General features: G+C 39.2%; 1 protein-coding gene across 1 annotated transcript; it reads right to left on the bottom strand.

The window, feature by feature from the left end:
- Window positions 1-46,793: 46,793 nt before the first annotated feature.
- LOC135475321 (iroquois-class homeodomain protein IRX-6-like) lies at window positions 46,794-64,831 on the bottom strand. Its single transcript, XM_064755170.1, has 5 exons — window positions 64,226-64,831; window positions 63,523-63,747; window positions 60,380-60,501; window positions 55,401-55,846; window positions 46,794-48,097 (listed from the first exon to the last, which is right to left on the bottom strand). The coding sequence occupies exons 1-5, from the start codon at window positions 64,292-64,294 to the stop codon at window positions 47,379-47,381; spliced, it is 1,581 nt and encodes a 526-aa protein (XP_064611240.1). The 5' UTR covers window positions 64,295-64,831; the 3' UTR covers window positions 46,794-47,378.
- Between the last annotated feature and the right edge of the window lie 7,258 nt (window positions 64,832-72,089).

Raw genomic sequence — 72,089 nt, 5'->3', positions numbered from 1 at the left:
CAAAGTACAATTCATGTCATAAAATATTTCAATATTCATAAACATTCGGTCTTCAAATGCCGAAAACTCATCTCAGACAGATATCTCGATTTTCCTTTAAAATGAATCCACTAATTGTTTGGCGTTGAAGTGAAAATCTGCAGCTAATCATTATAGAAGAATAATGGACACATGTTACAATATATGTGATTTAAAGAGATGTATAATTGTGTATGAAAGACAACTTACCCACAACTGCGGCACAAAGTTAAAGCTATCTGGCTGTTATGTGTGCCTAAAGTGTGCGCGTTGCAATTATACATGAAGCAGGGGTATCCTTATTGTCATTTTTGTGGTATATTATGAATACTGAAAGTGGAGAATTGCTTTGTGATGTTCACTCTTATTTAAGTGAATATAGTGTAAATCACAGATTGTAACGCTGGCACCTTTCTTCATTTTCTTCAATTGGTAAATTGTGAATTATGACAGTTAGGAGTTACCTTCATACATCTACTGTTGTGTAAGTTAACATAGCGTAAGGGACAGATAGTGACGTTCACAATTTTTTTTTCTCATTTCAAGTGGCAATTTAGGAATCCTGAAAGTGAATACTTACTTTCATATATTCACTGTTGTGTAAGTGAATATAGAGTACGGGACAGATTATTATTTTTGTTATTTCAAGTGGTAAATGGCGAATTCTAAAAGCGAATAGCTACTTTGATATATTCAGCGAAGAGTACGGACTGGATTGTAACACTGATACACTTTGCAGAGGCAAGTCGTTCATAAGGAATAAGACTGACAGTAAGTTTACGTATATACAACTATACTTTGGCCAATTTTGTCACAGTCTAATGAGTTATAATTTGGAAACACAATCGTTATCAGTTGGCGTATTTAGTATCTGGTCACGATAAATTCCTTCCGTCTTTTGTACTTGTCCTTATGATACAAGAACCTTTTTTGTGTACTTTTGGGTCATTTTTCCTGAGATTGATTTTCCCCTCAGAATTTTAATAATTTCATCATACGCAAGCAGCGTTTGGTCAAGCGAAGTCAACGGACAAAGGGAAGCAACCCCGTGTGACAGACATGCAAGTGATGACGAAACGCATACTGGTTGATACGATGTCTTGGAGCGGGCATTGTGATTCTTTTGCGTGTTTTGCGATTAAACCATTGTGTGACACCTGTGATTAAGGGATGGTCATTTTACATTTTAGTGAATCTAACAGCATATAATTTTCCCCAAAAAAATTCATATCATTAAGGATGAAATCAACAGTTCCATATATTTTATTGTCTTATTCAAGGAACTAAACGAACGGGTCATAAGCTGTGATGTGTACTTTGCAACATGTTAATATTTATACAGTAATCTTTGATCGCGGTAAATTTTGCCCCAGTTTCAGCTCCCGCCCGTCGGCCTTGGAGTGTTAGTAGCGATGTTTGCCCTCTCCGCGGACAAGTATTAACCTCTAGTCTAGTTCTGAATGTGATCACAGCTTTACTACTAGTGTCTTTAGAGGCGCGATCTGTTGACATTTTTGTCGAAGAGTATCTGATTTGATACTCTCAACATCTCTATCTCCTATGAACTCCCAGTGCGCCTTTTTTTTTCTCTCAATTGCCAATAAGCTGGCATCTTTTAATCTCATGCCCTTTTATTTCCAGCGATCTTCAAAGTGAGACCCTTTTATTGCCGTTGTAGGCTGTAGAGTCATTGACGGAGGTGTCGCTTTAATTTCATTTTGGCGTGTGTTTCCCCTCTACCCCGTAAGCCTAAGTGTCGTGTCGAGTGGCGGTATTGCCATAGACAGTCCTCTTGACTCTCTGTAGACGGGTCTTATGTACAACGCTGACAGCTCTAGATCCACCCTGGGCCGCCTTGCCGAGAGCCGGGGCCTTAGGCGAAATGCTCGCCCAATCAAGCCGTGATCCACCCTGAAAACACATAGTCCTACTGATTTCCAATCATTCTCATCCACTTCGAAGAGCCCTTAATCCTACTCGACTCTCTTCAAGAATGGCCCTGGGTTAAACTTTATATTTTCCAGCCGACCAAATATCCTTCAAATTAGCCTTAATTTCCAGGCAGGCTTAATCCGTAAAGCGACTGACGGCATGCGTAAAGAAGGGCAGGGGAAGTCAATCAGGCCTGCTTCAAGAGGCCTTCTTCACCGGGGTCTCTCCGCTCAACCGTGCTCGGCACCCTCTAAAGACCTCCTCGATGACAATAGCCCCGCTCTCCTCTCTTCATTTCGTGTTTATCTCGTGTTTATTGCTGTTCACTTCGATTCTCTTGTATTCAGCGTGGATATTTCTTTAGCCCGCCCTTGCCCTCCGTGTAGTGAGCTTCTGTCGGCATGTCTTCGGCCATGTCACCCCACCTCAATCCACCACCACCCGGCCCCACGGTCAAGCCGGACCCCACACTCTTAGACTCACGGGACAATGTACCGGCTCAGAAATCGTCAAAGTTAAAATCCCCATTGTGAACCTTTCGCTTGATCACCACATATACAATGGCGGTTTAATTTTGAGCTGGTTTGTGCTAAGTAACGCTCGCATTCACTCCACCTCTTTCACGACATCCTTACCCAGGCCTTTGATCTCACCGGTCAGGTGCTCGACGCCATGTGATCGGATTTCCTGTGATAATACTACTTCGTGTTCATTTATTTCTAATTTCAAACGCAGTTCTTTTGAAAATCCTTATATAAGTTTTGTGTTCAAATCGTGTTTATTCAACACGACGTTCTCAAGCTTGCTATGTACCCTTCTTCCCCTCACATTATGCAATGAAAGTTTCTTTCTACTCTTTGTCCATTGGCTGGATGAGATTTTCCACTTTAAATCCGATACCAGCAGCTGACTGATACTCAACTCAATAACTTCATATCGACATTGTGGTTAAAAGCCTACAAAACTATTGTTCTGTTGTGTTCAATTGTTCGACCGAGTTATCTCCCCTCAACAGTTGGATCCAAATGATGGCCACTTAGCCAGACTTTGGACTTCACCATAAAAGCACTTTCGTTTCGTTGTCTATTAAAGGAGACACATTTTTTCATTTTATTTAATTTATGATTATTTTAAAACATGTTGAAATATTTTGATAAACATCAAAACCCTGATACTCATTGAGATAAACACATTCCATTTCGGTTTGAGTAAAACAAAATAATGTAGCTGTAGAAGAATAATGCAACAGCATAGAAACTCCGCGAAGACTGAGAAGTCGCGCCTCTGATGTTTCAATATTTTGACAAAATTCTGTTTGTCATCTTCAGGATACAGTTTGCATTATGCTATGCTAAGCTTATCCGTCTATCAACACGTAAGTTGTAGGAGCCGAAGCAATTTAAAGCTACAGAATTATCACACGACGAAGATTTTTGTTTATAACTACGATTTAAAGCGTCTTACTGAAAAAGACACAGCAGGCAGGTGTCTTGAGGGAAAGTAATGTTAGAGCGGCTTTGGAAAATTTATATGGAAATCGTTATTACGCCCAAATCGAAGATACATGTAAAAAAATACAACGGTTAATACTGTTAAGAATTTTTTTTTAAAACTCACATATTTAGCATCATGTTATTTCCTGAAATTATTCTTGAACTAGACGAAAAGTGAACATGTGAAAACTCTAATGTATTTATCTTACAACGAAACACAATACAGACTAATCCGTTTTCTTCCACGCATAACCCTTGATACGACTTTAACATCAACCAAATGAATAAATAAATTAACACATAATTCAGGAGGCAGAGAATTAGCAATGATACCGAAAGCTACAAGGCCTGTTTTGCTGTTAACATGGTTTAACATAAAGATTGCTTTTATCTTATCGTGACGCAATAGAATAACTTGAATTAGGCTACCAGTTTCTTGAAAGATTGTCTAATCAATGACAGGGTCAAGTTCAATTTACGCTAAACATGCATGGTACAAAGCTGATAATCATTTCTTTTGCATGAAAAATGTAAAAGCTTCTTAAATTTAGTACATGTGATAAATTGCCTTCAAATAAACCGGGTTCTTTTGAAAACGTTTTATGTAGGATTTCAGGACCTATAACAAACTTAACTGACAAGGAGAGTTGTCAGTTCTTAAAAGAGTAGAATTGAGAGGACAGCCATTTGGTTGTGCCTTAAATTTACAACAGCCTCTCACAATTAAAATACATTTTCTAGGATTTACCGTTTCTGCCTTTAATACACCAACCAAACATGCTATTTTGCTTATATTTGACTCGCTGTTCAGATTCATTGGCTTTATAAATGACGGAAATATTTATTTGGTTTATGAAAGGACATTTTGTTAATAAATTCCACCCATGTGTAACATCCCGTTATAACCCAAAGTGTATATGTATCGTTGTTATTTGCCCATGGTTGTCTTTTAATGTGGGTTTGATCAAGAGATACATGCAGGATTGTTAGAAACTGTTAAAAAAGCACTAAGAGCATACTCAATTCTCATTTTTCACTACACTTATATACATATACCGGAACCGGATTTGTACCATTTTTATAATCAAACAAGCTTAAAAAAATAACCACGTGATCTGTAACAGCTGACGACTTGCTCGTGGGTAACCATGCCGACCTGGATTTTGCACGTGCGCCGTGGAACTTACATATACGTGAAGCTGTCAGTTAGGTGCGCAGAAATAAACATAATTAACAGAACGAGTTCCGTATAGTTTCGCTGTTTTACCAATAACTTTATCTGACCGAATGGCCTGGGGAGAGATTTAGAGTGTTTTTACAGATAACCGGAATCCGAAGATTGTATGTCACTCATTATTTCAGGGGTTCGCTACAAACGTGGCTGCTGATGAGAAAAAGACGTTTCCCAGTAGCACCTGTCAACCAGGGAAAGGTTAAACTTTGTACACGCCCCATTTTACCGCTATAGTGTCAGGAAAAACGATTACTTATAAGCATGGCTAGAGATGATAAGTCAACACTGGGCAAACCAGTTACTAAACTCAGTTACATCATATTTGTAAGCTATCAGACATGATGTTATTCCACTAACCATATCAAAGGGTCCTTTTTTCACTCATGATTATGTATCTAGGTGTATAATGTAAGATACGTGGGGATTATATAACGAAATATTCTTGTGTGTTGTGTGCAACTGTTTTATTCCTTCTATTTTTTATGCCCTTAAGCTTGAATAGTTTCATCAAGCACTATAGAGTACCCATGTAGCTTATTTAGTTTTGTACTTGCCTACTCCGCCGTACTCAAGAAGTTTTATACAGATACAATGGCCGTCGGGTGTCTGGTTGGAGTTAACCGGGATAAACAAGCAGCAAAATCAGCGACAGTAGCCTGCAACCTCATTGGTCAGGGGTCGATCGGCCGCAACGGCAAACGCCAGAACAAAGCAATTCTTGTCAAAAACAAAAACACTTTACAACCATTATATGTGCAAGTCTGCGCTTACCATCTCATGAGATATAAAGGGAAATAAATAACACTTAATATGATTCCTTATTATTGGAATGACGTTAAATGAGGTTTAACGAAGCTGTTTGACCATTCATTTCATTTCGAACTCTTGTCAAATGGTTGCAAAAGTCAGTGGAAGAGTGAAATGTGTAAATCTATATATATAGTAAGCCTACGTGATGTGTATTGATCATGTTCTGTACAGGAATCGTTATTGAAAGTTTTACGTTGTACCTAGCTACCATTCGCTAGCTGGGCAGTATTTAAAAACTACCGGTAGTTACATGCGTTTTAAGTGCACGATTATCATATTATGCAAATGAGATAGGAAGGAAATCAACTAAATAATTCCTACCACAAAACACAGTTCCCTTGTGCAATAGTAAACAACTTATGTAACATTTTTTCATAAAAAAGGAGAATTTCACTTTCTTGAGTCCCCAAAACGTTGAAAAATAGAAACCGTCCATTGTATAAATTCGAAGCTTCAAATGTCTAAATTTTACTCAAATGTTATCAGCATGTTGTTAAAATAGGCTCGGCTCAAACAATTCCGTGCAGTGATTATTATGTTTGTTTCTGTAAGCTAACAAAGTCTCCCTTCAGACGAGTGACGATGGCATGTCTTACATGGCGTCGTTTATCTTCTAACAGATGACCCTTTCTAATGAACCCTAATTCTGAAGATCGATTCAATTTCGGTATTTCTGACATTTACATTCTAACTCTCCGGAAGACATTTCTGTCTGCTAAGAAACCCAAGTCGGAATTTATGGCAACACGGGAGGCCATATTTCTGGCTCTATATCTGTTTTCCCAGGACAAAAGCAACTCTGTCTTAGAACGCCTCATTCCTTCCCTCTTCTCCCATATATACCGGACCCCCAGTCCACAAATACACACTCTCACCATCATTTGCAAATTCCAGAAATCTGTTATGATAAACTCGATGTTATGAATTTGTAATACAAGTTGGCGGGTGTACAAGACCAACCCGCGTATGACAGAGCCTGTCAGTGTACTGACAGACGGGTGCCTATCTCAGAACAGAAGCGACTAGTTTATGCGCTGAAGGCATCCGCGGACGGAACCGAGTCAATGCTATCTCAAATGAACTATCTAGCAGACCCCACAAACTCTCCCGTCCCCCATCTACCCACCACACAAACACCTCTTATATAAACATACCCATGTAAGACATCCCTCCCCAACCGCGTTGTTTAAAAACACGGGCCCAAGGTGATACCCTTTGGTTATATACGTGAAGTTAGTCGACTATGACCCCTGCCCTCAAACGCGAAAACGACATTTTACCAGACTTTATGGAATACCATTAAACCAGAATTTAAAAATAACTCGGGTTTATAGCGCTTATTCCGACATGGCAGATCTGGCCGTGTCGTACAAATGGGTATGTTTGTATTAGACTGTATACATAGCATGAGTACATTTCGGCGAGAATGCGTTATATTCCTCACAAGACATTTCAGAACAAAACAAAAATGTTAATTTTTGACATCCTCTTACGAGAACGTATTTATATTTACTTAATTTAATAAGAAATAACAAAAAAATTAAGGCAATAAAATCATTAAATGTTCCAAAATGTTGCACGCAGAAACACTGCATGCTGAAATATTCGTGGCGTACCGCATAGCATATTATTATACCTGATAGAGTGATTCTCGGTTTCCATTGGTCGAGAGACGGTGAAATGACATTCCGCAAAACATGATGTACAACGATCACGCTCGCCGAGGAATGCAACGTCACACTCACAAAGTATTATCCCACGTTCACGAGACAATATCCAACGATCTCGTGCTAATATCCAACGATCACGTGCGTTTATTCCACAACAGTTATCTCCCTTTGAGAGCTCTCTGGCGTCTGCTTGTTCGTAAAGCAAACAACCGGACGGTGGTTATAGCTCCCTTATCGACATACAAATTCGGTGACTTAAAGTACAGCTCGAAAAGATACTGTTTTTTTTTTCGGTGTAATAAAACGTATGGTGCATGCTGTGGGTTGGGACATCAGGAATTGTCAGCTCTCGAAAAGCTATATTCAGCTCTGGCTTTGCCCTCGGCACAATGACACCCCTTCGCCCTCGTTAACTATCACTGCGCTCGAGCTGACAATTCCTGATGTCCCACCTCACAGAGTGCACAATTTGTATATTATAACAATTGTATCAAATTCATACATACGCTGGCAAAAAAACTTATCAAAGCCATACACTTCTAGGCTGCCAGAACCGTATAGACGATCCACGAGGGCGAACGAATTGAGTGGTCAAAAAGCTACTAGTATTTGTATAAAGGCGAGAGAAATATGTATTCGAAAGCATCATTTATTGTGAGGTTTCAAATACTCATATTGTTCTGCAACGAATTATGGTGATCATGGCCATTTTACACTTACATGGAGAAATTTTTTTAGAAGACAAAAATATGTTATTTTATTTTTTGTTCGGAAAAATTTCACAAGGCTTTGAATAAAATTTAATATATTCAGCTAAAATGATGTTAATCTTAATGAAGAACGCCTATAGAAGGTCATACTCTTGTATATTTTCAAGGAATTCAAATTGTAAATTAGAATCACGATACTGGAAGCGACTGTCACAAATACATAATAATTTTTAATATATTTAAATTTTATAATTTTTGAAACAGGTATAACAGATATAGATATTATGCAAGTTTTACGTTGTGTATGTTTTATATTAACATTTAATTCCAATTTAAAAGTGGTTGTCCTATAGCCTGACAGTCTTCCATGACAACGTCTAGGCAGGAAAAAAATTTCCGCCCTTGTTCTCAAGTCAGTGGAAGTTGGGAAAGAAAATGAGAGTTAGAGAAGCATAATGAATTCAAATACACGAATCTTTTCTGCGATTTTTAGCTGGACCGGGCCTACAGTCAACATCCTTGCTTAAAGTGGCCAATGTTTTTCTAGCTGATGACTTTATCGAGAACGCGAATCTGGGAGATCCTTGGATTTCCGGTCGTTTCTCTTCCTTCACCTCTCAACACTTTCTCCGCTTTTACGAAGAAAAACCCGTGGGTTTCTTTCCTGTCGCAGATCGATACGGGCGCAGTTGAACCAGTGTTAATTTACCTGGTTTGACTGTATTACTACCCCGTTTACACGTTCAGGAAAAGAGGGAACAAGATGGCGGAGCTGGTTGACAAGGCTTCTCCATTCAAATTTCTACTGCATCCACGAGACAGGAACATAAAGAAAACACTTTGAAGTGTGAGAAGCGATCAGTAACCAAAATTGATCAGGCTTTCGAGGAAGGAATATCTATTTCCTGGGATGACGGCCCAAACTTGGAGGAAAATTCCCTTTTGTATTTGCCTTTTCCACCAGAGCGCAAGTGGCTTGCCAGCACTCTGTCAAATAAAGGAATATTGATGACTGGACAGCGTATCCCTTCGCTTTCACGATTAGCCAATTTGAGTGAGGGGAAAGGCTGTGGGACAGCCACGTCAGGAAGCCGCACCGGACCCGGCTTTCAGCCGCTAATTCGCGCCTGGTCTCCACTGATTCTTATTCAATAAGCTCCAGTTATCTGTTCTGATAGTCCTTCACTGACATCTCACTATACAGTCTTGCCGACGGGCCGCTAAATATGCCAGCATTTGTGCGGATTAAGATGAGAGAGCGAAGAAGATGACCAAAGTCACATCTCAGCCAAAGCCTTGTCATGACCCGAAATATGCTCAGTTTGGTTCTAGTGAAGCAATTAAGAAATCACTATAGAAGTTCACCAAAATGTTGTTTTCTCGGACAATCTGACTAAGCTGATTAAGAAAGCAAGTTTAAGAGCTGTATATACATGCAACATATAGAACGAAACCAAGTAAAATGAATATTTTAGTGTTGCTAGCAGACAGATAATTGAATGAAACTGCTGTTACACGGCTTTTCCCAGGGATCGACATATATCATTTGATATTTCCTCAATGATGTCAACTTTCCTCAGTGATGTCTCTATCGCACTTACGCACTTTATGAAAAAACACATTATCTTGTAAAAGTAAAATACAAATACTGCAAGGTACCTCCAAGTGGAATTATCACGATGGCCAAGAAGTGTAGAGCGCATCTCTCGTAAGCAGTGCACATGTTTTATCTATAACATTTTACAATCGGCATTCTCGGTGATACGTTTGAAAGAAGAAGCCAGTTAAACTCTATTCAGGCTGATGTTTGTGTATAAACTGGACGTGGCCTACATGGCTGTGAGTGAGTTCGGCATCGTGTAATGCAACATTATAACTGTGATGTTTTAAAAGTAGGGAATATGTCAGTTCGTGACGATATTTCCTGATATTGACACAGTATAGGTACACACACCTAGTGAGTCCTCGCCATCATATGACTGAAAAAAGTACACTCTTAAGCCTCAGCATACATACATACATTTATTTCCTGATGTTAACTAAATGTTAAAGAATTGGAAGCACATACCTAAGCAGGTAAAGCGGAACAAGTCTCAAATTAGGCAATGAGTAGGGAGCATCAATACCTTGCAAGCGTTTACATGACATACATGTGAATCCGGTACATTGGGAAATTTTCATTGAAATTTTTTCAGTCAGTTTTCATACATTTAGAAGACAAGTAAAACCTTGAAATGTTTGAGCGGTTTGTTCGTTCTCTTAAAAAAGTCATGCGTATATACAAAATATATATGTTGTATAGTTTTGATCTTGTAAACATGGCGATCAGATTGATCTAAGAACTGTACAGACATACATCCATATGTTTTTATGTATTAAATAGCCGATAATAGTACTATTTGCATGTGCATCGATTACATAAAAATCAAGATTAAATTACGTATCGAAATTCAATGATTTCCTTGGTGTCGTATTGTGTATATGAAGCCCAGGGAATATGATACTACCACTGACAGATTAACATAAACACCAATATTGACGATTGTATTTTGGTTAGTAACCCAATTTATAAGGGTGTGTAATTCAATCTATAGGCTGACAGACTTCCAGTAGAGATCAGAGCTGCTCAGTTTGGCATCGCGTGTTGCAGAGCCGCGGGTGGACTGGGTCGAGCTCTTCTGTGCTGGAGGCTCATTTGTCAGTCACAAGTCCGTGAATTCGTCAGGATATTGGGGACACCTCTAACTCGCGCTCGCCTTTTATTATAACATATACTCAGCCTGTTCCAACAAGACTTAATAAAATGTATCTGTTTCATTTTAGCCGGTTAAATCCACATCGTTCATGATTAAAAGCACCACTGCTGATGTCCGATCGAACTGGCGAGAAAGGCTGGCTAATCAAGCGAGCCCGGAAAGGCCGTCACTTAAACTCACATTGGGTGTCACCGAGGTCCAGCCAAATTGAATAAAAACCAAAACTTCCACTGGTGAATATTTTTCTCCCGGCGCTATGGAATTTATCATTTACGTGTTAGCGGCAATTCTTCTAACGCCAGGGATTACACGTTTGACAGAGACTGTCAATTTTGTTTTTCATAAAGAGCATTTAGGCAAAGTGTTGCCTGCCGAATCGCAATATCCGACCAGCAGTCGGGCGGACTTTCCTCTCCTCGCGTTGTCTTCTCCACACAAGATCCGCCTCGCTTCCGGGACACCAGAATTAAACACTTAGATGTGTAATTTCATTCAGTCAGATTCCAATTTCTCTGCCTTTTATTACATTACATATGACAAGAGAAACCACCGCTCAGATAAACTCGTTTTTTCCACAAATTGACTTCTCCGACTTCGCACTTAGCTAATCTAAAAGAAGTTTTCTCAGTGGAAAATTTTTTGGGCTTAGTTAGCTGACAAATATAAATAACCTATCAAACTTTGGACGAAACAACAGACAGTTTTACCTCGTCTCTTTAAAGTTTTGAAACTGTCTAGAATAAAATGGGCATGAAATTTATAGCCCATACAAAAGCTGTCTTCTTTTATTGTTTTGTGACAACGAAGCTAAAAGGTATTTGTATAGAATGTTCTGATGTTCCCATTTCTTTCACCCTGATTTATAACTTTAATGATGCCGCAACAATCCTATACATTTGTTCATGACGAATGATTTCACAAGTTCTTATGCCTCGTGTAAGTCGTAAGTGAATGATGGAACCGATTCTTAATGAATGAATAAATGGATGATAAAAGTTTAACGCGCCTTATGTCAGTGTTCAGTAATATCATCGAGAGAAATCCCTTCTGTGAAAAAGTGCCTAATTAATGAATCCTACCTGAAATGTCACCACAACTGTTTGTTATTTACAGGCCTTTATAACAGTCGATTTCTACATAAATAGAGTAATGTTTATTTTTTGAATAATGATAACTATTTTCTTGATGTTGATAAAATTGTTAACGTGTTGCAATCTTTTTGAAAGCCTTGTAGAAGGCAATCTGATGGTAGGTTTACTGTAATCGCTTTCTTAGTAGAGTCTTGTGATCACAGGAACTAGAATCTATCTTTTAGATTTATTTTACTGGTGTTTAACGCCGTATTTAAGAATATTTCACACAGATGACGGCGACCAGCATCAAGGTGGGAGGTAACCCACGGCCATTCGCACTTTGCTGGCCGCTTTTTTCATTTATTTTATTTTCTTTGGAGTATAAGGCCTATAAAAAAAAATTCTTTATGCTTTTAAAATACACGAAAAGAGATCAGCATTGGGTGTTCAGTTAAATCGTAACATCATACAATTTACGCATTTATGTGTTCCTTAATCGATGGTACTACACGCTTCATACAATTTTGTAAGGATAATTAACTTTCATTTCGTTCATTTTTACAGCTAAGTTTTCATCATAATTGCACCGTGTTGCGAACCATCTCCGTTGTGCTAGTATTACCACTTCTAATTACCACCACCGAGCAACAGAGTAACGATTCTGTACATTATTAAGCGAGCAATCAAATACTTTCTTCTTGGTAAGGGTTCAAAGGGCACTGTTAACATTGTCAGCTGTTTTACGAGATACTTTAGCTGTACTCGCTTTTCACACAGCAGCTTACAGTTACGAAAACAAATCAAATAATGTCAACACGATTGGTGTATTGCACTAGCCTCTGCTGATGAGATCGTGAGAACAACAACAACAACCTGTCATTAAAAGTGATCGGTTTCCTGCCATTTGTTGACCAAAGAAACCGCAAGTGGGATTCATTTCTGTTTGGCGGTTTGAGAAATGAGGTTTTGTCGAGGCCCCATCTTTCCGCCACTCTGATATATCGGACATGTGATACCTAAGGCTAACTGGCTTCATTTACGCTAATTATGTTTGGACGGTCCCTGTAATTGACCGCGGCTAATTTAAATCCCGTCTGTTAAACGGCTAAAATCAGCCCCGTCACGTGGTAACATGTGTGCCGCTGTAGTGGAAGGTCCAGCTGTGGTCAAATCGACGGAAGACCGCCAATAGGATAATGGTTCAAACAGTCACTAACTACCACTTATCTTAAGCTATGAAACTCGCCGTTGGCATGAACCAAGGGGGCCTGCTGCGTACCGTACGCATCAATCTTCTCAAACAGGTTCACGGGCATGGAGAAGGTATTAGCATTTATTATAAATTTTAGAGCGGATCTTTCAAATGTTGATGTTTTCCACCTGAAGTTGGTAAGAGGACAGGTTTGCAGACGTTTAGAACTGACGTAAAAATGTATTTACCAGATGGAGGAAGTGCGATGTCCATTTTAAGCATATGTCGCCAGTTTCCTTCATCGGAAGATGTTTCATGGAAGTCCACACTAAATAACACTCTTTATGGTCTTGATTTATTTATTTGACTCATATTGAAGAATGTGTCCTTTGTACGATGGTGGGACGACACCGAACCGTCAGAGATTGATACAAGGGGTTTAGAAGAAATTAACACATTCAAACTGCGACAAGAAATGAACCCTCGGTGAGGCCATGAATATTCGCGTACCAAGATTGTGTCCTCTTTCTAATTAACGCTTGAATGTACGGTAATGTAAATTAACAGTGAAATTCTGACGTAAAGGATCGGAAATGCTTTGATGACGGGTTGGATGTTTGGAAGCGAACGAGATAAACATTTAGCCTGTACCTGTTGATTGATTCGTGGGTAAGCGAAGACAGGCAAGCCCAGGGCTACTTCTAATGTCAACACCCTCTTGCCTCTACTGTGCTTGGTGGATTGATAGTTACGGTTTCTCACAGAAATTTTACCGCATTTGTATCTACAGCATGTGTCCAGCGGTTTGAATTACAGACTAGTTTTGTCCACGAGAATATTTGATTTCTCTCGCCGGGACTTCGGATCTCTGATTAGGTTTATTTTAGTTGGTTGGCAAAGAGCAACATGAGGCTGAGTTGGGAAGATTAGCCCTCCACTCGCCGGCTCCCAAACGTTCTCTCCCACCCATCCCTACATTTCCCTGAAGACACAAAACCGGCACTGTAGGCTTATTGTCCCTGACATTACCGTGTTTTTCTCGCTGGTATCTTTCTCCAACACTGTTAGTCCGTTGTAGTCGAGAAAGTAACTTTAATCAATTATCTCCATCTCCAGAGCCCTCACATCGATTGAGTTTGAATAAACCCGCTTGCACGACGGTTTGATCAGAGGTGAGCAATCCGAACAGTGATTTGAGCAGGGCGAGGGTTCTCCGATCCCATCACCCCCACCACTTAGCGTAATTGAGTCAAAAATCACCACACTATATGAGCTTTCTAAGGAGTTGCTTCATTCGAAACCATTTTAGACTGCTAAGCTTGGAGTGGAGGGGCCACAAAGTTTAAGATGAGCATAGGGTTCTGGTGTTAAGTGTAATAAGTCCGGGGTTAGTCGGGACTAGGGCAGGGCAACGGGAGAGCGCCCCAACCGCAATAAAGAACATGCTCATTATATCAGAAGCTTAGGGGATAAGGCCAGCTCGACTGGACGGGAAATTGGCTTCAGATTCCCGTGTCTTCGAGAAGATCAGCACACGATGAGACCATCTTAACCTCCAATACTGGAGAGCAATTAAGCTGGGTGATACTATATTAACCTTCGGTATTGAACAGCTCCTGAAACAGGCCTTGGGATCAGTATATCCCCACACCTTCAGTCTTAACCCCGCGCATGTCAATTGCAGTCAGAGCGTAACTAACTCTGAACTGGGATTCTTTTAATTTTATTAAACAATCCTTTTACTAGAAGCCTCTCAGATTGGACAAATCTCAGTGAAAATACGCGCCTGTCTATGTAGCCTGTGAGTCAGCGATGGTACAATGTAGATGCCTTTATCGGAGATTGTCCCTCATACATTAACCCTTATCCAACCCCAGCTTGATTTAATTCGCTGGAATGACACAGAAATGTCTTGGAGTATGCCCCGTACGTCTGTTAGCCGTTGCTGACACGGCAAACATATGTCCATCAGCTGGCATTGTCCAACAGTCTCGGGGAAGAGTTGAACAGCCCGGGATGGGACTGAGTTTCCGGATGAATGTCAAATGGACAAAGCAGAATTGACAAGCGGGACTGACGATGGTGGATGATAAGGTAGAAATGTCACTGATCTTCACGCACTCCCCTTTCGCCCGTCTATGCCCCTGCACCCGCCCAACCATCCCATCGCCAATCCTCATCACATTCGGCATTGTCAAATGAAAGCTGTTATCTCATCAACAGAAACATACTTCTGTTAACTTCAAAAGAATCCATTTTAACTCACAAAGACGTTAAATTGATATGTATGAAGCCTTTTGTAAAGAATGGGTCGGATGAAGCCGTCAGATGATATAGAGACGTTTATTAGCTAATCATGCAACAAAGCGAGTTTCTGACAGCCCTCAAACACTCCAGTGTACTATATGTATGAAAGGTTGGAGATAGCAAACAAAAATCAATTCATTTTGTTTAGTGGATAAAATGAATTTAGTCTACATAGCGATACACTTGTCTTGGTGGGTGAGGTACAGCTGCTTGGGCTGTTTACAATCCTTGTTAAATCGTCCAAGAGAACATTGAACAGTGTTCGTCTATTACAAACTATCCATCACTTCCACAGCCTTGTCGATTCACCCCAGCTCTAGACTCTACCGGCCACGGTTTGATTATCTGACAACCAAAATCGCTTAACTTTACCTCCTGGTTAATTCTTATGAAATTTAACCCATTATCCCTGTCGGCTTCATATTTGACAGATATGTCAATAACGCTTTGACGTGTCAAATGGAATAAATGTAACCGCACCACTAGCGACAGCTGGGAAGTTTGAATGAAGCAGACGACAATCAAACGCCGATTTGAAAGCTATCACATCACACCGGATATTGCAACTACGATATGGCGCATGCGTGGTCGCGTGATTTTCTCATGACAGCGGAAGGTATGGACGTCCGATTATTCCAAAACGCAATAAATAGATAGCCAAACAGCGAAATTACTAATAAAACAGTATTCCTTCACATTTCAATACGGATAATCTGTTTCAATCAAGGCTTATTGAAAAGATGGCATGCTAAAATGTGTCTCAATTTTGCCAGATAGAATCATTTTGCAGCTTCATTTTTCAATGTGTTTCTTCTGGCTGTCAAGCAAACGTTATTTAGCTGGGCAAACTTAGCCAGCATGCCAATCTGCGATCTCTGTGGCTATGGAGAAAATAACTTCTACCACAGTTACATTAAATTGAGAAAATCTTATGCGCGACCGAGAAATAAACAAGTCAGTGTAAGTTTATTCTTGATAAAAAACTCTACATGCGATCTGATCTCTCCCAGCAGAGGAAAAAAAACACGGCTAATAAATATCCGTCTGTTTACAGCATTTCCAGCTGTCAGAAAATTTGGTAGAACTGTTTATACTCTTAAAAACGAGGCGTAAAATGTCCACATCCAATAGGTTAGCCTCTGTGACTACCATAGTCAGGAAGTTGTGCCAAAATAGTTTCCCAACAGGAAAATCTGGGGGATTAATTTGCAACTAAAACTGTGAAGATTTTTTTTACCCAAACAGTGAACACGTCATGGCATCAAATAAACATGCTTATGTCAACGAGGTTACCACGATAGCACATCTACTTTCTCAGTGTGTATTTTCTTCGACCTCACTACGCATGTATTTAGCTCACATGACTGAAGATAAATATTTTGAAATACTTGTGGGAGAATTCGTGTCGGTACCGATTTTTTTCTCTGTTTCTTTTTTTTTTTTTTTTTTTTTTACTTTGCATCACCATATCTAGAATATTTTAATACTTACAGCTGCTAATTGCATTAGAGTGGAATCTTCACATTATTTTGAGTAATTCTAGGCATTAATAAACTGCGTTTTTACACACCGCATTTTTTTCTTCACATGTACAAGGGCTGTCAGAATAAAACCATAGCTGAGGTTTTTTTATTTGACTGGTATTGTTCTTGCGTAGAACACTTCACTTATACGACGGTGGCCAGCATTATGTTGGGAGGACACCGGACAGAGCGCGTGGTAAACCATCCGCACTTGGCTGGCAGACCTTCCCGAAGAGGAAGCCAGCATGAGCTGGACTTGAACTCAGGGATACCACATTGGTGAGAGGCTCCTGGGTCATTGCGCCGCGCTTTCGTGTTAACGCCCTCAGCCGTGGAGGCCCCGTCGTTCCTCTATACAGTTTTACTCTCCATGTTGATGTCTCCTACATTGATGGGTCCTGATAATGGGTAGTGCTGTAACAGATTTCCTCCTCCAGTAATGTTACTATCCAAGGAATCCCTTTATTTAAATTGTATATCTGGGTGATCAATGATCAGCCCTGCATGTATACGTGGAGTTTATTACCTATTAACTCAGCGGCTCGTGTTAACTATATTTGATGCCTTTGTACATCAATTTTTCACTTTCCACTTTGTTGTAAATATTTAAAGTTTGAACTTTTTCAATATATCGACCAGAAATTCGGGAGCATGAACTATGATGAGGTGTAGATGTTCTAGAGTTTCACACGAGTGTTATTGTAAAATCGCCATAAAACTAAAAGATAATATATATCGCGTAGAGTGGGCCTACAAATGCATGTCACACAAAATCCTGATTTTATCTCACAACATACCAACAGCCTCGATGTTAACATACCAGCAGCCTCGAAGGAACAAAGATTTGTCATAAGTTTCACTTTTATGTGAAGATGGGTTTTGTTAGACGGTTTTTCTCTTCAAGTATTCCCTCTGTTACCCATACATGCACCTTAGCCCCCCCCCCCCCTTCCCGTCTCTCGGCCGTACCCCCCCCCCCCCCCCCCCGTACCCTCCCATACTAGGAAGGCTATACCCAGTGTCCCTCAGCCACTGAGATATGATTAATGTCGAGGGCCGCGCCGTCGTGTCATAAACATCTGTTGACAGGGACCGGGCGATGAAAACAAGCAGAAAATTGCCTATACAGACACACATCAAATGCGACCACCCTTGAAAAAAGATGCGAAGAGCCTGGAAAGTTTGCTTTTCAAATTTCCCGGAATTACGCCGTCTTGACGAAGTGAGGACTTCGTCTGTAAAGATCCGTCTGCAATTCGCACCAGCAGGTGGCGTCATCGCACGTGCGTTTTTTATGAATGAATGAAGCAGACGACATCTTTAACCGGCCATTTTGACAGCAGCTCGCTCACTTCAGTGGCTAACACAGTCGAGTAGATAATCGTTTTGTGCTGAAATTTCACCATTATTATTTAAGCCGACTTCCTCGATCTGACACACCGGTATGATCTGTATTTAACGACATGTCAAAAGTTAGAGAATTTATCCACTTATATGAACAGCCTGAAAGAGGGGAAAATCGAAGTATCGATTTCAGAGCACATCTGTTTGACTCTTATATTAGGAGATTAACGAACAGTCGGGAATTATGGAGAGGACAGATTTGTATACATATGTCAGCACCAAAGCAGACCACACAAGCAGAACCAGTTGTCGTCAATGAGAACGATATGTCAACTTGAAGTTATCTTATTGTCAGATTTCATGATCTCTGATGATCTGATTACATCTGATTTGCGAGTTTTAGTATACAGCCTGTATGTATATTTATATATATATATGTATAATATGCCAACCTACTCACGAAGACGAACGATTTATTCTCAGAGATCATTTCAGTTTGTAAAATAGAAACGATTAAATTTCGATCAAATGAAACACGGGATACTTGCAGAGATTAAGTATCATGAAAATCCTCACTAGTCAATTATCTAAACAGTCCACACAAGCCAAAAAGCTGAAAAGCCGTGGAGCCTCAACAGATGATATAGAGTATTAGCATTTTGTCCAGTTTGCTATCGTATCCACTGATTGAATGATTGCTTGTTTGATTGAGGGATCTATTGTGATTGATTAAGACCACTGGTTCTTTGATCAATAGAATGGGTTACTGTGTACGTTTGGATCATTAATAAAGTCCGTGATTGACAGTGGAAATTAGGGTGTTTGCCAGGATGCCATATCTGACAGTGTTACACGTTTGTAAACGCAAACCATAAATGTGACCTCTAAATTGACGAAACACGATGAAAGTGAGAATTTCACGGCTGATGCTGTCTCAGACATGGGTATACTGAAGAGGTGGTTGTGTGTGGAATTCTCTTTGACCACTGACTGCGACCTTCTGTCTTTGCAATAAGGACATTTTTCACCTGAAGTAATTTCGACCAAAGTTTTGTAATCTTTTTGCGACGATGAATTGTGGCATATAGATAGCATATTTACAAGAGAACAACGGTCATTCGAGCTTGGACCTGAGCTGTCATTGCGCCAGAAAAAGTGTACCCCATATACAGAGAGCATTAAGGTCGAGCATATACTCCTATAGGCCTATACCGTCTTGTTAAGCGGTTTACCATGTGGGTCCCTCGAACCGTATAGCCTACCCCTGCCATCGTTGGTGGTTACTTCATTCCTCTGATTAATCAGACATGGAAAAAAATCCAACATCAACAGTCGACTCCTTGTCAATTTACTCTGACATATTAAACGTTAGGAGCTGGCATATCAGCGCCTCCATTACAGCATGCTCTCACCGTTTTGCGCGATATCGCTTTCCCGATAGCTTTTCAACAGCAGCCATTTCGGGGTCTGACTTTACATAACACGACATGAGTTGGATAGGAATAATGAAGTTATTCACGTTTTTCTCTGGCCCTGATATCATTGGTCTGGGAAAGCCATCAGAGCGGATCTATTGGAAGTGACAAGTTTTAATGGCGACTGTATGTATACTCTAGTTCACTATCCCCACAGACCAAGTCAAACTCAACGCTGATATCTTCAGGAATATACCATACACCAATGATATAAAAAGCCCATGTTCTAGACATCACTCTAAGTCACAATTTACTAGTGTTTCAGAGTAGAAAAAGCGTTTTAATGTATATGTATCCCTAAAAAAGGTGTTGTAGTTACAGCACTTGATGGTGTTGCATGTTAGCCTTGTTTTATTTAGTACTGACATTTAATCTGCACGGCGGGGCGCATAATACATCTCAAAGATATAAAGGCCAACTTAGTAGTCTAACTGTGATCAGGCGACTGAAAGTAAATCCATAATTATGTGCAAGCCACTAAGTTTCAGGCTTCAATCAATTAAATTGTGATACAGACCACCCATATAACTTCCACACGAGGTTACATGAAGGCCAAAATATGGACCACCCACGATAAATAATATATTAACAAATTTCCAAGAGACCGTTGATAACATGTTCTGCATGTTCCCTCAACGTATCATGTTTTCGTGCTATATAGCAATTCACTTAATTTGTTATATACATCACTTAGACTCCACTCGTTTCTCCTTTCGTCTTCACATATACTAAAGCTAATAAAATTATGGCTTTTAATATTTTAGAAACAGACTGAATGATTAATGCATAGATCCATCGATTAGGAGATTGACCATAGTTCGTCACAATAAAGGATAATGCAATCCGTATAATGTATAAGGGTATATGGCTAATGATAAATCAATTTTCGATCAAAATGGATTTATGCAATTATATGTCAAATGAGTTAAGAACAGCCCATAAAATGGTCAGATTGACGATTTATGCAAAACGTTACATAAAAAAATAAAATAAATAAATAAATTTATGCATGAACAGTTACAATGAAAATCAAAACTGAGATATCAATATTTGTATTTTACCAGGATCTTATTCACAAAGTGCGAGTTTGAATTTTGAATTGGATCTACTATCTTCCATGCATCGTTGAAAACTGATGATGGTTTCAATCCCATATGTTTCCAGCTTTCAGCTGTATGTTTCATTCATATTTCTTTGAGAAACCTTTGGAGCTACTTTGACTTTTATAGTTAATAGTGATTCCAAAAGCCGTTTCGCTCTCTTTCTGTGAGCTGGATTTCAAATTCAATGAAAAGAAACGCATGCTTCACAGACAAGAAAATCGGAAATGTATAATAGTGAGAATGGACCACCATATATATATATATATACATCTTGAGAAACTATATATGATAATTTGGCCTTTAGAGTCTGCCCGAGGCTAACGTGCACAGACAAACATGTGTATTATTAACTTGTCTGGTCTTTGACTTTGTCTTCCTCATCAGAATCTAATAGTTAACACGAGTTTGGCCATTAATTTCCATCAGTCAGTCTGTTTATGACGTTCACAGTACGACAAGATTTGGAAGTATACTCCTTTCACACGTAACTCGACAATAAATTAACTCCACTGAATATTTCATGGCTCCGGAGTCCGTCTGGTGTCGGGTAAGGAAGCTGCATACATGGTGAAGATCGGAGCCACTTGCTTCTATAGTGGAGTCCCACTCTGTTACAGATTAAATATCAAATGTTATTCTCATCAACGTTATTTTCCTCTTAGTAGGCCCTTTTCACTTAACAAGATGTAATTATTTTGTCCGAAATTCACGCCGCACGCGAACAAAAGTATCTCTGTATTCTTTCAGATAACTCGTCATTTCACATTGGATATCTTTCCCCTTTTCCACATTTTATTTCTATTCTAGGGTCAATACTACAATTCCGTGGTTTGTATATGCTTTAATTTGTCTTGGCGCCTCGTCTTTCGCTTCTGATAATCGCTGGTACATCTCCACGTCACGAGGAACACTAAAATAATGCCCATAGTTGTTAGGTTCCACAGAGAGAGAAATCCACTCCAGGCAGCATGGGGAAGGTTATCTTAAAAACTGGAATGAGAACAGGGTTGCCTTAATGTACACCGTTCAGTCTGACGTTCCAAATATAAAAAGACTATATATTTCAACACTGTATTGTATACAGTTTTCTGTAAGGTACGCCTTATGCTACGGTTTGGACTATTAGCAGAATTTATTTAAAAAACCTTATGTATTACATGAAAATCCATTGAATGAGTATGCTTGCACTCACCTATATGACATTTTCTCTCTTGATATCCTAGTCTTTTTGTGTTAACTATCGACAGTGAATCTTTGAAATTTACGATGAACTTTTCCTTACATAAAACAGCTCGTTCAGGTGTTCAACTTATTCACCTCGTCTTCATTCTCTGAAGGTATTGCCGAAATCTTTTACACTAATCCTTCAATTGTCCATATTTGTTTCGCAAGCACCTCGGATACACACTGCACTGGTAAGCCTCGTAGGGTTGCCTGGGCAGAATTGTCCGTCTGGTATCAGGTCTGTCCATTCAGAATAAACCTGCAAGGTTGAAGAAAAGAAGTTAATGAAATCCTTCGGGTTTCTGGATTGGAACCTAACGAGTCCAAATGTTAGAGTTCAACTCCCCTTTCAGTATAAGAATATGTGCCAAGGATTGCACAAGTCATCTTTCTATTTATTTTTTATTTGATTCGTGTTTTACGCCGTACTCACGAATATTTCACTTATACGACCGCTACCAACACTGTCGCTTTTAAGACTTTCCGTTGGGGATGCTATTAGCTTATGTATTTTATTGTTGCGCAACACCATGTTTAAAAATATTTAACTCATGCGATGATGACAAATCTTATATTTGTTGGGAAAACCAGTACGCCCAGGGTTAACCCTTGGCTTTTGGCACGCTACTGGCGAACTTCTCACATGAGACGTGCAAGCGTGCGCACCAAATTGGTGGAACAACATTTCAATGTCCTTCAGTGAAGTCTCCACTGTGCAAACCATCTCTTCTCTTATAAGGTCTTCACTTGGGACTACTAGGACTACTATCTTTTCGTTATAGGGACATCAACTCTCATTATCTTAGTGTGACTCTTTTCCTATTAGAGGGTTTCATTTCGGGTTACCGTCAACTCTTTTCTGATTAGGGCTTACCACCAGCTCTTTTCTTATTAGGGTTTGGCCAGGGTCACCATCAGCACTTCTCTGATTAGGGTTTTAGTTAGGGTCACCGTCAGCACTTTTCTGATTAGGGTTTCAATTAGGGTTACTATCCACTCTTTTCTTACTAGGGTTTTAGTTAGTGTTACCGTCAGCACTTTTCTGATTAGGACTTCAATTGGGGTTACCATCCACTCTTTTCTTACTAGGGTTTTAGTTAGGGTTACCATTAGCACTTTTCTGATTAGAGTTTCAATTAGGGTTACTATCCACTCTTTTCTTATTAGGGTTTCAATTAGGGTTACCATCCACTCTTTTCTTATTAGGGTTTCAGTTAGGGTTACCATCCACTCTTTTCTTATTAGGGTTTTAGTTAGGGTTACCATTAGCACTTTTCTGATTAGAGTTTCAATTAGGGTTACCATCCACTGTTTTCTTATTAGGGTTTCAATTAGGGTTACCATCCACTCTTTTCTTATTAGGGTTTCAGTTAGGGTTACCATCCACTCTTTTCTTATTAGGGTTTTAGTTAGAGTTACCATCAGCACTTTTCTGATTAGGGTTTCAATTAGGGTTAGCATTAGCACTTTTCTGTTTAGCGTTTCAATTAGGGTTACCATCCACTCTTTTCTTATTAGGGTTTTAGTTAGGGTTACCATTAGCACTTTTCTGATTAGAGTTTCAATTAGGGTTACCATCCACTCTTTTCTTATTAGGGTTTCAATTAGGGTTACCATCCACTCTTTTCTTATTAGGGTTTTAGTTAAGGTTACCATCCACTCTTTGCTTATTAGGGTTTCAATTAGGGTTACCGTCAGCACTTTTCTGATTAGAGTTTCAATTAGGGTTACCATCCACTCTTTTCTTATTAGGGTTTTAGTCAGGGTTAACATCAGCACTTTTCTGATTAGGGTTTCAATTAGGGTTACCATCCACTCTTTTCTTATTAGAGTTTTAGATGTGTTACCATCAGCACTTTTCTGATTAGGGTTTCAATTAGGGTTACCATCCACTCTTTTCTTATTAGGGTTTACTGTCAGCACTTTTCTTATTAGGGTTTCAATTAGGGCTACCATCCACTCTTTTCTGATTAGGGTTTAGTTAGTGTTACCATCAGCTCTTTCCTTACTAGGTTTTTAGTAGGGTCTGAGACGAAAGATTTTCAGTTAAAATTAACAAATTAATTTTTAGGTGTAGTGTTTATATTAGTGCCTGCCAATATTTTGGGCAGAGTGTATACTTGACAAATTATACTGCATTATATTTTTCACTTCCCTAAACCTCGACCTCTGTTTTCTTTTAATATTTATATACTGGTGCAACAACCAAATAAATGAATAAACATGCTAATGTTCCCTTTTGTATTTGGCTATGCTTTTAACAGATCTGCGTCTCTTTACACTACAGCCTGTACCAGTGTGAAACGTTCTCTTGGGTCTTGATCCGTCTTTACTCGTTTAGGGATGTCATCTCTCTATTTTCCAGTACAGAGCTGTCCAGGGACACTATATATTGTCTGACCTTCGTCCTTTATAACTATATGCATTTAGATATCACCTGCTAGTATTATGAGATTTACTTTTCCAAACTGTTTCTATACTAATCTTATACAAGCTTTTCATTCTTATTTATATACAAAACTGACATTCGGCTTGTAATCTAAAAGGCTTCCTCTTTTTCGTTTCAGTTATTCTTCATTCCTCTATATAATACATAGCTATACTCTTGTTGACAATGTTCACATCAATGCGCACATTCCGTGGATTAAATCCGCTGTCAGTCATCACTTTAGCCAATAAAAAGCAATTATCTAATATACCGTTCTACTACAGGTATACTGTAATAAGCTCCTCCCATTTCTGTGTTTCTAACCAATAAACATATGTATTTACATGTCAAACAGACCAGACTGTCGTATTTTTGTCGCTGCTGGGCCCCAATAACTGCTTTTTCCTGTGACACTAGCTTCTGATATCACAAAAGCGCTCTTATAGGGCACTAAACAATGAACATTAAATAGCCATTCTACATCAGTCGTTTGTTTGTAGCTGGGGGTATTTGTTTGTACTTAAAAGGTGATCATGAATGAAATATTCTGTCAACTCATATTCGTGTTTGTATGTGCCTTTGTGGGTTTTCTGTTATCTTGTGTTTCAAAGAGACAGCTGTTTGTGGTAAGACGGCGAGTTGTTTATCACCTCACGTCTCATCAAATGATCATTGTACTAAGCGACCCTTGTCAAGCAGGATAATCACGTTCTACCGCCTACCGCAAAAATCAATTGTTTCTCGGATGGTAGAACTGATAATTCAACGATAACAAATTGGCAAATCTTTACAATGCAGAGAAAAAAGTATATTTGTTTAATCGTTTCAGCAAACGTCATCATGAAAATTTGTAAGTTCTACCTCACAGATTATCTGACATGGCATTCGCAAAATAAGTTTGATTCAACTCGGCCGCGTGTACTCACTACATTTTATACTTTTTGTTTAATTTATGACAGAAAAAAGGGACATAGCTCAAAGAATATAAGACGTGTCACAGCTAACAATCCTTTTAATTAGCGTAAATAAATTCACAGCAAACAGATAAAAGCATGTTAGAAGCTTTTATCAGCGGAGGATTGTTTACATCTGCATGAAAACATGTTGCTGTGAATAAATCTACCGGCTAATTAGTGTGTTGACGGCTAATTGGAGCCAGGTGAAAATGTATTGAAAAGTATAAAACACGTTGTATAACTCATTAATTAAAAAATAATGTGAATTGTGAACTGGCGTTGAAAAAAAACGTATATGTCTGGTAGATTAATCCGCGATTCCGCATAATACCTGGTAATGTGGAGTACGAGTGACGAGAACATTGGGCTGCTGAAATGTGAATGAAGACAGCAAAAACGAAAACAAATAATAAACAGACAGCAAGGACAAGATAGCGGACTTGTAAAGAATACCCACGGGCCATGAAATTGTAGAGAGGCGCCAGAAATCCTGGAAGAGTCGAGCAAAAAAGCAACGCCTCGAGTCAGGTGTAAGATAGGCTCTCTAAATTCGCCACCTTAGGCGGCTTTATATGGTTGTTAGCTGGCGCATTCCGCACCTCTACCCACCTGTTTTCACTGATAGGCCCGCCAGGTAACTTCCTTACAGGTATATATGCATACAAACTATCGGCTTTAGCGCCTGCTCTTTATGCGTTGCCTGAGAAGATTTAATCGTGCAAATTAATACTTGTACCGTCGCACTTTATGTTCACTTATGTTCACTGACAGCTTTAATATGCCAACGGTTCTGGACTGTATACATGATATAGCCTACGGGACATAATAAACGTAAAAATGTACGTAAGAAAAAGTGGCGGCGCACAATTGTGAGTCGAAAGAAGGTTTTGTTAACACAAGCTAATCTCATTTTCGGGCCATCTGTCTTTGTTTGTAAATTTATAACCCAACACTTTTACACAGACGTTCATTTCATTTCTGTACATATACACTCACTGACACAGATGCAGGATTCCATTCTTCTCAGTAAAACGTTTCATCATTAAACCAAGGCATGCTTTCAAACTCTTTGCATGACAATCTAAAGAGGTCTAAAAAAACACACCCACTCCCTAAATCGTTTCATGCCGTTTTTTTTCTTTGTTTTTCTATATTTGTTGTTTTTATTTCCTCATGCGATTATGTATGGAGGAAGGTATACAGAAGATGTTCTCTGCATATATATCTTTGAGGAACTCAGAAGCCATTTCATGCGTCATTATTAGCCGTCTGAAATAAAACAATGAGCGATATATATTCTTTTTATACGGAGACAAAAGTGCTGGCAATTAACTTCAGCTGACATGTGAATCTACACCTGAGACAACTGTCATGTTAGTTTAGTGTGCATCGTTGACACAGCAAATGAGTTCTCACGTTGTGTCTTATATATGTTAATGACTGGAGAACAGCGTCACCTGCATGGCCGTGTCATAGCTTTACGTCGTCACTTGCTCCTTTGCGGGCCGAACAACCTTCATCAACCTTGGCCTTTTTGGGAGGCGGATTGTCCTTTGTTGTGGTTTTGCAATTCACATTTATATTTCGTCCTATTTACATGGTATTTTTGGCGGCTGGAATGTTTTGCAGTATACATTAAATTTTATATGTTGCTGTCTGCCTGATGTTTTGGGCGTCAAGAACATTTTGTGTTGTTGGTTTGTAGCTTGCATTTATATGCTTGTCTACCTGTCTTTGGTTTTCATAATGCTGCCCTGCATAATGCATTGCTGTATGTCTGGTGTTTTGGGCCAAGCGAACATTTTGTGTTAGATTTATAATCCTGACTACCTGTCTTTGGGTTTCACATTGCTGCCTTGCATGCAAATGCATTGCTGTACGTCTGGTGTTTTGGGCGAAGGAAACATTTTGAGTTACATTTATAAGCCTTTCTACCTGTGTTTGGGTTTCACATTGCTGTCTTGCATACAAAATGCATTGCTGTTTCTATGGAGGTTTTGGTACATGGCAGGAGGATTTCTTTTCATCGTTCTGCATGGTGTTGCAGTTGTTTCGCATTACCCTGGATGTTCGGTTTCCTTCACCCACAAATCTGGCCGTTATCTGGGAAATATTTTTCTGTACCGCCAGTAAACACCAGTAAAACAAAGAGCCATAAGTATCGTTGGTGACGCTGGAGAGTATATATTCGTATTCATGCTGGCTTAGTGACACCGGTTTTTTTCCGTGTAATCTACAGAGATTAATTTATGTATGGATTCACTTGACTACCCTACCTCTGTGTCCATGTTGGTGTGAACTTCGGGAAAAGTGCCAAGAAACCTGATCATTGTACCTTATGAAGCAGGTATTGTGATTGCAGAAAATTATGAAACAGGCCTATATTTATATATATTACATAGACTAGAACCCAACTTGAAGAGTACGGAAAGGCCCTTTCAACATGTAAGTCTGGTATCGACACTATATACCCATTGGCACTATATACCCATGTTAGAATCCAGGATTCCACAAAGCGAGTTTTGGTTCATTATTTAAAACGTCGATATAATGCTCATTTTATGGCTTCACAGCTTTTGATACATCCATCTTAGCATAACACCTTTTAGTCCTTCCCATTGCTTGTTTTTCAAACACGTGGAGAAGTCGTTCAGTACCTTTCTATAACCGGGAACTTCTCAGGTTTCATTATTCTTGGGGTCTTTATGTTAATAATGTGATGTGTGCTCTTACATGAAGTCGGCGAGTCTTACTCCAACATGACGTATGTCACTCCTGGAAGTTCACCATTAACTCGCCAAAGGTCAACGGTTTCCTCAGGCCACACCGGTTTCCTCCGCCATTAAATTTGTCTCCATTGAAAATGCACGTTCGAACTATGCAAAGTTCAGCCTTGAAAGAATCGACCTTGGCTCAGCCGTGGCTTTATTTCAGAGAGTTTGTCAGCCAACAGCTGATGGTGCGGTGGTTTTAAACTGATCTTATTCAGTAAAGTGTATTTATTGATTTGATTGGAGTTTTAGGCCGTACTCAAAAATATTTCACTTTTGCGAGGGCGACCAGAATTATGGTAAATATGCAAATGGACACATACGCCCTAAAATTTTGCCAGACAAGTGAAAGAATCAATGAGATCGCACAAGCCGCAATAATGTATTATAAACTTTATCAGCGTCATTCTGTATTTCACATATCGAGTAATTTACACTTTGCTAAAACATCATTAAAAAACTTTCACTTCTCAAGCCAAACACATCGTCCCACTTCGTCTTTTTACAAGGTGCAAACCATATCGAACGAACGCCTGATTATTACTCTGCCGATCCTTGTATAATGCGTTCTGAATGAAAACACCTTGGTTTTCCGACAACACATTACCGTTATCCGCGTATACACAGTTGGATCGCATGACGATATGGCTTGTTTCTGCGTTGTGACTCAACAAAAATCCTTTTATTACCTACATTAATTTGGCACGCGAACCACACCGTGTATCGTATAAACGCATGAGCGAAGCGACGGTTTATTGTATTACACGGACAATGCCGTTTCGGTTTGTTGCAACACTTGTGACCTCGGTTTTCTGGTGGTGCAATAAAGGATTCGTCACCCCATGCTGACCTCAAGAGCAGTATTAAATGACATCACGTAAGCAGCGCTATAAACCGATATCCACCAAACGCCTAATATTGCTTTGGTACTATTATGTACAAACAATATCGTACCATCTACATTACAAAATGACAATCAGCACTAAGACATTATTTCGGGCTATTTGGGTGGTCAGAGTAAATTTTACTCCTGCATATATATACCTGTTTCGGGGACAAAATTGAGCTGTCCAGTATCCTACACAATAAATCACCCAATAACCATGCTACCGCCATGAGTATATATCCTTCCGAGTTTCTCATTTGTGAACAAGATATAGGCCTTTATCATTCTGTTATTCGACAAAAACATGATTTATTGTCATCACACACATGCACTAATCACCACACAGATTGTAGTGAAATCTCAGTCTATATTACATTACATGGGTAACCCTCGACCATCCGCAGGCTTCTGGGTTAGTATGTCGGGTTAGCACTCTAAACACTCGGCCACGGAATTCCCCACAGCCAATGACAAGAAAAGGCTGTTAAATTCTAGACGGTAAGGTCGCGAGTTCGAATCCAACACTGGTAGGCTTAGCTGCGGTCTTTCGTGAAAAGGTTTCGTATGAATACACCTGTACATCTAACCTACTTAATTAGCGTAAGTTATAAATACAGATTGACGCATTAATCAAACAAATGAAACAAAACATATATACAAAGATTGACCAAGAGCAAATTCTCAATATCTGTGGCATTCGACAAAAATTGATTTCGTTTGCCATTTATTTATTTATTTATTTATTTATTTATTTATTTATTTATTTATTTACCGATAGACAGACGAGCAGAATGGCCTCAAGAACTACTCGTTGTGCCCGTTAGAACTGCAAGACACTCCTGTCCATTGGTAAAAGAAATTTTTTTGGACGGATGCAAGGTTCAGTTAAGACATTACATGCAGATCTAAAACAAGAAGACAGTTCGTGGGAAGGCCTATCAGCAGCCTGCGGATGGTCATGGGTTTCCTCCCATCATAATGCTGGCCGCCGTATTATAAATGAAATATTCTTGAGTACGGCGTAAAACACCAATCAAATAAATAAAACAAATAGACATGTTGTATTTCTGTTTCATTCATTTTATTAAAAAGGATATCAATATCTATCGAGTGGATGACCACGCTCAGCAGTGACCTGTTCGAGGCTTTGGACTGGTCCCGATCGCTAGGTGGGCTGTTGACAAAGTTCAGGGCAACAACCTAAAACAAGGTTCAACAACGTGACAGCGGGCTAAAGAAACGTTACAGGTGGCCTTTTGAAGTTACAGTCAAATAAAACTAGCGTATTTCACTTTGATCTCCCACCTGACTTTCTCCTTTACGTCCAGTGCAGCACGCGTTGACTGACTGTTGACTTATAGCGTGAGATTCTCCCCAGTCCCTATGGCGGCACGTGGGGCTCTACCACACACGAAGGTCATGACGCGAAACGCTTTGATTGGGCAAGGTGACAAATAGTCCTTAACAACAACAGAAATCTGTCAACGTCACTTGAGAACAGTGCCTATTGTTTCTTAGAATTTTTTGAATTGTTCTGATAATATTGGATCGGTTAACTGTTGTAAAAATTACCGCTAGAGAGGAACTCCTTTGATTTTGTCACCTCCAATAGACGCAGTGCCATGCATTAGCATTCCCCTGCCATGTACACGTTATACTTGCAGGGCAATTTCCAAACTCTCACTCGAGGTGTCTAACATTGCTATTGCATTTTCGAAGTATCTCTATAACCTCGAATGTATAAGGCCTATAAGGAACATGACTCGCACTTCTCACACCTTTGTACGAACAGGTATTCCCGTACTACTGGTCGTCTAAACAATGCAATTATTATATAACGTGTATTTTATGTAAGCTGCTGGAACTGAACACAATCATTTCACCTCAGTTAGAACCGACGCCTGGAGTCAGCTAATTTTTACGATCTGTGAGCAGCTCGTGTTCTGCGCAGACCGGAAATGGTATTTCGGTTCGGGTTAATACAGGTGAAAGGCCATTACATGGCACGCTGACAAAACGAAGTGAAATTTTACTTAATAGAGGCAGTCGTTAAGGCTATAAAATTATCCAAAAAATTTTCTTTCCTTCCGACTCACGGCAAATCCAGTCTTAGAATCGTTACTAGAGCTCATTAAGACACAATAAAAATACGTACTTAATTCAGGTAGTTGAGTGTCTACTTCGGAACCTGTGAGGTCCAAGGTTCCTCGGACTGAGAATCGGGACCCTCAGAAAACCGTACGTCATGGTGAACGTATGCGTCGCAACATGATCATGCTTTGGTCCAATCATGTACGTCTTATAAGGGACATCGTTATGGAAATTATCAATCTTATCGCTTGGCGCAGAGCAGAAAACTGATCGGTATACATCATGCTGTTAATATGTACTATGGATTGGTGATGCGTCGTGTCTTATGTCATCGAAATGACGTTTCAGTGAAGCAGCGCTATAAATAAATTAACCCTGGTTTTACTCTCTATACGCTGTAGTCTTTTATATTAAGACCAGTCTGCTATATACACATGGGGACATGCTCGAAATATGACAAAAGCAGCTTTGGACGTGAAATTGAACAACAGATAAAGAAACAAACAATAAACGGTTTCTTCTCTTGGTGTTCAGCTAAACTATATGGATTAGTGTGGTGTCATGTCTGGTGTCTTCTGCATTACGTTTTAACAGTCATAGAGCAGTTGGACTATATAGGCGTGTACATAACTCGCCTTGTAGCATTTGTTAGATCCTGCATGTCCTGCGACTCCAATCAACATCACAAGTTATTACCGCAAAACTAGTATACCAACGTTATTCCATCAAACAGTATCACTCCAAGTTTCTTAAGTTTTACAATGAGTATAATTCTCTTGTAAGTAAATATAGACAGAGCGTCCGTTTCACCCGGTGGCTAGGGGCTGTATATTCATCGTGTTAAATAATAATATAATGAATGTTATATATAATATCGTGTTGGATATATAAACAGTTGCCCTAAAAACGCAACTGAAATATAAATTTTGTTCGACAACTAATATTTCAGCATGGTACACAATATGAATACTGATTTCACATAACATATTTCACATTTTTACAACGTCATTGAAAACTGTTGACCGCTTATCTTAACATGATTCCGTCCTGTTTTCATACTTTATATACTTTCTTAGTTCTTTGATGGTTTGCGTTACACGTCGTTTTGGAAATTGGCATTGCGATTATTGATTGATTATTTACACGTCTTTATTGGTTGACAGCTGGTATACGAATGTCTATTTCGACGCATAGCTGTATAGGACCAAACCCCTTCAATTTCCTTCCTTTTTTTATACTTTTCCACATATAGCCGGGCCATGCACTCATGGCATCTTTCAATCTGAAAGTCACTGAGGGCATCGGGAAGACTGAAATGTTTCTACTTTTAAACATTTATTCAACATTATCACATATAAACAAAATTACAGATATCAATATGTTTTAATAGCGCAGGCGCTGAGGCTCTTATTGCTCCGGTTCGCCCCTCAATATACCTGCAGTGAAATAGCACAATCTCGCCTGTGTTATTTGTAACATTGTGACAGTGTTTGGGAATCTGTGTTATCTGTAACATTGTAACAGTGTTTGGGAATCTGTGTTATCTGTAACATTGTGACAGTGTTTGGGGTTTCCCTGTGTTACCTGTAACGTTGTGACGGTGTTTAGAAATCTCGCTGTGTTACTGGAAAATATTGTGACAACGTTTAGAAATCACGCTGGGGGCCTCCGTGGCTCAGTCGGTTAGCGCGCTAGCGCAGCGTAATGATCCAGAAGCCTCACACCAATGCGGTCGCTGTGAGTTCAAGACCAGCTCATGCTGCCTTCCTCTCCGGCCGTACGTGGGAAGGTCTGCCAGCAACCTGCGGATGGTCGTGGGTTTCCCCCGGGCTGTGCCCGGTTTCCACCCACCATAATGCTGGCCGCCGTCGTATAAGTGAAATATTCTTGAGTACGGCGTAAAACACCCATCAAAAAAAAAAAAAAGAAATCACGCTGTATCATCTGTAACATTATTAACAGAGTTTGGGGATCTAACATTGTGACAGCGTTTTGGAATTTCGCTATGTTATCTGTAACAATGTGACATCGTTTGGGAATCTCGCTGTATTATCTCCAACATTGTTAGAGCGTTTGGGGATCTTTCTGTGTTACCTGTAACATTGTGAGAGTGTTTGGGAATCTCGCTGAGTTACTGTAACATTGTGACAGCTTTTGGGAATCTCGCTGTATTATCTGTAACATTGTGACAGCGTTTGAGAATCTCCCTGTGTTACGTGTAGCATTGTCACAGTGTTTGGGAATATTGCTGTGTTACCTGTAACATTGTGAGAGTGTTTGGGAATCTGGCTGCCTTACCTGTAACATTGCAACTGTTTAAGAATCTCGCTGCGTTACCTGTAACATTGTTTGTGGAAAATCTCTCTGTGTTATTTGCAATAGTGGGAGTTTGTGAGAATCTCTCCGTCTCACTTCTAACATTGTAAGAGAGGTTAGGAATCTCGCTGTTTGGCTCACCACTGTGTACAGGTGTATGGCTGGGAACCCACGGAGTTGTCACATGACACAAGCATGTGCTAATGTTCCACCAATGTTCCTAACACACGTTTTCGGTTCCCCGCTAAATTGGCGAGGTAAACTTTCAAACGGTAGGTGAGAAAGGCATAACAACAACCCGCTAACCGGAGGGGCTAAACCCAAAGCCCTTTGATCTCTTTTAACACCCCATCCAGTAGACCAGCTCAACTTCAGGCTTCTTTTACAAGTTTCCGTTTGACATAGTCTTCGCAAAGGTCCGCTCATGTGGGCACTAATCGCACGCCCCCTATCGGCAAAGGTAAGTCAGCTATTTTAGGAGAGAAAAAAATGCTCCCTCCATGATGAAGCGGGAGATTGAATATACATGTTAATTTAATCGCTCTTTTCGCTTCCCCTTGTTGTGTTTGGTGTAGCTTAACAGGGCCCGATTATTTCGGTGTACAGACGTACCACGTGTATATAATGAAGCCTGGGCTCAGGTAAGAGAGATGCGACAAGGTAGCATATATCACAAGGTGCGTTTCAATTTCAGTTTTAGATTTTTCTTCCAACTTGCATCAATATTTATGTGTAGATAATGCGTATACATGTAGCCAGCGTTTTATAGAGCAAAATCGTGACAGTTCTATTAGACACACAACCTGTGGGTGATCGTGGGTACTTCCCAGCCATCCACCCTCCCCCACGGACTGCTCAGTTTCCTCCAACCATAATGCTGGCTACATTCCTATTTAAGTGAAAATATTCTTAAAAACACGAATCAAATAAATAAATGAATTGTGGGAAACAATTTACAGTCTGTCCCCCCGCGAATGTGGGGATCATATTGATACATTTTGTAATCAGAAATAGACTTCAATCGCCAGGCTAGTACAAAAATATCAATATTTCAAAAATAGTGTAGACAGTGAAAACGGAGAGCGTGTAGATGTTTAATCTCGTGTTCGTTTCACGTATATAACGAATATTAGATTCATGGGTAGAGGAGACGGCAGTACCACCGGCAATAACCAGAAACCCAAGAAGCATCCAACCGAAACAGCGTGAACAATAAGCATTAAGTTAGAGGATGTGAAAGAGGGACGTCAAAACAATGAGGTTTAACCAAAAAGGATTGAACATGTTTCTTTGAATAAACAAATAACACGGACACTTATTCATCAAATACACCTCAGTCAATTGCCTAACTTCCGCAAGTGAACCAGCATGAAACTTAGTATTACAACTTTACAGACTTCAGAGTTCAGCATAAATGTTCAGCCTCTCATGATGAAGTTTATTCGTCTCCCCATGTAAACTGTTCGTCATACATCTTCACGTTCTTACATTGGTCCATAAATAAGACCCATTGAGCGATCCGAAGGAGGCCCCGATGCATATGTTAGTGACACGCCTCTGTTGATGTCGACGGTTATGTAGACCAACATACAGTAACAGCACACCTGTTCTTTCACAAACAAACTTTGTTCAAATGTCCCATTCAAATATTCCCCGCCTTCAAATGCTGTCTCCCCACCAAACACACTCCTTGCAAAAACAGATTGCTTTCACACCGACTCACACAAAACCACTGTATATGAACAGCTTTTTAATAAAACTGCTGGGATTAAGTGAGCATAAAGGTTGTGTTGGCAGAAAGTGAAGCAGACGCCACTGTGCTCTTCGTACTTATAGCCTTTACTTATTGTTTGTCTTGCAGCTTGACACATGCACCTCTCTAAGAGTGAATAAGCCAAAGAGCTCCATTTTACACTCTTCGTTTTTATTATAGATCAATCACCCACAGTCCTGGTCGCTATACTTCTCTTCAACACCGCTCACTGGTAATATATATATATATATAAATATATATATATATATTTCTTTCTTTTCATTGGGCGCGCGATGTTTGACTGTTCATTTGAGAGTGCGCGGTTTGATGTGAGGTGCCCCGCCCTTAGCTCATCTGTGTGAGAGCCTAAGAGGTGACAGCGTCTAATGACGAGCGGTTTCTATACAAGTGACATACGAGAAAGCCTTTCACAAGCCGTCCATTTAACACTGACACTTGCCTTCAAGAAAGGCTCTCCCTAAATGGGCATTCACGCCCGATAATAATGCCAGTTTGTTTGTGGGCACGCAGCGCCTTTGAGGCGCACGGCCCATATCTCCATATTGTTTCCAGTCTCAAGCAGAACTCCGAGTTGACTTACAAATTTGAAACGTGCTAAAGACTGTTCGCACAATGCCATCGCAGGGTTAACTCGGCTTTTGATGTGTGGTCGAACAAAGACCGTGAAATAGAGACGAATGACAGAGGAGAAATAAGCAATAAAGACACCTTTCGAACTTCACAGGGTAGCAGTAATAGGATTCGCTAAGCTGCCGTCCACTCTTCGAGCGGAGCACCCATGCAACTCTGAGAACGCCACTCTGAGAAAACGGGACCCGCAATATTGAGAGTCTATATACCTTATTATAAGAAGATACTCATTTACACAAGCTTACCGGCTGAACTGACACCATGTACACACGCTCGCTTGGTGGTCCTCTTGGTGGGTTTATCCTCTATTCAGGACAGAACAAAACTGTAAACACGGATCACATGAAAAACACTGAGCACTTCGCCCCAGTTGATGTTATTAGGCCTACAACCAAATTAGTGATAAAAACACATTTATGGTACAATATTCAACAGGTATTTAAATGGTTTCCTCGTTCATGATACTTTTAAATTTTTGGCATTTAATGTCTGTACCGTAACTTTAACCGAAAATGTGAGTAACAAAATTGTAAATTTCCTGGCATAACATGGGTTTTATTCTTTCGATTTAATCCTCCGTTGTTTTATACTGACACAAGTTAAAAATATACCCATTATGTGTGCAATTTCAGAAGGCGAGTGAAGTTGTTTTCTGCACGATGGACGATAAACTTTATCTAATTTAATCCCAAGAAATGTAACTTAACTAGCATAAAAATTGTTAGAGTTACAGAATTGTGAAACTCGTGTTGAGCAAGTCCTATCATTTTTTTGTATTTTTCATTCATTTCTCCAACACTTCATCGGTAAATTAGCATTTGAGTTAACACTGGGGTTTAATCCGACACGACTCTTTAAATGGCTGGCCGATCGTCTGGTGTTTTAGTGTATTCAGACTGGGACAAGACAGAGATAAAGAGAGAGACTTTCAGCTGAAGACAGTCTGACATTTCACTTTGTTTCAAATCCCTCAGTCCTTTCTACACAACACGTACAGAACTGACCGGACCTGAGACAGCCTTTGAAGCCGCCAGCCAATCAGCACTGAGAACAGTGCGGCTTGCTTTGATCTGTGATGAGCAGTGTACCTGAAGTCACGTGACTACGCACCTGTATTCGGTCATTTTGACAACTTCCGCTCTAGCGATGAATAAGAGATTCCGTGGTGAATTCTGAATGACTGCATATTCTGGGCTGCGTTACATGGATAATGAGGTGCTTCTTCGCATTATCAAAATTTCCTTTGTTCGATGTATTAGTTCTTGTCAGAGCATAGCTTGATAGGCTGATTGATTCAGCTTCCTCAACGATTTGGACAGTTCCTGAAAACAATTTAGACAGTTTACTCAAAAATGCAATTTGGACAGTTCACTACATAGTACAATTTGACATTCGAATCAGATTGCTGAAATCAGACCATTTGACAGAAAAGCGACAATTTCGACTGTTTTGTGAAAACACACGTCGACCCCCTTTATATGGTCACCAAGGCCCAACAAGTTGTGAGGAGGAAGGAATTGACAAAGTCTCTGTGAACGGAACTTTGCGCTAACAATACATGTTCTCACAAAACCACGAATGAAATATTCTTGAGTATGGTGTAAAATACCTATCAAATAAATTAATCAAATCACAAAACCACGAGTAAAATATCCTTGAGTATGGCGTAAAACACCAATCACATAAATAAATCAACCCACAAAACCACGATGTAACCCCGAATTGATCCATAAGTATGTTAACAATATAATATGTACTAATGAAACCACAACAACATCCCTGAGCGGTCCATAAGTGTATTGACAAGACATCTTCTCACAAAACCACGATACAGCACCGAATTGATCCATAAGTATGTTAGCAATATATGTACTAATAAAACCACAACACATACCCAAATGGTTTACAAGACATCTTTTCACAAAACCACGATACAGCACAGAATCCATCAATAAATATGTTAACAATATATGTACTAATAAAACCACACCAACATCCCCAAGTGGCTCTTAACTGTATTTACCAGACATGTCCTCACAAAACCACAACACAGCACTGAATTGATCCGTAAGTGTATTGACAAGACATGTTCTGATCATAAAACACAGTATACATATAGCATTAAATTGTTATCAAAGATCAAATCATGGCGCCGAAATTATCCATGACATGTTCTCACAAAACCACGATGAAGTACCGAAGTGGACCATGAATGCGCTGACAAGAGGCTCTCACAAAACCACGATACAAGCCCCGAATTGATCCATAAATATGTTATCAATATATGTCCTAATAAGAGCACACCAACATCCCCAAGTGGTTCTTAAGTGTATTTACAAGACAAGTCCTCACAAAACCATAATACAGCACTGAATTGATCCTTAAGCGTATTGACAAGGCTATGTTCTCACTATAAAACACGATATACATAAAGCATTAAATTGTTATCAAAGATCAGATCATGGCGTCGAATTTATCCATAACAAGACTTCCTCTCACAAAACCACGATGAAGCACCGCAGTGCACCATGAATGTGCTGACAAGAGGTCCTCAAAAAACCACAATACAGCACCTGATTGGTCTATAAATGAGGTGCGAAGACACACTCAGAAACATACGAAATATCACCGTTCTGGTCCATACAAGAAATGTTCTCAACAAATCACGTTTTATTATAGAACTGTTCCATTATAAGAGGGAAGACACGTCCTCACAAGGTCAACATATGACTCATCTGGTCTATACGTGTAGGTGGAGTGTCTACCTATATGCGTGTGTTTGTATGTATGTATGAATGAATGAACGTATATACATGTGATAGACAGTATCTGTTTTATTGCTGAGAGTGGCGTAAAAGAAAGAATCACATGAAAGGGAAAGTCAGGGTAGCCCCATAAGAGCACACGCACGAGATATCCAAAGGCTGGTCTCACAATGACCAATCAAAAGGCCGTGTGTCCCCGGGGTGACGGTTGACAATATCACTGCCAGGCTCCTCTATGGAGATGATCACGTGTGCGAACACAGGGTCGCCTTAATTATGCAAATACGCACAAGAAAATGTAGTCTGCGATAACAGTTTTTTGTGCTTACATTGTTAACAAGTAAGATCTATTGTTATGTGTCCGGAAACAGAACATTGGAGCATGCGCGTTAACAGCAATACAAGGTGTCTATTTCACACGCGCCCTTTATCTGAGTTCACAGGAACAATCCATTCAAATAGCTGACTTTGATTTAATAAACTTTCATTATAGAACGGGTTTAGTGCACGGGAAAAACGGAGCAGACTATAGTAATAAAAGGAGCGGGTGAATAGGTTAGAAATATGTTATCATTGTAGAGAATACAATCAGATTGCAGGCAAGAGTGATGAACATAAATTGAGCAGGCGAAACCGTTATAGCTTTAAATAAATTTGTTTTTATTGAAGATTAACCAAAAAAACTACGGATGTCTTCTCTTTTATCTGTTGCTGAGGGTCCTAAATCTCGTATAAATGAGAACAATAGATTGTGTGAAGAAGATATAGGGTCGATTATCGAACTGACTTTATATTAATTGTTTTACGGAGTATTTGACCTGATAGCAGGAGAGACGCCAAAGGGTCGGTTGTTCATTTCCGCCATCTTGGCTGCAGACTGCCCTCCGTAATACCGGCACTGTCACAGCCGCCATTGTTATACATGCCTTGAACCGGTGACGGGGAAAGCCGCTTTGTGCCCTTTTTCTATTCACCCAGTCGACTTCAGGAAATTTTCAAGTTAAGATTTCCCGTGTAATCAGTAGTAATTGAGGACAGGGCATTCATACAGACGGCCATAAGGCTGGACTTCGTGACTGACTCGCGTACAGAGCCGGCGCTCTCATGATACCCTGATCATGGTCACTGATAGAGTGTATTTGGGGGTCTCACACAGAGAGAGCACAGATCCGATAACATCCCAATCTGTCTGGTAACATGTCTTGACCGCTCTTAATAAACACGGACAACTTTAATTACGCCACAACCACACCGATCCATCATCTGGTGCAGAATTGGCCTTCGTTTTTCTTTTCCTTACACCTCTGCGCCCCACCCTTTCCCTTCCCCACCACATACCCACGCACACACACACAAAATGTGTAAATTTGGAATATCAGCAAATGGGCAACAAGACAATGTTTGCAAAATGAGAAAGCCGTATCAAAGTAAGACAAGCTGTATAAACTAAGGAAGCACTGCAATACTGAATCATTAAGGGCTGTTTTCACATCAACACTTATGTGTTACGTATTCTCCATTTCAAAATCATAATTCTGAAAATAAATAAACCATATCTTGCTAGGGATAAAAAGTCATATAAAAATCTGATATAACGAAAACATCAAACTTTAAATCACGCTGTCCGAACGTGATGTTTTGACCGCTGCTTCTTTTGAATTGATGTTTAGTTTCATCTGTGACAGTCATGGTGGATGTTGGTGGAGTTTTTAGCCAAACGTCAAGATATATATTTTTTGGTGATAGTGATTAGGCTCATACAGTATAAAATGGCGTGAACAGTGTAAAAGCGTTACCGTCTTATCTATATGCACACACAATCCTGACTATGCGTCATGGCACAGTTGGAATATTGATGAACACATAGTAAAAAAATAGAAAAATAGTAAAAAACAAAGAAATAAATAAACGAAAAAAATAAACAAACAAAATAAACGAACAAAATAAACAAACAAAATAAACAAATAATTCCCAGAATGAAAACTTGAGAACACCAAATTGAAATATTTGTCAGATGGAAGATCACAAAACGCTGTTCCACAAAAATTACTCGATTAATTTTTTTAGTATTTTTCTAAAAAAAATGTTTTATAAAACATTCGATTATATGGTGATCTTTGGGACTCAGCGTGTATCAATGATGTCTTATCCAAATTTTTGTTGAAAATAATTTTTTTTTCATGTTCCATTTGTTGACTCCATCCATAGCTCCATATATGTCAAACAGTCTGTTTGTATTAAGTGGTGATTTCAACGCAATCCACATGGTCAGAAAAATTCACCGCAGAACCAAATGTTTCAAATGCATTTGACTCAGTTGAAAATATTCTTAAAAAATGAGTCGAAGGGTCTTTCATTTGACTTATGTGTCATATCAATGTTTTCTTTGCCCTTAAATTTAACCAAATGTGTGCTTTGAATCACTAACATCTTCGTGAAAGTGAAAGATGGTCCAAATATAAGCGTCATGTCCGACATTCGTATACCGCTCGTAGTCCGTAAAGGGCGTTCCAAGCTGATAATCGTAAGATCCATTTCCAAAACAACGTTTAACTCTAGCTCCCAAAGACAAAGGTTTGTAGGAAATTATACAAATAGGAAATAAAGCCTTGAACACACAAGGGAGAAGCGGTCATCAGTTTTCAATGATACCCAGCAATCAGTTGATATTCCAGGCATGAATTCCATTTTAAAGTTCAAAGAACTGAACATAAATTAAAGGAGAACATCAAAATCTCTTAAATTAACCGTTTTTGTCGCAGAAAATCGGCATGTATTTTCTGAAAAAGTGAGCTTTCACAATATTGTGCAAGTTAGACAAATAGTGTATGCCTTTAGTTGACACTGCTCGTCATGTACTATGTGCCTGAAGCTACTATAAAATTTTTTCGAAAGACATCTTTATCACCATATAAATTTATACATATATCAAAAGATGCAGTCAGTGTACACGCATGCACCATGGCCAAGTTCCCGTAGTGGGCAAGCGGATGTAACAAATGTAAATGTAAATGATCGATACACTGATTCAAAGATTGATCGACCAACTTGAAAAAAAAATGCTGATATATTTATATATAATCCTTGTAATAAAGCCGTCTTATGAAGTTTATATTGCGATCAATCGGTACCAGATTCCGGACAACATCACACGGAGTGAACTCCCCTTTCCTACTCCATCGCTGTTGCATGGTATAGGCCTTTGGGTTCCTTGTCTGGTATACTTACAATTTCACAGCATGATCCTAAGCTGTCTGTACAACCCGATGTACCCCAGTGTCACCACCTCTTGGGAAATAAATGTATCTACATCTATGTAGGTTATACACATATATCTCAAATACAGTTTTAAAGAAATTATCGTGGAAAACAACTGTACTGCTTCGAAATTGGTTCCATGGAAGTCTGGTAGGTCTTTTTTTTAATTTTAATATCTTTTTTTTATATGTGTTTGCTGTAATTTACTATCTTTTTAAATATATAAACATATTAAACACTTTTATTTATTATACTGTGCATCTCCACGTAAGCACAATCGGGTATCAAGAGGGTTTAGCGGACTCAAAGTCTTGACGACGCGTTACTTACAAGTATATATCTTCGCAGTTGAAACAATAACAATACGACAAATGACGCAGCGAAATGTCTATGTCAGTTTAGCCTACTTAACTTCGTTGCATAACGCGTTGTATAACCGGCCGACACATGTGAAAATAACGGAATAAAGATGAAGTCATTGTGACAGTCCTTTTCATATTTGTATAAATTTATGTATATTAATACATACAAAAATATAATGAATAAATATTATCGTGTTCGGTTATATACAGGTCAGTGATAATTTACAAATTAAGTTCGTGTGTCTTTGACAGGTATGTTTCTTTTCCCTTTTCTTTTCTTTTTGTTTTTTTACATGTGTAACTCAGTTGCTGATTCACTTCAGCTCTGCTATTTCCTCTCCACCTCAAACCATGCGCGTGTATAGACGGAACTAACGAGTATCATCATCATTAACAGCGATGTGCAAACATGAGTCTCTTTTGTCACTCCGTCAGTCTGTATTTCTGACCAACCCTACATATAGGCCTACCATTGTCTTCCATATGTGACTTTCAATTTCATCTGCAGGCTTGGTTTTGACAACAACTGGTCAAGGTGAACACTTTAAGGGGCTATGCATATATATTATGCCCATGAATAATTTCTGTTTTACCTCATCCCATCCAGATATTTATGCACATTCGTTCAGCGGCATGTTCTTATTCACTCTAACTCTATGAGTTATATAAAATCGTAATTCCTTATATCCTCTGTATACGCATGTATACACATGTATATTTGTCGTGTACATCTCGATTATTTAAAGATAAGCTTGTATGACTTTATACGACACAGAAATGAGGCAAATCTTCCCGTAGATACGAGATGAACACATTAAATATTTCACAGACTCTCATAATATATAATGCTGATTTCTCATAATATATACATACCGCTTTCGACGAACAGTGAAATGCATTTTTGTTATTTATTGACCAGAAAAATGTGTTTGTATATATATGCAGACAGATGAAACACCATAGATATATATTTACTGTATCGTGTGATGTGACATCTATGTTAACACAACCCCCCGGGGTGTATTCGGTGGTTGAGGCGTTTATTGACATTTACTTGATACTGTCTCTCCATATCAACCGCTCCCTCCACCCCCTGTCCGCATCCATACGTTGTAGTTCCATCTATTTTATTGATGTCCAATAGCTCGCTCACGTCTATATACATTGAACAAACGGACAATCTGGTCTTCCATACTTATAGGTATCTTTCGCTCTTACCCGGGAATGCTTAACACTTCCTGACATGTCATAAAGGATATCTTCCATCCACCAGCTCTTTTTTTAATTATGTTCTCTTGAATTAAGACTCTGCGTATCGCACAGTAAGACATATACAGAGATGCTTGCCATGCATTCAGCGGAGGCTTGGCTTTTATTTTATGCCTGCATGGCGACTCGCTGGATACACAAGACGGAAAGTAGCGTGGTAAAAGGTTAGGTTCAAGTTCAAAGAAAAAAGAAAAACATGCAAAAGAACACTCAGTCCGACACAACACGTACATGTGTGATAAACTGAACCGCAAGTACAAATAAAGTGGTTATAAAAAAAATCCTTTGTTCAGTTGTAAATTGCACACATTTTTTCGACGCCGATTATGTCACCACTCCGCTATTCCGAAAATGAACCTTGTAAAATAACGGCTTTATTTAAACAGACCAAAGAAGACCATAACCTAAGCGTCGATATACAAATACCATTATAATGATGGACGAGTGCCTTCATGCATGGCCAATAATCACACGACCAATTTGCAGAACAAGGTTCTACGCAGACCATCAAAGAACTATAAAAGTATATATACTTTATACTTTCCTGTCGAAATGAATTGCTCTTTGACTTTATGTTATATAAGAATTTCTATAAACTTACAGTTGGAGGACTATGTATATCGGGTATTCCCTAATGCATGCATCTGGGTTATGGCGGAAACGCCAGAATTAACGGTTAATTAACAAACGAGTTTTATAACCGTGTTTGCGTTTACACTCGGGTTTTTACACGAGAGTTAGAGTGAGCGTCGCACTGAACAGGAAGGTTAAATGTCATGTCAATTGTAAGCCTTTAGGTTACATTAAAATACGTTCACTATGTACATACATATGTATATTTACTCATAAACGTATATTCAAATTTTCTTTAGTTCTGTTTGTACCCAGCAAACTATTGCTCCACGATAGTTCAACAGTGACACTGGGTGCATGTCAATAAGTCATTCTCTGAACGTGACGAGTACGTATGCACTCTTTGAGGTAACTGTTTACTCTAAGGATTATAACGTTCTTATATACATGTATAGAGCTTCCTTAAAGGCCCCATTATTGGACAAATGTATCGAGAAGTCCTAAAATAATTTTACCACAAAGAAAAAATTACAAACTAACAAATATATATGCGTGTTTTTTTATGATCTAACTATGTTCTGATGCTTGATTCGCAATTATTGCAGTAAAATATTTAGGCCAACCACTATACCGGACATTTGTAATTTGAAGGCAATATATTGTAAAGACTAACGCTCGCCTACAAATGTAGTTAGTGAAACATGCAGACCGAGGTATAACCATGTATAAGTATAGGCTATACTTCAAAAGTGGTTGGTTCTTCGTGTCTTGTGTATAAGACTGATACTATGCGACATTCGCAAATTTTTCTGTTCGTTCTGTTGAGATCTTTTTTTTTTTTTTTGGAAAAAAAGAAACGGTAACAGCAAAATGATAAAAATTGGTTCAGTGGTTGGTGGAATTTTAGGGCCATACTAATCTAAATTCACCATGATGTTCGCAGTTAACATGCATCAAGCTATAGAAGACAAAATTCCCAAAGGAACAATGCATGGCATACATATATACCTTGAAGTAATCTAAGCCGCAAGAACCTAGCCCTAAGGTAACGGGCACTTATACAACTCGGACGAGGCTGGCGAAACCTCTAGGACCTTATCGATTTCTTATTTTCTGTCTAATCACACAGATTTTAAATATTCATTTCAAAGCTGACCCGGGGCTGTATATAGCAGAGCAACCTTCATAAAGTGAACCATCGCAAACTTTACCGCCGAATTATATATCCGTTTTTTTTTGTTTGTTTGTTTTTCTTGTGAGTGTGTGTGTGTGTGTTTTTTTATTTTTTTTATTTATTTTTTTTCAGGTAGTTCATGCTTTTAGCCGTTTAAACTCATTTACATGCGTGTAGAGAGTATTCAGATTTGCGCACAGAAAATGCCGTATAGCCCTGGTTGTCAGCTGTAGAAATATATAAAAGTAAAGCCGTTAGGTTCAGGAGAATTGCCTTAAAGCACAATGGGTTATATTTACACGCTAATCCTATCGTTCATAAATTTCTAAGCGATAAAGTAAATACCAAATTAAAGATCTTATATCGAGGGACTAATCAGGCCCGGGGAGTTCGTCTGGATGACTTTAAAGTCCAATTCGGAAACCCTCAAAGGAATTACGGATGGCAACCTCAAGTCGGTTCTGTGTAAGTTGGCTATATATGAAGAAAAAGTGAACCGTTGAAACTTTCTGTCTGAATCTTTACATTCAAGACCCATCACTGATGTATCCATAAATGTAAATCTTGATAAGAAGGGAGCAAATTATAGGTGATATATCGATATTGTTTTATCGGCTGATAAAAAGAAAACTATAGGTACTAGTATATACTCTAGCCACATGCCCCAGTATAGCGTGATAAATAGAGGACAAATCTTGACTGTGGTCATTTGTGTGGTTAGCAGTTTATAACTCTGACCCTAAACCACATAAAACACCTTGTATATATGAATCTGTTATTGAGACATGGATATTTCCCATACACCTTATCAGACTTATGTCATTTAAGTCCAAAATTCAGATGCAGCTGCTTCTCTGCTCGACTGCGTTTACCTCGAGTATATATGAGTATTGTTTATTTTATATTTTGTTACCAGGCAACATTATTTACGAACTATCCACAAAATAGTAGAGGATAAATAAAATGCAGTGTTTGTTGATATTCTGTAAAACTACGTTTGAGAAAAATCTAAAGCTATACACAGGAATATAATTTAACTGTTCCCGGAGTGTTTTGAATATTATTAAATCACACAAATATACCATGCAGGCATTTTGCATCATATGCACGTGAGCCCGTCTGGGTTACATTTCGAAATTTTAATTCAAACAATTGGGTTCAGTCAATCTGTTACCATAAATTTAACTGACTGATTAAATCAGGACTAAAACGTGTCTGTATATCAGAGGTGTCAGTGTTAGTGATAAACTGTTTATCTAATTGAAGATATTGAATATTAATAACTTTGGCTTACTCATACATATTATACACTGCTTTCTTTCTAACAGTGTATTGCGGTGCTAAATGAACTGACAGGGACCGTCATGTAGTGTATAAAATGTATACATCTAAAGCAGTGAACTGAACTCGGAGTATGTCTATATTTGCCTGCTTCAAGCACAAAATGTAGATGTTCAGTTTTGATGCATTTCTAATATAAACATAAATTTAATATGCTGCATTACCTGCTACACAGGATTGGGCATGCATTAAACATTTTCCACTACTGATCAACGGGGGATAGTATTATTGGATAGCGCAGCATCTGCATCAATCATTCAGATTGGCTCCTAAATATTGCCAATAATGGATAAACGACTAAAGGGAGTTTTAATCAACAGACACCATTCGTTTGTACAATAAAGACTTTTTACTTCAGCACTTAATGAGGTCAGCAATACAAGTCAAGTGATCAAAATGACCAATTAAATACAGACAATGTCCTCCATCTGGCCACGTGACGCTTGAGGTAACCCAGGTGACACGAGCACTTGCTGCGTGGCAAATATGATTGGTCAATAAACCGTTGTCAATTACATGAGAAATAAAATAATACACAAACACAAAAAAAAACTGCTTCAGATTCAGATTCATAGCTGGAGACACGTTCTGTAAATCACTATATTAAAGGATTTCTGTAAACAAAAATATTAAAGATGAGGACAGTGTACGTCATTTGTTCTGATTGGCGAATGTTCTCTGTGAAGACAAGCGACTAAACCAATCACTCACTGAGCGTCTTTCGTCATCGCCATGAATATTTATCTGCCTTCAGAATGAACAATACATTTTTGTCTTTATAAATATACGTGATCTGAGATCAGCTTTTTCGTCGCTTTCCATTCAGATCCGTTGACAGATGACAAGCATAATCAGAAATCTATGTTTCTGTATATCCGTTGCATTCTTTCTCGCATTCAGATTCATCACATGCGCAATCGTCATATGACAACCGTGGCCCCATCTCTCTTCTCAAACACACGGGCTCTTAGCGAGTCCAAATCTCGCGCCGGCGAGAATATTGCTTGTTGAGGTCTGAGCACGGTAGGTTTGATGCTGTGAGCCGGGAGGGGCTCCGACCTGGGAACGATCCCGTGTCCGGCGAACACTGGTTTTGAGGAGAGTGTATAAGGGTAGGACAAAGTGGCGTGACTGACCGGAAGTGAGAAATTGCCACCCGGGTAACGCCCAGCAATCCAGGAATGACTAGTGGGGGGCATGTAGGAAAATCCGGCAGGGTGCGCCACACGGGCAGCCCCGGAACCCTCTCTGGGGAATGTCTGTAAGTTTAACGGTCTGGTCTGAGAAGTACCCACAGAACTGTCTTTATCGGAACTTTTGTTATTTAAGAATTCTGACACCGACCATATTTTAGGTCGCGGCGTCCCTGATGCAGCCGTTGTTGTTGATGATGATGACGTTGTTGCTGTACTGTCCTCTTTTGACGTTTTGTCTGAGCTGTTAGGACACTCTGTGTCTGTACTGGGAATCTTGTCTGTTGTGACTGTGGCGGACGGGGGTGAGGAGGAAAGAGCGTGGGGTCTAGGGGACCCTGGGCCCGATGTTTTCCGGTCCAGATCGGAAACGTCTACATCTGAGTCTGAGTCAGAAACGTTGTCACACAGTCGACTCACACCGTCTTTCTCACTGACTTCCCTGTCTGAAAAAAAAAGAACGAACAAACATCTGTTAAGTTATTTCTTCAAGACATAAAATATTCTCTGAAACGAATTTGTCTCTAAAGATCACATCTATGTACAACAAACAATAACAAACACAAGTAATAATTGTGCATGTAACTACAGTCAACAGCTGCTATATATTGCAACATGATAAATGGCTGAGAAAATAGTATATGTTTCCTCAGGTAGAACATATACTAGTGTACTAAAAACATTGTCAAGCTAGGGAGTTACAACTGACTGATGGCAAATATGAAAATGCAGGGTTTCTGTTTTCTGTGTTACAAATCTGGTGAAACGACCCCCACTAAAGTTTGTCCTCATCTCTTACAACATTTGACTTGCGTTGTAAATGGGACGGCAAATTGAGTCATTAAACCCAGGTGGAATGTTTAAAAGGAGAATGTGGAAATCGGGGAAATGATGAGTTAAACATCTGTAAATGGTTATCACTCAACGAAATGAGAAAAAAGATGCCAGTGTTATCTATCAATAAGAACACGTCACTCGGTGTACAAGTATATCTGTAATACAGCACTGTACGGCTGATCCGGTGTACAACAAAAATATCATTTAGAAATATGAACCGGCAAAAAAAAATTCAGATGAATATAACAGTAGAATATGATCCATATTGCTCTCTAAATACAAATCTGTTAAATTTAACAAAATATTATGGTTTCTGAGTGGAGCTGCAATAGATTGTGTTACCGCAATATACAATATAATATCACAGACAGCACATTATACCTCGTTACACCCAAAAAAAGTTTTATGTTGGAATAACAGAACAAATCTCTCAAATATAATTTAATAGTTTGTAGCAATAACTTATCTGTATTCTGGCCTCACTTAGTTTTTGGAGTGTGTAAAATGGGATTGGAGCAGTCGCCATGACAACAACAATGGCGGACAATGCTCTGGAGGACCATGAGGGAGGTTTGGGGTCAGGCGAGAGATGACAGGAAGAGGGGTGTGTGGAGATAGGGCCTTGTCTCTCTCTCACTCTGAACTTATTTCCTAAGACAAATATTCCCCAGTCAAAGGGTTTACAACCGTGGGAAGACAGTCGAATAGTGGAGCCGCGTGGCCGGTTATTGCTCGTCACAATCTGTCAATGAGCGGTGCGGACAGGAAATTACTCCGCGACCTCTTTCTAACTCCCTAAAATAATCCGCTAACATAAACTGAAAACCGTTTTACATTCAAATCGCAGGTAATTTATATGTTTCTTTTGGGCCTATAAAGAGGTTCACAGACAAGGGATTATGTACTTATTGATATTATCTCCTCACTGGCGTTTTCCACGATCATCTTTTGGGAAACGCATTTGATATCTGTGGGTATTTCAACTCATCAGGGCAAAGACGACATAACTAAATACACGTTACATACAAATATGCGGCCTTTGCCAAACTACGAATCAAAATGTGGTCTTTATAACTCGCAAAAAGGCGGTGATATTCTGAAGTATAGCACGACCAATGGTCTCCACTCTACAAACCTCGCACGCACCATCTGTCCACTTCACTGAATCGCAGCGTACGGCGTTAAAGCCTCTTAATTACTTGTCTAAACTTTATCAGAGATATGAAGTGGCGATAATGAAAACAACTGGCCACCTTCGCGATGATACAACGTTTGTAGGGACAAAAACGAGAAACAAATGGCCTGTAAAGGTGTTTGTCGTATTGTGAGGCGATGATTTGACTGCACTGGAAAGCTGGAGTAGATTACAGACTGGCTCTATGTGCCTGTATGTGTGTGGCCTTCACTACTCGACCCGTCCACTTTAACCTTCAGTGCAACTCGGGAATTAATGACTTGAGTAACAGAATGCCACCCTAAGCAACGATTTTAACAGAATAAAAAAAGAGCTGAAGAGGTGATAACACAAATTTTTAAAGCAAATGTTGGAAATCTCACGTGGGGATCAGGGCAGAAGGAAAAAAAAAACAGCATGTCGTTCATGTTCGTTGTCACTTTGCCATTTATTTATTTATTTTGCCTAACGCCATGACCAAGGTGAGTTTATGAGTATGAATTGGTGGCATGTGAAACTTTGTCTGACATTTATTCCCACAAATCAAGAACTTATGTAGTTGAAGATTAAAATTTAAAACAACCCATAAATACGAAAACAAAAAAGACAGAAGTGAAATATTGAAGTTCGATGAATGTTCGCGTTTTTTTTGTGTGTTTTTTTTTTTTTTGGTGCATATTAGTGCCTGTTGGGGACTCATAAATGTCTATTTCCGGCGCAGTACCGGCTTCCGGCTCCACAATATGGACGCCGGAGAAGGTGACTGCATGGAGTCTGGCGACAAGGTCGTAATTACTGATATTAAAAACATACCGAGGAATGGACGATTTTCACAACACAATGAAAAATTGATGCAATCCGATTTTATCAGTCAAGCCTTGTTAATTAAAAAGATATATTTATACACCGTTGTGATGAACAAATGTACCAAAATACGACAGGGCCCAACGGGGCTTTGAGGGCAGCCGACGGGGCTCAGCTAGTCCTCATCAGCAAATAGTCCCAAGAGTCCAGCGCGAGGCAAAACATAAGAATGGTCTCCAGGGAAGATTTCTATGTCCGCATCGCTTTTATTTACCGTCCGCCTGCAAGCCTAATCCATTAGTTGAAGCCCGTTTAAGTGGAGTCTGATAACTGCCCGAGGGGGTCCGCTGTAATTCGGGGGCCCGGACCACTGATAACCTGTGTAATTAATGCCCGGATGCTAGTCACCAACGACGGTCGCCACGGATGAACGACATAGGCTGAGATAATTCCCCAAATGGAAACTTAAACAATTGTCAAACATGTACATACATGTGCTGATGACATAAATAACTGACATCTTCTACATTCCCCGGAGCATAAATTACTTAAAGGATTCACCAATTCTTTCTTTTTTTTTCTAGGAGGGTGGAGGGGTTGGGGTTAGATTTAAGAAAGATAGTAGGGTCCTGCATGGCGCTAATAATGAGGTATATATAGATAATAAGTTTCTTTCTTTACACAAATACGATCGTATACATATCTTCTGATATGTATTAAACTGGGATTTTTGTGTTATTTTGTATTTCGTTTATTTTTTGTTTTTTTCAATGGCCCACCTAGTTGAATTTGCACTAGCTAGACAGTTTTTGGTACGTCGTTTTCATTTAAATGTAATTCACATCTTGATCACGATGTTCTGCATTCTGCACAATTAGTACATTTAAAAAAACGAAAACCTTCCTCTATATTGCCTATTGCCTCGATATTGCAGCGTTTTATTTTGTCATCACTCTTGATGACGATAAAATAAAATAGTGAAATACTGAGTCCAAATGAAGCTTTCGTTTTTCAGAGTCACGATTTATTTGTATAGTACGTTAAACTTATCACTGGATCTGCTAAATGGATTCTTACGTACTGACCACAGATTTGGCGGTCATCGAATATGGCAAATCGCGAGACTATGCAAACTGCAAAGTGGTCACGGTTGAAACATACTTGTGAAAATCCCACATGGAGTTTCCTTCATCCATCTTTAACATCGCATTTCGTCCGTGGTCCTGCCATCACTTACGACTGGTTTGGAGATACAATAATTGTACAATGGCGAATCATTCTTCATCCAGTCACCATCAGACAGACGCAATGTGTGAAATATGGAAGATGGCTTTTTTCACTGGCGATAGTCATGTCAAAATGAAATCAACTGTTAAAGAAAACATCTGCGCGTTCGGAGACGGGTGGAGCGATTGACAAACATCACTGGAGGGTAGTCCTGGGTATACCCGCAAATAAGGAGAGGCAGGGGCTGCATCCGTGGAACACCGAAGCCCCAACCCCAACCCCCGGGCAACGTCTGCAAAGCCATCTGCTTCTCTGCCCTTCCCCATCATTCGTTACACAGAGACAATTGTATGATGTTATTTCAGTACATTCATCATCTATAGAGATAGTTATCACTACCATTGTCTCTAAACACTATATTGGGGGCTTACAGATTAATCAATAAACCCTCGGCTTATATGCACTCTAAAAGGTGCAAATGGTGAAACGACAACATTTATTAAGTGTTAAAATGATGCAACATTTAAACCTTTAAATATGAGTACTATTTTTTTTCAAAATGTACTGGTAGTTTTCAAGTCGGGACATATATAACTTTGGATAAAAAGACTATTTTTAACATTTGCAATGTAAAACGCATCATGTGTTGCAACAGTTTCTTAAGTGGAATTTCTAAAGGCCGTGAATGTTCGCAGTACAGATGCTCTGGTGTAGTGAGTAAAGATCACCACAGACTATACTATCAATCATGCCGAAAATTTATATTTGCAAATCTATTCCTTTCTGTGATCTGAAACCATACAAGATTCATGAAAATTATTTTGTACCCATATTTGCCAAACCGTCACTCCTGTAAAACACTTGCGTGGAAGGTGACATCTTACTTTGTACAGCAACAAATGAATATGAGCCAAATGGTCTATATTTTTTCTCTATTTTTAACGAAGTTCCGACGTTGATGTATAGAAATGTAAAGTTAAAAAGAGACAGAACAAACTCAAATCGCTACCCCCTTACGAATTTTTAATGAATGAAAAAAAAAACGCACAGCTGTCTAATATCGGTACGATAAATGTCGAGGTGGTCTTCGCAATGAATCGCAAATGAGATTTTAAAATTACACTTGAGCCAGCGTAACAAAAGCCTTTCTGTACGGCCGGCTTTTGTGCAGTCGAAGAAATTAGTGCGGCTTATATTGTGTGGGCTTTTAGTCAGGTTTTGCAATAGGCTCAGCGTTCCGTGAAATAGGCGGGTAAATGGCCATGCTCCCAAGCCCATGCACTATCCCGCTATATCATCTACGGAGACATCCTTATTGTCATCAGCACAGGTTAACAGAAATGAAATGATTTCAAATCATCATACACCATTGCTACAAACATTGCGACCTTTTCCCCCCATGGCAAGCGTCTCATAATAAAGGTATAAAGCACCTCCGCCCCTCTCCCCCCATCCATCGTTCCCCCACACCGTCACCCCAGACCACACAGGGAGTTAACATATAGCCAGGTCAGACTGTTTGTCCCCAACAGAAAAGACCGGTTCGGTTTAGATAGTCATTCATACATACAGATATATATATATGCCACTACCCTAACTTATATATCCTCACGCAGTAAATGTCTACATGGGCTTTCAATGGTTGCATTTCAAATCGCTTTACAACAACGTACTTAAATAGAGGGAGTTGAATAGAAAAAAGTATTTACAGTAATTCCAAGTTTATTTCCTCTTCTGTAAAGTGAATCTGATATCTTAACATCTCTACATTAACACCTGCCTATAATCAGTGTATTATAGGCTTACTGGTAACCGACAGCTCACCTGTACAGGTCAGGCTACAACAGCTTCCCTGCAGATATATAGTCTGTTATAGGTTATTAAATCATACACGGTAATAAGCAGCGGTCAGTGCCGTTATGATATTATACACTATATACACATGCATGTATTAATCATTTCAATAATATTATGCGTCTCCTTAAAGAGCGGAGCGCTAATGGCGTAATTATATACGCATTTCTCAAGACGCTTATTTTCGAGAGGAAATACAACAATATGTAGGGAAGACCGCTGAGAGAACGTTGTAAATTACAATACTTGGTATGGTTCAGTTAGGCCTTTATCTGTATGCGAGTGAGATCAAAAGCCAGTTGATTCTCAGTGCTAATTTATAGAGAAGTCGTTCGTTTAGCTTTAATACTGTATACTTAATTGAATCTCCGACCATTAGACTGTCCGATTAAAACTAATTTTTTTAAACCGTAATTTATTTTTTTTCCACAAACTATTAGGTATTGATGGTTTCACCGAATGACTGATCATCGGACTGATGACACGCAGCCGACGTATTTGGTGTTTCATGTATAAAATCCTGCAACTACTTTGTCTACCTGTCGGTTATGGTATGCCGCCAAGACACATAGGCCGGATGGCATCTATAACGCTCACATAACCAACGCCTGTTCGAATTAAGTATATCGTCACGGGTAATGACAGTTGAATTAAAGCTGTTAATGACCCTTTATCTCAATTAATGAACGCTAATTAAGAGTTCATGCAAAAGGTAATTACAGCTAAGTTTGCACGGTCATAACATATCAGTTCCACAACTTCTATACCTATATTCTCGATTTTTTTCTTCATTATTGTATATTGTTACACGAAACTATTTTTTTCTTGATATTTGCCTTGGTATAACTTCGCAAAAAACAAAACAAAGTTACTTAGTTGAAATCATCTACATTAGTTACATACAGTGGAAGCATAGATATGATAATTTCAGCAACGCACCTTTTATGACTTTAGAGTTATGTAGGCAAAGCATTCTCAAACTATTTAAGCTAACAGCTTTTGGCCAAAGTAAAGTGAAACCAAGTTTTTCCTCGTGATTGGATCCCATTATGATTCCAACACTTTGATGTCAATGAGCGACATAATACGCAAATCAGTTTCTCTGTTTACTTATCACTTTATACATACAGAGAAACAGAATGTATTCGCAAATACATATTGATGATCAACACATGTAGAGATAAGCGCCCCTAAAAATCTATATTTATAAATTGGCAAAGAACAATGGTTTGACGCGACCCACTCTCTCCTATTTTTATAACCAATGGAAATGCATTATTTTCACAGCTTTCCACTCAATACACCGGAAATGATTTTTGATTGATGCTCAGCCGTAAGGTGTTCGGTCTTTTCAAATATCGGACTTAACAAAGAACTGGAAAAACTCAAAACTCGAACAAGGAATATGTGTATCTTCATATAGTACTTGAGATTTGAAATTATGAAAGCAAAGATATTCTCTAACCAGAATATAGTGCTAAACATTTACACGCACTTTAAGAATGATTATTCTGTGTTCAGCAGTAATAGGCCTACACTCGAGATCCGGAAAAAAGAGAAATATTACTTTAGTGTTTTGTTGTCGAGATACGCACATCCAAGTGATAAAGGAGCGAGACCAATTAAAGCAAGCCTTAACAAAGCATTCGTTGGTTTGCTTCACGCAAAACAAGGGATTTACCAAACCAAACATATTTTCAAACATACAAATCAACAGATGTTTTCCTAATTATATAGAGTATTAATAATTAATATATATATATATATATATATATATATATATATATATATATATATATATATATATATATATATATATATATATATATATATATATAATATGTATAGTTTACCTTTCTGCATTGAGAGATCTTGGCCTTGGTTCGAGTCCGAATCTCGTGAACAGTTTTCAAGTCCGACATTTAAAACACCCGGGGAGGATGGTGCCCGCACACACGCGAGATCTTCGGTTTTAAAGTCATCGTCCAAATCATCTTCGTGATCGCTCTTCATGTCCTTGTCGTCGTCCAAATCGTCGTCCATGTCGTCAGTGCCGTCCTCCGCACGGTTTCGAGGCGACCACGTCATCTTGTTCTCTTTCTTCAGGCGCCTTCTGGCGTTGGCAAACCACGTGGACACCTGCGTTAGAGTCATTTTTGTGATAATTGCTAGCATTATCTTCTCTCCTTTCGTCGGGTAAGGATTTTTTCGGTGTTCGTATAACCACGCCTTTAAAGTGTTTGTCGTTTCCCTAGTGGCATTCTTTCTTCGTGCGCCGTTTAAATCTAAACCACCATACCTAAAAATACAAGAGAAAACATCTATAACTTATTAATAAATCCAAATACAACTATACATAGGCCTTTATACAGACTGTTTCCAACAAATCAGAAAAATTAAGTTGTTGATATTGCCTATATATATATATATATATATATATATATATATATATATATATATATATATATATATATATATATATATATATATAATCACACAATCCATATGTGTGTGTGTGTGTGTGTGTGTAAAATGTTGCAGTTTATCCGACAAAGCTTAGATATACCTACGTAATGACACAATGCTAAAGTTTTTAACACATATATTAATCAATAGATGAAAATTGTATTGCGTCCATATAATTCTGAGATTATTCAGTAAAACATATACTGCAATAATCTTTAGATAAATCCATTTTAATGGCAAATATGAAGAGCATAAAAAGCAATATTTTGGCCCAGTTATTTTGATTAAATAATGATATATGCAGGCATTTGGATATAGAAGATGATTCAGGACCGCTCCCTACCGCCATCACCCTTGCTGTTAATATGTACAAACTGTCCCCTGGGGGTGGAGAGAACCTTCAGACAATAGGGGAAAGATACACAACAAACAACTAGTGCAAAGAAATACCTTAAATATACATTCAAGATCATTAACACTGCTATATTGATTTACCATATATACGACACAAACCGAATGTTTGGAGAGTTAATAGGCTATACACCCGGCAGTACTAACTTGACACTCTCACATGCACGCACACAAGCCGCTTCGGGCGATTTTGTGTACATATACAGAGAAAGAACAAAAAGTCCTGATATGTTTTATAATAACCGTAATGCAATCGCGTGTTTAGGGGAAAAAAAAACCCTCCTGGTTTATAGGCTGACGACAAGCACAATCCCAGTCATAACCAGTGCTTCTTTGACAAATTGTCTGTTATGCAAATGGCCTTTGTGTTCACCATTTAAATTCGACCTGAAGTTTTTCCTAACTGTAATTACTTCACCCTTAAAAATTATTTTACTAGCATAGATTTTGTCCGACCCGTGTTTTATTAATGTACCATACACGTATATGTGCGGTCTATAGATATGTACTAAAAAGAAATTTAAAAAGCTAACAAAATAGAGGTATTTACGCATGGGATGGGTTTGAAAGGAATGGCTGTATATAGGTTGTACATTTAAGCAATGATTAATCCCTCAGGAGTGTTTTAAATTAGAATGTGTGAATGGACTTACATATTATTATTATTATTATTGTTATTATTATTATAATATTGTATATAGGACAAGAGTAATGGATGACTGAACAGCAGTTAAATATATTTGGATGGGTGTAAATGATGGTTGTATATGACCTTGTCAGTTGAGGACAGGCACGTGAGTCTCGTTCTGATATGGCGTGAGCATAGTGATTAACTCAACCAGGTTCCGGTCCGCAAAAATGACAAAAAGCCGACTGAAGCTAAATATTTGAAAAGGCTGTCAAATATCTATTTTTACAAGCCATCGCTGTTTGTTTTCAATCATGACCCGGATAAACGATGTTATTATTATGGTTTTTATCCGATATAATCACCGATATATCTCGGGCATTCTACACATAAGCTTCACATGCATGCATACATCTATACACTCAAAAAAATAATCTGTTAATTTTAACAGAAAGTCTGTGGTCTGATTGAAGGTAGAATGTATTCAGTTATTGCAGCAAATTATTCTGTTAAATATAACACACGCGTTCTACTAATTCAACATGGAGATTCCAATACACTAACAGGATATTATGTTGAATATTTCAGAGTGGTATGTTTTAAGAACAAAATACATTCTAACATCGCTTAGAAAGACAACAGACTTTCTGTTAAAACTAACTGATTAATTTTTTGAGTGTGTAGAGGATGTTCATAAGCCATCAGGATTGGAAGCCACTGGATTTTGCTCTCGTCTGTACATATTTAGAAGCGTCTGACCGATAAGGCCTTTGTGTCGACTGACAAGAACAAAAAAGATGCTATTTATGAGAAGTTGTCTTGTTAAAGGTATACCGCAGTTGTATTATTTGAATAAAATGCATGTACAGTTGCGGTAATTATGCAGACGCTATTCTGACGGACAAGACGTGTTCTCGCTGACCTCTATACTGGCCGAACCGCACTGCCTTTCAAGTTTAGGAAATTTATGACGCATAAGCGATTCCCTTTGTCCGTGTTGCGGTGCGCATAGCCAGGGGCAAGAACAACTCCTAGCTGACGCAAAAAATAAAAAAAAAATAACAAAAAGCTGAACGCGCGAATCTTTGAACTTGACGAGAGTTGATCCGATGACTACAGAGAGAGTGTATATGTGCGTCCTTTTCCCTGGGACGAAGCTTGCACATTGCCCATATTTAATGTGGCCACGTGAGGATAGAGGAGTTCTGAGAGAATTTGTAAATCTCTATCCGGTGTACTAATGGAGGACACGACAGGTACAAGCGACAAGATTGACGTTGCATCATCACACAATCCATCTCCGTCAAAACTCGGCCAAATCATTTGTTGTCACTCACTATATATTAAGCCGTCTAGATAAAAAGTTTTACGAAGACCAGAATGAGGCCCACGCCAGACTACACAGGACACCAGAACGAGGCTCGAGAAAACAATACGGACACTGTGCAGCAGGGAAGGGAGTGATTGAAGATGATTGGTTAAAAAATGTATTTTACATTCGGTAACTTCAGATTATACTGACCGTTAAATAAAAGTAGAAAACTTGTCCTTTGAAGGTCTTTCGTGATATTCTGGGTAAGAAATGAGTATTAAACTCAGAACTACGTACATTTTTTATTTTTTGTTCAAGTCATGAAAGGTACACAAATTGTGTTAGGCAAATATAAAATAGACATGGGAAGATTTTTACACTGTTGTAGCTAATTGCATACAACGGATGTGAAAATCTGTGCGTTCACTTATCATTACACTATACAGAAGTACAAATTTATGTACAAGTTTGTTCTTCAAGAATCTATGTTGTACGAAAAACTATATAATGTAACGTAGAAGGCGGAAAATTGGTTGCAACTATATACATAATATATATATATATATATATATATATATATATATATATATATATATATATATATATATATATATATATAGCACATAATGTCGCCCAGAGCTTAAGGCTTGTCGCTTGGTATACACTTGTACGTTGTGTTTACTATTGTTGCAATTAATATATTAATTAAATCCAACCTGATATATCGGAAGTTTAATTTGTTTCCATAAAACTGATACCAATATTTGACCACGGGTTAAATGTTTCACGGCAATTGAACACCGATTGTGGCAGCTAATCTAGCGTGGTACACATATATGTGCATATGCCGCAGTTAAAAGCTTGGGGTTTGGGTTTACAATTCCTATTGACCGAAGGTTAGCTGTCAACGAAACTATTACAATTGACTTAACTATGCAGGACTGACAGCAGAAATTAGCATATTAATGTATACGAACCATTCAACAACGGAATATATACACATGCATGTCGGTGAGTGCATGTGACTTGTACATAGCCATTGTCGATGCATGGCTGTATCTCTTCTCTGTTTAGAGAGGGTCCCGTATCTCTACAAACCATCAACCGCCTGTAAATTTGACGGCTAAATATTTAATAGCGACAGATGCTAGGTGTCGCCACAATTGTGAGTAGGCTCTGATAAATGGCTTATGTACATTGCATATGAAATATATCCAATTTATCATGCAGAGACGAGAACGGTGGTTTTGGATAGTGTAATCCTCGATGATAGACTGCGCTCGGCTGAGCAAACAGGCGGACGAACTGTAACGCATGGCCTCAGGTGATTCCAGATAGTAAACGGTGATTAGAGCGGATCGAAATATTGAGCAATAAATTCAACTCTGTCGTCAGTATTACAATAACAGAGATGTGCCCGCGGTTAGCTGTACAATGCTATATGCACAATGTTGCGATGCACGTAATTAGGGCCTATATTGCCTATGTACGGCATTCCGTGATCTGCGTGTATATAAGTACAAACTCTATATACAACTCATACATCCTGCTCGAGTCTGTCTTGTCAGTAATAAATAAAGACATCAAGGAGTGATGTCTATCTCTGACCCTCGCAAAAAAAAGTTGTTGCATAATAAATGTGCCGTTCCCTAAACGTTACCTTAGTCATATATGGCCGTTAACTTCACGCTCGAGGTACGTGTATAGTGTTGTGACTTCGTCAGTCCAAATTATAATGAGAGATACATTTTACACACAGAAAGCGCATTTTCAAAATTAAAACTGAGCTTATAACTTGTATCACGTCTTCTCAAGAAAGCTAGATAAAATCTAATATTTATTTAAAAATTTTTATATAATTTATCTACAAGCTGCAGATTGTGGTACAGTATAACCGGACTATAGAGCACCTATATAAGCTCGAAGTATATAGTTTTGTGAACTGGCCCCACCCTTGGGAGTCTACCGTACCTCCCCCACCCCGACATGTGTTCGTCATGCAGGTGTAGACTTACCCCGGGCCGTAGGGGTACATGGCCATGGAGGCTTCGTAAGGAAAACACGCTCCGGCAGCCGCTGACTGCTGTAGACTTCTCCAGTTTTCAGCATTTTCCTTCACATCGTAAGGAGTGTTGGCCTGTGCGACAAAGACAACATTGTAACATGTAATGCAAATATAACACGGATTCATGCCAGCTAAACACGTACGCATGGCTTATATGTATATCAGGTATGTCTGTAACTTTATGGTACATGTGGCAAACACCTCTATACGACTGTAGCTTGTAGATAAGGTGAAAATATAAACATATATACATAGCTTATATCATGTGGAGGTGAACTATCAAAATATCTACACATACATCAATGAAGTACATCTACAAATGCGTTTCGAAGATCGAGAATAAGGCTTTATTGTAAATATAGGAAGTGCTATTAAACTAGTAGACCTACATAGTAATTACGAGCTTATAGTAATTACGAGCAGATATAACCATCACTATAATACGAGTTTAAAATATACAACCTATCGCTATAAATACCAAAGCATGATTTGACAGAAATGATACAATCTTTGCATCAGCTTGAAACAAAATCGTAACTTATGCCAAATAAGGTGATTATAATTCTTCCCATCCACAAAAAAAAACAAAAAAAACGCCGAAATAGTTTTTAAGCCTATATGTATATCGAAGAAAAAATCTTAACTTGCATTAACATTCGAAATCAGATCGTTTATAACGGATGTAATTGTGATTTGTATCTTTTCTGCTGGACATTTTAAATCTCAAATCACTGGGAATTAAAATGTCGTTCAGAAATACGCAAAACAACATAAAGCATCACACTGCTAACATCGCGATCGCGAGACCTATGAAATTGCGATTACATAGTTAAAAGTCTACAAAATCGTAATCACGGTTATCAGGCCTGTAAAATCGCGATCATTGTTAAGGGTTGAGAAAATCGAGCTTAAAGGTATAGAAGTTCAGTCGATTAAAAACACATTTAACATCCGCTTCACCGTTAATAAAGTCAATTTTAGTATAATGCAGCCAGTTATTCGCCTATATATCAAGTTAACTAATTTTGTTTTAAGACATGTCTTTGCTTTCAGTTCCTTCACATGCACACCCGACTACATACAGCTCAACCATACAGCAGTCTCGAAATAAATATTTTCTCCAAATAAAAGTGACGTATATATATATATATATATATATATATATATATATATATATATATATATATATATATATATATACCTACAGGCATGGCAAAAAGAAGGGCTATTTAAAACGAAAACTATGAAAATGTTTCACGGAAAACACAACAGCCAAGGATAATTATTAAGTTGTAATCTGATATCAAAATTACCATCGCTGATCGACGATTAAGACATTACGAGTCCATTTGGTTTATCCAGGAAAAAACGTTATCACTCCGTACTGTTTGTCAGATCGCCAGAGAGAAAACAATCTCAGCAACTTGTCTCATTAAAAATCTATCCCTCTCCGAAGACTGACGGCTTTATAAGACAGGGCGGTGATCCGTGCATTTATTATCCCTCAATGCTGCAGTTTTACAGTAAGAGATAACACAGGGGGATAAGATATAACAACTGTGGATAATAGCGCAGAAGCAGTTAATGTAATGGCAGAAATTCTTAAGAAAAAGGAGACAGGAATTCTGCAGTTTTATAGTCGGAGATAACTCAGGGGGATATGATATGAGGACTGTGGACAGTACTGAAGAAGCACTGAGATGGATATAATGCCCGAAATGATGAGAAAATGAAAACATGACATTCAAAGAATTACATTTCGAAATAGCACATGTGAATAAGATATGCCAAGTGAGAATAATACCCAACAGACAGGGAATATCTGAAATGCCAGAAATTATGAGAAAAGGCAGACACATAACTTCTGCAGTCTTATAGTTAAGAGATAACCTGGGGGGGGGGGAGATATATGGCAACAGTAGATAATACTGAACAAGTGGGTATAAAATAATACCAGAAATTCTGAGACAAAAGTAGACATGACTCCAAGCATGTTGGTGAACTGCTCTGCTATAGTTCGCCAAATAGCACGTGTGCTATCCAGTAAACCTGTGTAAAGTTGAGAATGTTCTCATAGTCACGCTCTCCTTATTGGAGGAAAATCCCACATAAAGGTCATTGAGAACATATATATATATATAAACACCTTACGGCAATGCATCCGGGACGTGTGGAAAATATACATGATCCAATGCTAAATGTTTATTGTTAGGTTTTCAAAAACTATCCAAAATAAAATAACAGATAGAATATCTTAACCGTAGTTTCCCTGAAAACAAATAAACTATTCCACAAATGCTAAACATGTATAATAAACGCGTTATTCAGAATTACAAAAAGAGACGAAAAAAAGGTATCCTTTTCGTATTTGTTTAGACATAGTGAATATTAGAGCGAATTTTAGTCTGGGGAGAACTAATACAAGTGCAAGCGATACGCTTGTCTCAAGTGCCTTGATGGTGAAGCGACGAGAAATTAGAGATGCAGTTTACGGAAAGCTTCTGTTGCCGGAATCCGAGGCTCAAACTGATTCTGTCAACGACGCTTAACCGCCCCATCTTCAAAGCGAAGGGAACGTACCCAAACGATGCTGACAACTACTCTGTTCTTGAACTGTCCGCAGTGTGTCTATACCATGTAGTTGCTCACTTAAATAGTGCTGACATGTATACGTGTGTAACACGAGTTAGACAGGGAAAGTGTGGGTAATCGGTTAGTCCTATATGCATGTTCCGATTTTTTTAGATTATGCATTTAATAGATTTCCAGGTAGGCTTTTGAATGCGTTTTTATTTTTTGGAATGCGTTATTTCGTGATATCATACTGGTAAGTGAATTTTTCAGGTACTATTTTAAAAGGATACAATATGCCCTATATGGTTAATTACTTGTTTAATAAAATATATTACATGAGAGTGTTTTGGCTTTGAAAAAATGATTTTATAACGGAACGCTATAACGATGGTTTCGATGGGGGTTTTCATGAATGATTACGCTTTTATTGCTATGATTTTAATAACCTTTGATATTATGAATAGTTACGGACCCATTTTGAAAAAGGACAAATGTATATATATGTATATAGTTACATACCAAAGGAGAATAGAATGCCGAGGCGTCGGCCCCCAGCTGTAGGTAGCCCTGGGAAAAAGCCGTTGGGCTGTACACTCCATCGGGTAGGCCGGGGACCCGTGGGTAGGGGATCAAGCCCGATCCGTACTGACAGGAGCAAATTGTCTGACCGGTATGTGGATCCGTCAGGATGGGTCTACCGTTTTCACAACACGACCTGCTGGAGGATGGGGACCCAGAGCTTATCTGTACACACAAGAGAACAGTTCAATTCGTTAGTATCAGGAATAATAAAACATAAGAGAAGCAGTAGTTTAAAAAAAAAGGTAACAAAGCAATTCACACGTACTTAATACGCGACAGGGGAGAAAAAATGTCCTTCGTAAATTTGCCTCAGTAAATTGTTAAAGTGACTCATGAGAAAAGAACAAAGCGAGTGATGAAAACCCCGGGTATATATCTGATATGATGTGTTGCTATGTTTTTTATGGCGCTAATTAACAGAGTGAAATTAGATGAAAAGTTGCGGCGTTGTACATAACACCGAGCATTATTATCTCCGTACACGCGTGACAAGCACCCCCTATAAACACATGGCCAGTGAAACCAAACACACTCAACTATGAAATCTACACACTGTAAAAAGATATAATAATGTAGATGGATCAGGTTTTACAACGCTATAAGTAGATAATTTTCTGCTCAATTTCTTGGCCTCCCTCACCTGTGTAGCTGGCAGCGAGGCGCCGCCCGGGGGGTACGGGTAGCTAGCGAACTGTGTAAATGTGGTCATCCTTCACCGGCGTTCCCTCAGCGTATTTTCCTGTGACTGGTCGGTTGTGAAAAAAAGACACTGTAGTCCCGCTGAATATGCCAGACAAACGACGTCCCTGAGACTGAAAATTCACTGCGTCCAAAAAACAAACTCGTCAGCAAATATGTCACAAAAAGTTTTGGGGACTAGTCGGTATTATCCAATAACATCATGGTCTCTTGTATCGTAGACTGATTTAACGATTTGATATCATAACAACGTTCCAATGTTTTAACGTGTGCGAAGCTCCTTGTGTACAAGTCGGCTAACAGCTATCCACACGGCATCAGCAAACTCAGCCCTGTTCACCTTCCTTCTTTTTAGTTACACCTGTAACTTGACGGTATAGGGGTAAATGTCAAGTGATTTCACGCAGCCAGTAATTAGGAGAGGTGTCCCTTTCCTAAGCTAGCTTTGCCCTCTGTATAACCAAGCTGCGCTGCCCGGCTTCAAACAGTTTCGTGCGCCGCTGCTAGGATCATCCTGTCGGCCGACGGGAGAGAGGTGCACGCGAGAATGTTACCGTCCCGACCACTGATCATCAGTTAACTACCCCTGCCACTAGCCCGACACTGGACCTTGTTGAAGACGCAAGCAGCCAGTGCACTGTACTCCGCTTCACCGAACAGCATGAATATTTAACTTGTCTATTGAAAATCTTTAACAAAAACGTGTCGTAGACCTTGCTTTGCTACTCGTTCTACACGGAAACGACTGCTTTTACAAAATTGGTTGACAGCTACACGCGAGTTTTGAAAGGCCGCTGTCGATTGGTCGATGCTGGCTGACGGTAATGAACCGTCTGTCAGTCGTGGGCGTGTCGTGGGAAAATAAGGTCCGCCCATCAATTGAGCGAGCTCTTGGCCGCGCCCACCCAGTAGAATAACTCGAAGCGCTGGTTTTCCGAGTCTTGTTTTCTGAGTCAGTGAATGGAACCGGGTTGTGTTACCCGTGCCCCAGTTATGTCGATGAATTCAGGGGCCAGGTCTATAGTTTCTGACCGATTTCCTTCTACGATATTACGAAGTTAACAGACGATTTTATTAATAATGTTTTAAAAGACGTATAGCGGCCCTGAACTTCTTTACTAAGCTGCTTCTTAAACTCGCGAGCAGAATTGCTTGTCGGATTGTCTGGAGTTTTAAATACGTGACGGGGACGGAATACAAACACGTCGCGTGAGAAAAGACCAAGTTGGGGGATCCGTGTCAACTCGTGGCAAGATCAAACAATAAAATGTTTGCCATTCTGTACCTTTGGGGCAATTTGACAGTCATTTCTACGACGAACACCACACTTAACCTTTTGTTTTGCGCTCCGACTTCAAACAGCCGACGCTTTCGCTAAGAGATTCTCTCACTGAACTCCTTGGTCCAAGCACTGGTCATCTCATTAGAACCTGACCACGTGGAGAAAAGAAGGGCATGACTTTAGGGGGGACACGCTCCGCGTCGAGGTAGGGTGCACGATTTTAAGGCAAAACACCCCTGCGCCTGTACAGAGTCATGAACACGACAGGTCGCGCCGTAGACACGTATCGCAGACTCTCGTTTTAGAAATGTATTTCTGGCAGAGGAGAATAGCAAGCTAACATTTTGTCATGATTCCTCAAATTTGTGTCCACAAACACAGAGTTGAGAAAAGACCTGAAAATGCTGAAATCTTTCTCGTCTGAAACTGTTGTGATGTTGAACGGTGTCTGGGACGTTCGCTCTGGGTGGTACCGGTCCAGGACGTAGAAGGAGCTAGGCAAGAGTCAACCGCCACAGTGTGAAACGCGGACAAACCAGGTACATGGAAGAAACACGATTGAACAAGCGGGCGACGTTCTCTCGATGGTACAACCATGTTTATTACGACGGGCTACAGCAAACTCAGACCAGTCTTCCCGTTGTAGTCTGTCGGCAGTGGAATGAACTGTCAGTGTGAGTTGTATTTACTCGCCACTGCATTCATCATTCAAATATTCCTTCGCATAGCTGTATACGAACGACACATCCGGATAAGAAATCAATAAACAGATAAATAAGGACGAGTGGTATCATCGGAGGAGGTCTTTTTTTTGGGGGGGGGGGGAGGAGCATATAAAGTGGTTTTACAAAACAAACAAAAACACTGTTCATACAGTATAAAAACATTTGACATTCTGATGCACATACCAGTAGAATGCGGGGATCACAATGAGTAAACGAAAATGGTATAGGTTGTCAGCGTTACACTGTGAAAGCAAAGACCATACATTCAGAGAAAGAGAAAGTGATCGTGACCATTTCAATTGTCCTCTGTGTTTTTACCTGTTCAGATTAAGAAGGCCATTCCATACAACCACGTGGTCTACGATCTGTAACCTGTGCAGCTTAAACTGGTTACAAAAAGAAAAAACAGAATTAAGGTTAGTATACTTTTAGGTATATGTAAATTTCAGATACTAAAGCATACGGTATAATGGCAGACAGAACATTCTGCTTTATATATGACTATAATACGTTATACAAAGGGACAGAGTATATACAGAACTTATACACGCCTGTACGCCTATGTAGTCCTACGTTGCATGTAATACAACATAGCATTCGACAATCTGTACAGATCTAAAATGTTACAGAACGCAATTTGAAAAACCAAAGCATACAATCTAACTAGTCCTGCTGTAAAAATCTAAGGTGTTATAGGATATACTTTTGACAAAACAACAAATGTAAGATATAACACTACAGAATACGTTTTTTACAACAAGAGCCCACAGTGTATGTATCTAAGATTGTAAAATACACAATCTGACCAATCAGATCGTCTCCAGATCTAAGATGTTGAACAGCGTACAAGTTTACAAATCCTGCAGAACACACCTTTGTAACTCTGTACATTGATGTTATACAGTCTGACCAATCAGAGCCTGAGTAAATATGTAAGATGTGGCTGCATGCGATTTGACAAACGCGGCGCTGTACAGAACTAAGGTGTTACGTCATCTACAATTTAAAAAAGCAAAACGAACAGTTTATTTATTAAACTGTGTATAGTCTTCCCGAAATCAACGAGAGCAGGCGGTCGCACGCAAAATTCAATATAGTTACATCATATATATGCAAATAGCGTTTACAGAAACTACAGTCGCTTACGTGACACAGTGTCACACTTCCGGTGGACCCAGTGACATAAACATGGCGCAGAAATGCAAATCGCTTCCCTAATCATTTTGACTTATGTATATGAAGTCGAGATTACAAGCCACTTATGGCCCAGAAGTTTGTTAAACATCGGCTAATTGACATGTGATCGCCACTAACATATGTCGTTTGCATGTCAAATCCCTTGTTCATTTCCATTTAATGGCCTGTCAATTATGTAAATGGAGATTTCACGAAGGTCGATCATGGGTATATATACAGAAGGCTATGTAGTGCAGAAAAATAACGGTGTCTGTATACATGTGGTAATTGTATGTTGGACATGTAAAACACGTCAATATACCCAATCTGTTTTGGTAAAAATGTGTTGATTATTCATCCGAAATGAAAATTAATTTATTGCAATAGAAATACATATATAGCTACATATAGCCACGTATTTGTAAGCACCTTATAGACACAAAAACACCCTGGTACAACAGCAGATTGATCACCATAACATTAGCATAATACAGCAGTCATCATGCATATATACGAATATATAAGAAGTATATGTAAAGGATTTCGTTTATACACACTTCCATCGAATTTCCGTCTTCTACAGACAACTTTTTCATCAAGAAAAAAAACACTGGAGAAGAATAAAAAAGGGGGGGAAGAGCATTCCAAAAAGTTTCTGAAAAAAAAAAGAGCTGTGGGAAATCCTCAATAAACAAATAAAGAATTACAATTACAACATCACGAAACTGCATTATACTGCCATGTTGTATGAGAGAAACTTCTAGTATATGATGAAAAACAAGTTCAATGCAAAAAAACGTCCAATCAGCCTATAACTACAGGTACATGGGCATTTCCAATACAGCAGATCAGTTATAAAACAGACAGTTTTTTACTCTTGCTGCTCAAGCGTTTCAAAAAGTCACGAGTTCGAATCCAGATCCTGGCTTTGGTCAGATGGTTTATCAGCGGTTCCCTCTGGATCGCTGCATATATAAGTGTACTAACATATATATATATATATATATATATATATATATATATATATATATATATATATATATATATATATATATATATATATATATATATCCGTGAATTTGGTATATGCTTTAGGTTTTACTCAGCATACTGGACAGTGCAATTTGATCAGAAGTATTGGTCGTGAGCGAGTGGTTAAAGGTGCCTGGCTTTCTGTCGCTAGCACAAAGGTGAGGGTTCAAACCCGGCCTGGACATTTGGTGACCAATCTGCTTTTTTCACTTTTCGTAGGGGTCATGTGGGTGACAATCACGCAGGGTCGACGAGGCTCATGTGGCTGATTGATTAGACTAATGTTCGTTGAAGACCACTTATCTTCTGATAATACCGATTGCATACCTGTAAGTCACATTCACTGATGAAAGTTGATTGGAAACTCGCCATGGATAACTCGTGTATATATCAGTCGGTAGTTATCCACTGGCACTTCGGTGACATCCAGCCCCACAACTGATGACCATCGCATAAGTGAAGAATTCTTGGGTATGGCGTTAAGTAACCAAATAAATAAAAAAAATAAGTTATCCGAGTCTTACAGAATGATTCCTTTTAAAACTCCATCATATATTCGGCCAAAACTTCTTGTCGGTCGGCCCTTAACCAACCAGGTCGCCTGTTCGAATCCAGCTCATGCTGGCCCGGCTGAGGCTTTGTGTCGGGCCGTGAGAGAGAGTTTCTTCCTGTCTTTGTATGGCTTACTCATGCATGAACCTTAAGTACGAGTCAATCAAATAAATAAATAAATAAACAGGCCCACAGGGAAGTCTGGCGCGTTACATGCTAAGCAGTGGTTTACTTATAATTGACCGTGAGATTTCGACAAGCCAGCCACGTGTGCATTTTCACATATATTTCATATTCCCCTGGTCTGACCTTTTTGTCGTCTTAATTTGTTGCAACATGTGTCGAAGATTGAATATCCTAGTCCGAAAGACGCCGAACGCCACTAGACGCGCGTATACAGTGAACCGCGTGGCCCGCAAACATAATGACCTACATACAAGAGTTGTGCCTGAAACGATTAGCAAATGAAGGTTTTGTACGACAAGGCTTTTTTTAATGAATATTTGAGAAGTACACAGCGTGTCTGCATTTATCTGATGAACGGGGGCACCGGAGGCTACGAAACCTGGATTTAATACAACTTGTCCGTTAGACTATTGGAAACCAATTTGAAAAAGTTCTATAGATGATGCTAGCTTGTTGAATTTCCCGAGACGCGGAGTCTTGATTGACAAGGACTTGTAACACAAGGTTGACAATGAGGTGTGGGGTGAGGGAATGGTAAAAAAGTTTTTGAAAACAAAGATATCTAAGTGCTATATAGATTAATGCCTTTGTGTGTAAAACATGAATGGGAATGAGGTACAGGTTGCATTCCGCTGAACGCAGGTGGGGGGCGGTGGGGGGGGGGGGGGGGGCGGGGAAGTGGATATTATCGGATCGAGGAGAACCAATATGCCGTATCGGCCCGGATCTTATATAAGCGGCCTTCGTCTCCAACAACAATGCTTCGTTACGAAAGTATCTGCATCAAGTCTTCACATGGTGTATGTATGAACTATACTAATGTTTGAGTTTATATGTACACCTGATATCCTGTAGAACTGAAGTACATGTGTCATTGTCAACATGCTTTTATACCTGAATCTGTGGATCAAAATGTCAATTTCTAGCAGGCTGCTTTATTCATACATAATATATTTATATTAGTCGACATTCAAATTGCAATTAATGACATTACCAAGGCATTTTCTTCTTATGCACAAAATATTCCTTTACACGTGGGAAAAATAATGCTATTTCATGACAATATAATTTTACATCAAAACAGACCGTTCCGGTGGCCTCTTAGTTAAAGCGTCGAAGTCGGGAGACACCGGGATCAAACCCCACTCGGGTCATACCGAAGACTTTAAAAATGGTACTTGTTGCTGTCTCGCTTGGCGTTCAACACTAAGAAGTTAGAGGAAGGAAACAGGACTGGTTGGCTCTGTGTCAGTATATGGGGTGTCATGTTTAATGTCTTAGGCATTATACTTCAGTGGCGACAGCACTTTGGCGGCATGGACTCGCCCTGCCAAAAGAAGACACAACATATGCACACACACACGTAATGACCCCTAGCCATATGACTGAAGAACTGTTAAATACGGCGTAAAACCCCAATACATTGTCAGTACGGTTTTATAATTACACGTGGAAACCAATATACTGTACTAGGGAAGTTATTGCCTACGCTTATATATTTTTTAAATTTATTTATTTATTGCTTAGCGCCATACTCAAGAAATTATATACTTGAGAAAGTTTATACTTGACGATGACGCCTGATATATCACGGGTATATAGTTTATACATACACCTTGGAAAGTCGTACTTGTGGTAGGCGCGTGATCACCCGTGAACTTAAAGTAACGTATTCACACTATAGTCTACACATGCGCAATTCGGGCAGTTGGATCCAAGAGGCATTGGATAATACTGCCACAAAGATATTATATAGGTTGTTGATACCCTGTACATTTCTGCACTGTTCTTTTGCACCTTGTTAAAATACATAAGAATTTTCACGTTTCGCCAGGAATTTAAATTTTTGTTATCAATAAAACTCATATATATCCAAAGTGTGGCCAAACCAAACATGTACCTGTATACTGAAAATTGCTGGCTGGCAAGAAAGCCCCCCAAAAAAGACTTTACATCATAAAAAACATGGAAGTACATGTGGATGTAAAAGCGGAAGTGATAAAAGGGTCCTGCGGTTCGACACTGTCTTGGGCTCGGAGTTGAAACACGAAGAGAATGAGCTGAGGGAATCGTTAATCCGTGGTGAGACCCGTTATACTATACCAAACTGTCGCGGTTCATGGGCACAAACCATGTAGATTCCTTACCTATTTACCCTCGGGGCACCACCACTTGTGTGCTGAAGTTGTGCCATCCCCCCCCCCCCCCCTCCACACCACCACCACCCCTACCGCCAGGGAAACGACTGCCCGGGTCTAGCTCACTGTAAATCGTTACTCAGTGAAGCAGCAACCCTCATTCACACCGTGTCCTTAACAAACAGCTATGATTTGGCTATTTAGGTGTGAGAAGATGGGAGCCCTTAGGCATGTCAACGTGGGCTTTCTATTTATCTGTAATACATAGATAATACAGCGAGTACATAGAAACACTAACACAAACCCCTCTACACTTACAACTCGTTTACACTATCATAATAGACGCACATTAAAGATTCAATCAGCGAATACATAGTGATATGGAAAACATCTGTGCAGCTTTTGGAACACACGCACGTGCAGACTGTCAAGGAGAAGACACTGATACAAACGAATTAAAAGAACAGCCTCGATAGGTGAACATATATGTATTTGAAAATGTATTTTGAAAATGAGTCTTCCAGCAAGTTGCGGGGGGTCATGGATTACCCCTGACTTCCACTAAAAGTACAACCGTCTACACTAAAATCGCAGCGGGAATCGCTCTGCAAATAGTCGCAGCGTTTTCCGAATCCAGTCACTATCTCGACTGACTTCACTGCGTTTCCTGTTGCGTCTTTTGGTTTGATTGGCTGGTAGAAATTGTCGTGTATT

Source organism: Liolophura sinensis, chromosome 9, assembly GCF_032854445.1.
Source record: "Liolophura sinensis isolate JHLJ2023 chromosome 9, CUHK_Ljap_v2, whole genome shotgun sequence".
NCBI classification, from domain to species: Eukaryota; Metazoa; Mollusca; class Polyplacophora; order Chitonida; family Chitonidae; genus Liolophura; species Liolophura sinensis.
Note: the sequence above shows the minus strand (reverse complement) of the source record. Positions and strands in the feature narration are given on the sequence as shown.

What these genes read in the sequence shown, in the direction of transcription:
- LOC135475321 (XM_064755170.1), bottom strand. Translation starts at nt 64,294, where the DNA reads ATGACCACATTTACACAGTTCGCTAGCTACCCGTACCCCCCGGGCGGC. An exon ending in CGGCATTCTATTCTCCTTTG is followed by an intron (nt 60,502 to 63,522) that starts GTATGTAACTAT and finishes TTTGTCGCACAG; the next exon opens with GCCAACACTCCTTACGATGT. An exon ending in AGATCTCTCAATGCAGAAAG is followed by an intron (nt 48,098 to 55,400) that starts GTAAACTATACA and finishes TTTTTTTTTCAG; the next exon opens with ACAGGGAAGTCAGTGAGAAA.